Source organism: Zingiber officinale, chromosome 5B, assembly GCF_018446385.1.
Source record: "Zingiber officinale cultivar Zhangliang chromosome 5B, Zo_v1.1, whole genome shotgun sequence".
In the NCBI taxonomy this organism is placed as follows: Eukaryota; Viridiplantae; Streptophyta; class Magnoliopsida; order Zingiberales; family Zingiberaceae; genus Zingiber; species Zingiber officinale.
The window spans coordinates 113,309,736-113,381,824 of NC_055995.1; the positions used below are offsets into that span (position 1 = coordinate 113,309,736).

General features: G+C 38.8%; 4 protein-coding genes across 8 annotated transcripts; 3 read left to right on the forward strand and 1 right to left on the reverse strand.

The window, feature by feature from the left end:
- Positions 1-889: 889 nt before the first annotated feature.
- On the forward strand, positions 890-11,204 carry LOC121985392. Of its 4 annotated transcripts, none has more exons than XM_042538818.1 (5): positions 890-1,381; positions 3,322-3,380; positions 4,050-4,106; positions 5,225-5,410; positions 10,446-10,963. In XM_042538818.1, exons 1-5 carry the CDS (start codon positions 935-937, stop codon positions 10,639-10,641), a joined length of 945 nt encoding a protein of 314 aa, XP_042394752.1. In that variant the 5' UTR covers positions 890-934; the 3' UTR covers positions 10,642-10,963. The 4 variants fall into 4 exon arrangements, with proteins under 4 accessions (XP_042394752.1, XP_042394754.1, XP_042394755.1 ...); XM_042538820.1 differs by lacking the exon at positions 10,446-10,963 and adding an exon at positions 11,011-11,204 and having other exon boundaries at positions 892-1,381; XM_042538821.1 differs by lacking the exon at positions 10,446-10,963 and adding an exon at positions 8,181-10,438 and having other exon boundaries at positions 893-1,381.
- Positions 11,205-12,902: 1,698 nt separating this feature from the next.
- Positions 12,903-15,099, forward strand: LOC121985391 (root phototropism protein 2-like). Its single transcript, XM_042538817.1, has 4 exons — positions 12,903-13,055; positions 13,123-13,192; positions 13,286-14,398; positions 14,475-15,099. Exons 1-4 carry the CDS (start codon positions 12,904-12,906, stop codon positions 14,952-14,954), a joined length of 1,815 nt encoding a protein of 604 aa, XP_042394751.1. The 5' UTR covers position 12,903; the 3' UTR covers positions 14,955-15,099.
- Positions 15,100-17,393: 2,294 nt separating this feature from the next.
- On the reverse strand, positions 17,394-26,812 carry LOC121985393 (protein ORANGE-LIKE, chloroplastic-like). Of its 2 annotated transcripts, none has more exons than XM_042538822.1 (8): positions 26,435-26,812; positions 25,825-25,939; positions 25,619-25,732; positions 25,459-25,545; positions 18,645-18,721; positions 18,434-18,561; positions 18,195-18,331; positions 17,394-17,640 (listed from the first exon to the last, which is right to left on the reverse strand). In XM_042538822.1, the coding sequence occupies exons 1-8, from the start codon at positions 26,647-26,649 to the stop codon at positions 17,563-17,565; spliced, it is 951 nt and encodes a 316-aa protein (XP_042394756.1). In that variant the 5' UTR covers positions 26,650-26,812; the 3' UTR covers positions 17,394-17,562. The 2 variants fall into 2 exon arrangements, with proteins under 2 accessions (XP_042394756.1, XP_042394757.1); XM_042538823.1 differs by lacking the exon at positions 26,435-26,812 and adding an exon at positions 26,228-26,364.
- Positions 26,813-44,171: 17,359 nt separating this feature from the next.
- On the forward strand, positions 44,172-45,088 carry LOC121985395 (NDR1/HIN1-like protein 1). The gene has a single exon (XM_042538824.1). The coding sequence runs from the start codon at positions 44,261-44,263 to the stop codon at positions 44,900-44,902; it is 642 nt and encodes a 213-aa protein (XP_042394758.1). The 5' UTR covers positions 44,172-44,260; the 3' UTR covers positions 44,903-45,088.
- The last annotated feature ends 27,001 nt before the right edge of the window (positions 45,089-72,089 follow it).

Below are 72,089 nucleotides of genomic sequence, written 5' to 3' on the forward strand. Positions count from 1 at the left end.
ATGTTGAGCGTAAATGAAGAAAGAGTTAGAGACTTTAGTTAGGTTGATATATATAAAGGGAATAATATTAATATTCTAAATAAAGATAATAACATAGGACAAATAACAAGATCTTAAGCAAAAAAGTTAATACAAACACTAATGCTATAATTATTTGATTTATAGCATTCTCTAATGCTACATTAACTTAGAACGACTGTTGTTGCATTTGCACAAGTTCAGTTTGATTCTTTTTCTATTGTGGAAAGGCAACATCAATAGGGAGATGTTAGACTGAACTTTATAAAAAAATATGTTTCACTTAGTTATTTGATTTATATCATCCTTTAATGCTACATTAACTTGGGACAATTGTCGTAGCAGCTATACAAGTTCAGTTTGATTCTTTTTCTCTCATAAAAGGGCAGCATCAAATTCCTTCCTCCTCTGGCAACGCCACGTATTCGTGTCGCTCACGGTCGTGCACGAAATGTTGGCCAACATATCACATATCATTTTCGTGTGTGTGTTTATATATACACACATTTGATACCCTGTACATCCTTACCCTGCATACTCATGGACGATTAAGTTTGAGTTTGAGCGCCTGAGACCCGTCTGACCGTCCCGATCGGTAAAAGTGAATCGGGGCGCTTGGACTCGCCCATGAGTACACATGATAAAGATCTCTTATAAGTGAATCGGGATATCCGAGAGTACTTCTGGAGTCAGGACTTATGAGGGACACTTAAAAATAAGCAGACTAATATTTTTATATATGAAATTTATTATGTTACGTGACATGCATTGGTGACGTGAGAGGCGCCCATGCGCGCCGCACCTGAGTGTGCAGTATCATCTAATATATATATATATATAAAAAGTAAAAAAAAACCCTTTTTAATAAATTGATAAATTAAAAAGGCCTTCGAGCTCAATCCCGATAAATTGATTGATGGCCGTCGCCTGCGCTGCGATCTCCGCCTCGTACCCTTCCCACCATTTCAGCCCTAATCCCTCGAGGAGACCCCCTCCGCCGATCTCCATCTTCGCTGGCTCCTCCTACGTCGACCCCCTCCAGCTCCGGGCTCTCCTCGGTGCCGCCAACCACTCCTGCCACCGCTTCCCAGCCCTCTCCCCCGACGGCCGCGCCCCGCTCGCCGACCCTGACAAGCTTCGTGTTGCTCTCGCCCATAGCTCCGTCGTAGTTTCAGTCTTCTGCCGCCTCAAGTTCGTGGCGGAATATGGCTCTGGCGCCCGTTGGGATGTGGTGTCTTCTCCCTCCCCCCTCGATATGTTGCTGCAGAGAGCAGTGCCGGCGTCGGCGCAGGATCGGCAGCTGGTGGGGTTTGGTCGGGCAGTTTCGGACGGTGGATTGGCAGCTTCCATTCATGATGTAGTGGTATGTTCGAACAAGGAATACTCTTTCATATGTGATATAACCAATGAGACTGTTCAGTCAATACAAATACTGATTTAGAATAAAAAGTAGTCATGTTTTAGCTATATATGTTTACGTATATCGATCTTCTTTAAAAAAAATGATCCTCTCTAGTCTGTACCTTACGCAGTGGAATATTGAATAGCAATTGATACACGTGAGAACAGGCAATACCAACCGAGGTCTTATTCATTTTTTATAAGAAAGAGGATGAGGCTGTACTAAAGACCTTGCATTGTAAAATATCATTAAGTGCTAGATTAGTTACCCTCGCTTATGGGTATTTGATTGGGATCCCATTTTCAACTACAATTCCACCCGCAATGGGAACTGACTGGATCTAGTGTCAAATTTAGCACCCTACCTCAACGCATAAAGCATTCAAAGATTGCAGCCATATGTCTAAGAATAGTCTACGAGGAAGTACACACAGAATATTTTAACTGTTGCAAAAATCAGAGTTAACATATCTTATTCTTTCCCTATGCATGAACGTGCCAAGTTGATAACAAATCCAATCCTTTGTGGAGTTATTGAGGCAATATGAAGCTGGCGTATCAATTATTATGGCACATTTCTATGTCCATAGAAAGGAAAACCAAGTATACACACAAAAAAAAAACCCTAGCAACTTATTCAGATTCAAATTACACTGCTAGGTCTGCTAGTCATCCACACGGTGCACATCAAATTCTCAGAACCTAAAATTTGGCTCAGATATCTCCAATTCTCCATCATAATGACCTTGTAGGGCAACAAAATAATAAGTGACATGAAGTCTCAACTGTAGTAGCATTGTTGCAAAGCTCATAAAACAGAGAGCTTGATAGAAAGACTATCAAATATTTTATTTTTCTTATATCTTTGTTACTGTAATTTTTTTATTTATTAATTTACACCCTATAAATATAGAGAAGTGAAAATGGTTTGTAAACGTTTAATCAATTACATAGGCTGATGCAATTCAATACTAAGTACCTTTGCTAATGTAGCTACAAGTTTCCATTGAAAGAGGTAGCAAGAAGCAAGATAAAAGGGTACAGGTTAACTATTTTGTGACTACCTTGGATATTTTATTGCAATTGCAAACTCAATTTGACAGAAAAAGAACTTTCTAGTATGATAAATTCATAAGAAAGCAGTTCTTAAGTTGTAACTCGAACCACATTGTTTCCTATGTTGATATAGCAATTATAGAGTAATGAAATAAGTGGATAGTGTTCTAATAAAAAAATTACTTTAGTAATCTTTTGTTCTTTTTCACTTTCTTCATGGTGTACTCATACATTTACATTAACATCACCTGTCTATTTATTCACAAACACAGAATAGAGCACATGCTTTAAGAAACCATGCAAGCACCCCAAACAAAAAACTAGATAAAGTAATTCATTCATATAAAATATGTATAAGATGATTAAGAAAATAGATATCAACAATGGAAAGATGGAAATAATTGAACCCTTTGGCATTTTCTCAAATTGTTTTCTCTTGCCTTGAGGCCTTTTGTGTAGGTTATTACTGAGATTCCTTTTTAATCAGCAGCAAGTCAACAGTAACTGTGGAATTTTTTAATATCACAGTGATGCACATGCCCTACCATGTTCTGCCAGCTCTCAATATGCGGGTAGTTATCTTCTTATATAATTATTCCTAACTTATATTTCGAGCATGCAAAGTGATAAGTAATAATGGAGTTACACTAAGTCGTATAGTATTGTTGGTCCATATTTAGAAGCTATCAAATGGAGTTGGCAGATGCATCATTTTTAAAAGATGTTTTTTCCCTCATTTTGAACCGTTTGCAACTGTTTAGTTAATTGATACTTTTGCCAATTCTATCACCTTTTGAATGTGTAATATTGCATAAATTTCTATCATTTATATCCAGTTCCTTTCAGGTTATCCCTTCTTTACAGAGACGAGGTATTGGGCGAAAGATAGTTGCACAAATTACAAGGTAGGACTTTTTAAAATAATTATAGAAGTTTACAGTGATGTATGGCGTTCCTCACAGCCCGTCCCCAGGTTATGTGAAGGGAGGTAAATCACGAGATCAGCTTATAGCCAACCGTCAAGTGGTTAGAGGGCCAACCGCCAAGTGGTTAGAGGATGGGAGGGTTTTTTTTTTTTTTATCTCTGAGGGCATGCGCTCATTGGGAATTGACCCCTTGCTCCATTGTAGAAAAACTGTCACCCTTTAGCCAACTAGGCACCCTGTGGGGACCAAGTTCCCTTGTTAGTATTCTGAGATCTGATTGTCATTTCTATTGTAATGAATATAATTCAAACTACAAAAACAGTGGAGACAAATCCGATGAGTGTTTGAGTTGAGCTAACATAGATTATCTCTAGGCTTTTTCTATATATCCTTTTATTTTAGCCATCTTCAAGGGTTGCAAATCATTAAAATTATTGTCATGTTGATCTGAGTCCTGAACCTATGAGCTTTTTTAACTATATCACATACCCTAGGTATAACAATTTGACACACGAAACTCGTTCAAGTTTCATTAGTGTTGTGAGAGCTGATTACATTATTCTTTTATAACGATTATATTTCTGTAACTTTAATTATGAATACCTATTAGCATGTTCAGAATTTGTTCATTGATATTTTTCTTTACAGGATTCTAACTACTAGAGGCATATACGATATCTCAGCCTTGTGTTCAGAAAATGAGAGGTACCTATTTATCTTTTATTCATCGTACCATCATTATAATAAGGTAACATGATTATTTTTTTGGAGGATGGAAGATTTGTGGTTTCAGAAGGATGAAATTGTCTTGCTCCATTTGGTCGTGTCTGAACCTGATCATTACAAATTTGAGAAATGTATAATGTAAACGCCAATGTTGACCTTCTAATAAGTATTCTGATATTAGAATTATCAAGATCTCTGTTTTGGATATTTGATTACTTACTGATTCTGCAGTTTTGTTATTATTTTTTAGCCCTACAACTCACTGTAGAAATATTCTAGAGAGGAAGCAGAACCTGGTGTTTATGTTTAATCAAGGACTAGCTATCTTGTAGGATTGCAAGCTACATTTTTTGTCGCCAAAAGAAACTGTCAAGGACATCTTTTCATGCAGCTATGCTTGCATTGACAATTTTAAGCTTGACAACTTGCAGCTTGATGTCTACAAATGACGATGAGTTTTTCACAAATTATGTCAATATGCCATTTGATGCTGGCTTGGGCATTGTTATACCCAGTAATCAAGCACTTGCTCTCTTAAAGAGTTGTCTGATCTTTAAGTCATGCAGAGTTGGTGCTTAAGAGTGTTTTTTTCACAAATTAAGTTCACATTAGTGGTTTCCCCCCCATGATGCTCAGTTGCACTTCATGTACATTATTGCTATTTGGTATCTATGCAACTAAAATGCTCATGGGTATTGTTTGTCATGTCCTGATATAAGCAGCATACATTTTAAGTATTTTTCATATTTCAAGTAAATTCTCTTTTAAATACATCGTGAAACTTGATCTTTGAAGCCATGGGAGTTCCATGATATCTCATTTCCTTGAAACTTCATGGTGTCCTTGTTCTCAGTACTTCATAGGCTGAAGTTTTACATTTATGTTATCTTAGCAAGTCTCATGAGCTATGATATGTCATGATCAACTGCTTAGTCTTGTAGATCGATGAACTATCCTTATAGCTATTCGTCCGCATACATGATTATGTCCTGACTTCTTATGCAACACCATTTAATGTCAGAAAATAATGGGATTCCATTATGATGGATATAATGATGGATGTAGCAGTCATCTTTATTTTTGACTTTTTTTTTCAGGTTATTTTTTGAGGCCTGTGGTTTCGGAGAGGATCGTCTTGGTTCTACTACCATGATGTATACACGAACTCCCCCAGACTACAAAAGCAATCAAGTCGTACGAGTCGCTGGCAGATTGCAACTTCTGGTCCCACCTGGACGAGAGTTGAGCAGCACTATTTTGAATTCTCAGTCAGAGACTATCAGGTAAGAGACACACAGTTAATGTTGATTTGATTTGTTAACTCCTGTCAACGTGTTAATATCGTTGTAGTGCAGGGAGGAGTAAATTGTTATCTTCTAGTCAATCGTAGTTGATATGAAATACTAATTTTTGATGGCCATGGAATTCGAGTGATCCTGGCTCGTCTATTTGGATTGTTAAAAAGTCTAATTGGGTCATCATCTTCAACTAAAATCCAATCCCCAATTAATGCACAATTTCTTCATCTTAGATTTGATGTGATCATAGCTTATGGTCTTTCTAATCTTGGTTAATAAGTGATATATATTAGATGGTGACCCACACTGGGCAATGCTAAATAGTCACAGTAGAGTTGTTAGCAGAGAGGTAGCTACTAGAACCGCAAAGATGGTATGATGGTGTGCTGACTGACAGAGACGACAATAGGTGGCCTACCTAAGTTGTAGAGGGGTTCTTGCTCATCGATGGTAGGATAGTCTGTGCGAGGGAGAGCATGCACTTACCAACAAAGAGGGATTGTGCATGATAAAGCACTTGGCCATTGAAACCACAAGAAAGGTTGGTTAAGCACTTGTAACTAAAAATAAAAAGTTACAAAACTTTAAAGGTGAAAAATGGAGGGGAAAAAACGTTCTTGCAAAAAAAAATTTTAGGGTTAAAATTGAAAGCCCTAAGACAACTTTCAATTACAACGAAGTTTACAAAGTAAACTTAAAGTTAAAAAATAACTTGGGGGAAACCAGAAAGGTCATAATAGTTGTAATTACATATAAAATAACATGGGGAAAACAACTGTCACTAAGAGTGAAAATTATTGTAAAAATATAATTTCATATTTTATGAATAAAATTATTCTTTTATTTACAATTTCATTGTATAACTAATAAATTATAATAAAAGGGTATAATAATTTCATTGTTTTGTCATAGATTGAGATTGAGATAGATGTGAGATAATGCTAAAATATGTTATCGAAAGATTTTTTGTTATAATGATTTTGAGATAAGATATCAAATAAACTTTTTCATAGGATAAATATTAATTCAACTCTTAGGACATATTGTGATATAAAATGATGAGGGAAATTATATTGCACAAAAAAAATATACTATAGAATGACTTTAGTAGAAATCACTACATTCGAATAGTGAGTCTTGATTCCTTGCCAAAGGTCGCTAGTGCGGGATCAAAGAGTTTCCTCGGATGAGTCTAGTGGCTAGCGCATGAGGTGTTGTCATCATGAGGTATGGGGTTCGAATCTCGGCAAAGTCGAGGTAAATGTCTCCCTTATGTGTTAGTCACTATTCCAAAGGCTAGTAGCCGCTCGTGATTTACCTCATCCTTGTTGGTCTTGGGACGAGTTGGCGGGGACGCTAGGGGCGAGTGTATTCGTCTTTTTTGCCACCACTAGTGTGGGATCAAAGAATTTGATCACTTAGATACCTATGGTCACATCGATAAGATTTAACCTCAAGTATGTGATATATGTAGCCTAAGGAAGGATGATGATTAATCATCTTAATTAATTAATCATATAATTAAGAGTTAACATGTTGACTAATAGAAAAGTTAATCCAAATAGATTAAAGGTTATTTTTTCAATTAAATTAAAGAGTAATTGAGGGTTAATTTGTCATAATCATAATTTTGGAGTTCGAATTAAGAGTTAATTAAATTTGAATTTGAATTAAGCTCTAATTAATTTTATAAGTTGTAAAATTCTAGAACTAGTTTTTTGAGTAAACTTTCTCAAAGTATAGAACTTTTTGAATCTCTAAAATTAGTTAATTAATTGAAAGTAAATAGGATTATATTTTAATTGATCTCGACTAAAAAAAGATGATATATGTTCAATAAAAATAGATGATATAATTATAATTAGATTAAAAACCTAGTCATTACGGTCTCTCTCATCTCTCACTTGCATAAATAATAATAAGTCACTTTCATCATTTAGTGTGTTGTCTTCTGCTATGATGATCCCAATAATTTCATTTGGTATAAGAGTGGGTTCAGAAGATCAAATCATCCGGCTGTAATTTAATCACTATAGGTCTTTTATGAGAATTGAACTATGATTGCTTTGAAAATATACTCTGTTTCTACCGTCACGCCAAGCCCAGGAGCAACAACAATAACAACAAATGTTACATGCTTGTGCAAGTGTGTGCAATGTGCAACCAATGCATCCACAAACTTTGCCCATGCTACATGCAACCAACATATGTAGGCCCCATTTGCATAAAACATGCACTCAATGAATCGTACCTAGGGTTGTAAATAAGTCAAGTCAAGTTTTATATTATTCAAGCTTGTATGATAAAATAATCAAGACGATCCAAACCGAGTTTAAAATAAACTAAGCTGTTGAAATAGTTGTTCAAACTTGTCTTGATTTTTTTTTATAAGTTTGAATTTGGGTCGTTTAAGAGATTATCAAGCTCTTAATTCAAGATTATTTGATTGATTAAAATGTTTTATTTTTAAACTTGTTTAGTTAGTTAGTGAATTTGATTTAAGAGTTTGTTTGTTTATTTACCATATTGATAACATGAACATAGTTCACAAATGGTTTACAATCTTTGTTTGTGAATATTATTAATAAGTTGAATATATGTATTCAAATTTATTCATTTAGTTTAATGAATTATTCAAGTTTATTTATTTAATTGACTTTGTGTATATTGAATGAATATAAATAAATTCTTATTAAATTGAACACTAAACTTATTTATAGACATTTAATTCATTTACAATTTTAATCATATGCAGATAGCTTAGGCGCATACCTAGGGACACATACGTCCCAAGTGTGCCACAACTACCGTGTGTTAGGATTGGTTTGCTAAAGTATTAGAAGGCTAGAGAAGATGAATGGTGGCTGACTTGGAAGTTAAAACTTTTCTCTTGCTAATGCTTAGCAAGATGAGTCAAGTTAGTTAATCACAACAAAAAGATCAAATATAAAACACAAACACTAACATAGTAAATTTACGTGCCTTGAAGACTCCTAATTTCTACTGATCTATAACTTCAAGTGAGTGAATCTCAAATCCCATTAATTTTCTCCTTCTGGACCGAGAAACGTATCTTATAAGAGGCTTCTCACAATGAAGAAAAATAAGGAACGCGAGTAACGAGCACAAGACAATTCACCAAACAATTCAATCTTGATCCTCTATTTATAACGTTCAATGAAACTCTCAGTCGACTCACCTTGAAGCTAGTTGACTGTTCTGCCTAGCTGTTCTGCCTATAAATTGAGTCACTTTATTGCATAAGCAATCTAAGGACTACAATTTTCTTCTGCTCAACCAATAATATTATTTTTTACTCCTGTTAGGAATTTAATCAACTGCTCCGTTGACTCAATTTAGTTTGTTGGCTATATAGTCAACTTAAATTTGAATAAAAATATTATGTTTGCAAGCAAATCAATTTGACTCCCTAGTTGACTTAGCACACTAGTCAAGTTAACTGGATCGTGGACTACTACCAATCTAATCGATGACTCATTGCTTGAGTAAAGAACTACATGAAATAAAATCATAGGTTACTCAAGTCTTACATTGCATTTAAAAGAACTACCATCTTCTGTGATACTGTGAGTCCCTCTGATGCCCTTGGCTCATTCCATGTGTTATCCTTCAATTGTTCACAAATGTAATCCGTCTTCTCCAACTATCGTCAAAACTTACGCCACAATGCTCCTTATTTTGCAATTCCTCATATGTCTCATATCATAATTTTCCAATCCCGAACAAACCTCTAGCCATCAAGCCACACCAACTTAGTTGTGCCAAGTCAACCTCGACTAGGTTCATGAACACTCTATTGAATCCCTGCACAACTTGCTACACTCATTAGAATCACAAACCAACCTAACTTAAACTCTTTGCTCAACACATCAAAATACCACGGTCAAATACCATTTAGGAAACGATTGCACCACCATGACTCAATCCGCTAGCAGTGGCAAGCGACTTCAGCTACGCAAGTGGCCTAGTCATGTTGCATGTGTAGGAGTGCAACTCCCCACAGAATGCATGCGTTGTTTCTGTTATTGCAGACTTAGTCCATGGGTAGTGAGCGACACATGACCTTTGGTTGCGATGCTCAAAGTGTAGGCCACCGCAAACTTAGTCCATTGGTAGAAACACATAGGGATCGATTTGGATGGTCAATGATGGCATGGCCAATTCAGCATCGACCAACACCGTAGACTTAGCTTGCTCCACAGATAGCGAAATGCAACAATTTGGTTGTCATCATCAACTGGTGAGGTCTACATATCGTTGGCAAAAGTACTACAACAAAATTTACTATTCTGAAACTTAACCAGGCTCTTCCTGCTAGCACTAAGTTTAGGGTCCAAGAAAACTACTAATTGACTCTCCAAACACTTAGGCAACAGAGAGATGAGGGCGCCAAAAAGGGTTCAATGGCAACTTTTGTCAACTTGCGGCCATTAAGATAGAAGTGGCAAACTCTTCTAAGCTCTAATTGCATCTAACTAAATTCAAATTGACAACCCCCCTAATTATAAACCAAGTTATGAACATACGATAGGGGATCGAAAACTAGTCCCTTAGAAACCCATACACAATCGCAAGGCTTGCGGAGCAGTGACACATGATAAACAAGGGCTTCTGGATTGGGGATGAAGGAAACTCCAAATGTGCTCATGAACTCGACTTCAAGGAAGCAAATTATGAAGACATTGAGTCCAATTGACAATTGCCCGAGCTTTGTCTTAAGGCAGAAGAAAATAATGATAGTCGTACATTAGGACCATATCCTTTTCTTGTGGTATAGATATCCCTACTGGATTACACATGAAACTCACAAGAATTCAGAAACCACTATCACCAAGAGATTCAACTTAAGATGTTATTTCTTAAAAAGGGAGGGGAAAAAAACCATGAACAGTAGAAACAAGTACAATCATACATCAAAGAATTGTCAGATCATTTTCATGGTTGGTCATGAGTCATTTCTGCTCAGCTCACAGATTATCCAGTCAATTGTTTGTTTTAGCATGATATATCAAGCAAGAAGATGGCGACTGGCATGCATAGAACCAGGACCAACTTGTGCAAGTTTGTCGACGAAGATTTTTGAAAACTTTTCTTTATTCCAAAATAGGAGAAAGTTCCTCCTAAACAGGATACTGAATCTTTTTTTTTTTTTTAAAAAAAAAGAAGTGTATAATTTAAAGAGCTACAAGAAATGATATAGAAAATTATACTATATGACAAAGGATAGAATATATGACATCCTTTGTGGTGTTCTCCGCCACAAAATGTGTGTTCTATAGGATGAGAGCAAGTTTTGTGTGGTGAAGCATGAAGCTTTACTTGCTAACTCTATCAATCTAATTTGTGTGCGTTTATTCTTTTCGCGGAGCTTTTGGAGCTCCATCATATCGACTAGGCACAACACGACGAGTGATGTGTTTTAATTTATTAGAATTTGTGTCATTGTCGCCCCCTTCAATCTTCAACTTAATCTTCTCTTTGTGTTTTTGAAATTGTGGTAGATGTGTTTCATGAGGGGTGATATTCTAAAATTCTAGATTCTAATTAATTTGGATCGATTCTAGCCGATAGGGAGGAAAGGGCCAAGAAACGAAGAACACTAGACGAGCAATGCTTGCTGAGGGTTGAGACATGACTTCTATTTCTTGAGTCTTTTGAGTCCTACAAGCAATGGATGTAGAGACGACTTATCTAAATGAGCTTTTGATAATTTACTATTTTTATTATTTACTTCTCAATTTTATTTTTTTTAAAGAAATATTTAATTAAGGCAACGATTATTCAAGCTATTGTGATGCTCTATTTTCTTGTAATTTATTTGACTTTTTTCTTCTACTTTCCTTACCTCTTATTTCCTCTAGTATACTATCATAAAATTAACTAGATTCATTAAATTCTTTTTTATATATACTATTACAAAATTAATTGGTTGAAGAACTTCTTTCCAACAGAAGAGAGGCCAATATTAATTCCTTTTTTAATTGAAAGCTTCTACATTTGTATGGGTATTTGCTTCTAAAATTATACATTTGCATGGGTATTTGCTTCAATAATAATTTTAGATGTGTCTCTCGGGTTATAATTGGTGTGATGGTAAGGCTCAAATCTCACCCAATATACGATATATCTAAGGAGTTTAAAAAACTTATGACTCTAGACTATCTATTATGATATATTTGGGCTTTTTGATTTATCTTAGTGGTTAGTGATAAATTTTTATGGGATCGTATCAGTCATCTTTAAAATTAGTTAGATCTTAAGAGCTAAATACTTATATTAAAAAAAATAATGATTTTGGATGTATAAAGTATTGATTTTGGATGAAGTTTGAATTGTCTTTTCCTTTTCACACTTGGTCTCTTTCCGTAGATAACATCAATTTGTTATAGACAAATCAAATAGATAGAGAAGTATATCAACTATTCAACTTGGCTGGTATCTCACGAGAAGGAAGTTAACTTAGAAAGAAGTTCAACATGTGCTAGTTCAATTGGTTGCAATGTACTTTATCAAAGTAAATAAAGATGGTTTACAATGAAAATCAAGAAAGAAAATTTAAAGACAATAGGATTACGAAATATGTGGTCACATTGAAAGCTCATTAAAGATATACGATAAGTTATTGTCTAATAATTACATGGAGTCGTAGAATCAATAGAACTCAAGGTATGTGCCCACTTATTGATAGAAGACTCGACAATGTTAGGTCATCTTGATGAGTCAAATCTCCGGGTCTGTGGCTACCCTTAATTTTCGCACATGTCATTTTCCCTATTAATTGCATGGGAAGCCCATGGGCCGATCATGTGTACGTGCGATGGACAGGTATCAGCGTTCTCAGACACACACAACGAAACTCGTGGACTGGAGGAGCTCCACACGTTGCTCTCAACCGACAGCGTCGGACGATGCGCCAGGATCCACGCTCCGCGAGCGCAGCGGATTCCGATCCCGGACGGGAATTAAAAAAAAAAAACTTCCCCTCTCCCTGCCACCCGCCACACACAAGCGTACACGTGGCGCGACGGGCACCGTGCCGCCGGGATTGCCGGAGCCCACCACGTTATCCCCGCCAGCTCGGCAGGGCGACGTGGTGCGTCGCCGACCAGGACAAGATATACGGGCGGCTCCTGGGCTTCCAAAAATGGGACTGAACTGGGAGCGGACGAGTCAGGTGGGGCCATCCGGCATGCCAATTATAGCCACTGCCCGATACGACAAGACCTGAAAGCTACGACGCGACACGATCCAAATTCCAAGAAACCCGCACCAATAGATTCTCTCACACGCATGTACGTATCTAGGCGTACAAATCTATGTATTTTTAGCAAAATTCCATTTTGCCCCCTCCCCCACTTTCCCGATTTTTTTAATTCCTCCCTCTTAATTTAAAATATCATAAAAAGAAAAAGGCCGGACTAAGATGTGGCTAAAAGACGCCCGATATATCGGGCCACATGTCTTGGCCATTAATTAATAAATTAGTCAGTATTGGTGGAAGCGATCGTCGGCATCATCCTCTGCTCTGTTCTATATCTGCCATGGCCGCGGCCTCTGTTTCCACTCCCAGATCGGCTACCTCTGAAGCCATGGAGAGAACTAGCCAATGGTACCACTTTGTCGACTGTTATTTTGGATTGTACTTTGCGAATTTTCTGAATTATTTTGAAATCCAGGGTCTTCTCCCAAGATCTGCCCAGCGACATCGTCGTCCAGATCGGGAAGGTTACTTTTCAACTGCACAAGGTATATTCCGGCAAGTTTTGGCTTTCGTTTGTGTTCTTTGTTGGTGTGTTCTTTGTTGATGTGGTGACAGTGCTGTGATGGGCGTGGATGCAGTTTATGCTGGTGGCGAAGAGCGGGCTGATCCGGAGGAAGGTGATGGAGTCGGAGAGGGTCGACCTGGGGCGCGTGGATCTGTCGGAGGTTCCCGGCGGCGCGGACGTGTTCGAGAAGGCGGCTAAGTTCTGCTACGGGCTTAACTTCGAGATTTCCGTCAACAACGTGGTGGCGCTCCGGTGCGCCGCCGAGTACTTGCAGATGACGGAAGAGTACTGCCGCGGGAACTTGGTGCAGAGGACAGAGGAGTTCATCGGCCAGGCGGCGCTCAAGACGCTCCCGTCTGCCGTCGCGTTGCTCCGCTCCTGCGACGCTCCTGATCTACTTGCTTCCGCGGAGCATGCTGGGATCGTCGGCCGCTCCGTGGACGTCATCAGCTTGAAGGCCTGCAACGAAGCTAACTTCCCGACACGCTCGCCGTCGGACTGGTGGGCCGGTGAACTCTCGTCGCTCTCTCCCACCTCGTTCCAGAAGATCCTTGCCCGCATGAAATCCCGCGGCGCCGCCCCTAAATCCCTCGCCACCGCCATCGTGGCCTACGTCGAGAAGTCCCTGCCGGACCTCCTCCCCCTTTCCGCCGGCGCCCTGTCCTCCATCCCCTGCGGCGACACCCGCACCCGGCAGCGCGGCCTCCTCGAATCCCTCATCTCTATTCTCCCGCCGGACCGCGACGCCCCCCTCCCAGTCGGCTTCATCTGCTGCCTCCTCCGCGCCGCGATCTTCCTCGGCGCCTCGGCAGCCTGCCGGAGGGAGCTCGAGGGCCGGGCCTCCGTCTTCCTCGACCAGGCCACGGTAGCCGACCTCCTCACCGTCACTCTGGACTACTCCGGCGACCGTGTCGTGGACCTAGACAGCGCCCGCCGGATCGTGGCCGGCTTCGCCGAGAGAGAAGCCAGCGCCGGCGGCGGCATGCTCTACGGCGCCGGCTTCAACGGCGTGAGCTGCTCTCCCGCGGTGCAAAAAGTCGCACGAACCGTGGACAGCTTCCTCGCTGAGATAGCCACCGACGACGAGCTTTCTGTCTCCAAGTTCGCGTCGATCGCCGGCGCTCTCCCCAAGTCCGCAAGACGTTTCGACGATGATCTCTACCGCGCCGTCGACATCTATCTCAAGGTCCAAATTAAATCCCCGACTCGATTAATGCTCTTCCTAATGATCCAATTCCCACAACAAATCGATGCAAATGCAGGCCCATTCGGAATTGGACGAGATCGAGAGGGAGAAAGTGTGCAGCGTGATGGATCCCCTGAAGTTGTCCTACGAGGCACGGCTCCATGCGTCGCAGAACAAGCGACTGCCCTTGCAAATTGTGCTTCACGCTCTCTACTACGACCAACTGCAGCTTCGCAGCGGGGAGGAGGCAGGCGCCGCTGTGGCCGGGATACGGGAGCCGAGCCTGAAGGTCGACGTCTCGTTGATCAGGGAGAACGAGGCCCTGCGATCAGAGCTCGCGAAGATGAAGATGTACGTCTCGGATATGCAGCGAGGAGGAGGACAGGGGATGAGTGGGGTGAAGGTGGCCGGAAGCAAGAAGTCCTTCTTCTCCTCTGTTTCAAGGACTCTCGGCAAGTTCAACCCCTTCAAGCAAGCTGGTTCCAAGGATACTTCCAACATTGACGATGGAGAGCAAGTGACAAAGCCAAGGCGGAGGAGGTTCTCCCTATCCTGATCCATCACAATTGTGGTTTCGTCATCAAGAGCAAGTGTAGGATTCTTAGTATCGATATCCAATTGATCCATCCATCGATCGATGATCGACATCCATCGATAGTATTGTTCCTAATGAAATTATATATGAATATTGTGTTTTAATCTCTCGTTGGTGTTCATATGAATATTGTGTTTTAATCTCTCGTTTGTTTAGTTGAGAACAATATAGATGAGGAGCATGAGAAGAAAGTTGTATATCCTTACAATGCGGCAATTCCGCTATGCCCGTGACGGCAAGATACGAAATAAGTTGTCCTTAAAACTTTATGCTTGTAGTGCTTCTATAGATTTTATTTTAAGTTATTGATATGGTGGAGAAAGTCGATATCACATGGCATAGTCAAGTTAAAAGTCTGAAAGTCAATGTCGAGATGAGCTCAAGTCCAATCAAGATGAGCTCGGGTCAAGTCAAGACGAGCTCGGGTCCAATCAAATCAAGTTTGGGTCAAGTCGGCTCTTGTTGGAAGCCGAGATCCTAAGAAGTCATTCTAACGAAGGCCTCCTAAGTAGTCATCTTGACGCCGACCTATCGAGCAAAGCCAACCTCCCGACCTATCGAACAAAACCGACCTCCCAATCTAAAGAAAGTCGATCTGATTGGTATCCGGCCGGCCGAAAGTCTTAGGCTGTGATTACTTTATTGAGTCATCACATTCCTTGATCTCGGACCGGAAACAAGGATGCAGTGGAATTCCTATTTATTGTTGGTGAGGATTCTAGTGATGTTATCTAAGAAACACATGTCCAAATAGTCTACATTTATTTTGAGCGTGTGACATTAGAATCTTAGTTTTGACTCCAACCAGTTTTAGTTGAAATCAGGTCTTAGGGAAAAAGATCATCCATGTGACAAAATTGAATATGGAATTTAGCTTATTTTGGTAGTAGTCATAGCTCCTAACTTTGGGCTTTGACAAGCCTTCTTCTGGGTAGCATAGAAACATGTTCTGTTTGCAATATGCTAATATTATTCAATCAAGATTTGTGTCAAATGATTAATTATCATATATAATTACATGCAATGTTGGACAAAATAGAATTGATGAGTCTAAAATTCACCTCCTAGCTGAATAATGATGTTAAAGTTTCTTGTTGGTATTTGGATAGATCTGTCTGGATTAACACCGGTTAAATGACGCAAGAGATGTTGAGCAAAAATTCCTCTAATGTTGAAGTCAATCTCCCACGATGAAGTGGCAAAAGGTAATGCGTTCATCTTCAACATCTACGTCAATCCATTTCAAGAGCAACACAGAAGAGATAAATCATAGTAATTGAGGAGACAAGAAAATTTAAGAGGGAGGAGATGAGTTACATTGGATGCAAGAATTTATGCCCTCAGGTATGCCTGTGAGGGCCAATCTCCCATGATAGAGCTTGAGAGAGTGGAACTTAGAGAGAGAGAGAGAACTAGAGCACTTAAAGAGCTAGCAAATGATGTGTAGTCCCCTTTATCAGTTGTTAATTTTACCTCTTTTACATGATCGATCACTTAGTTCGTACAAACACCTTGTTTTCTAAGAGAGAGGTTGTTGCAATATAAATTCTTAAGAGATCGTATCCGGTAATAGTCTAGATTTGCCCAAACCATACCCTACATAATGTCTGCCCAATTATGTGTTGTATGCTTTAACCATACCCTACCGACGGAGGGAGGGTCAAGGCTACCAGAACTAGCTGAGGATGATCAAGACTTATGGTCGATGAGAGGCTGAGAAATCTGAGATGCTTGGAAGGGCAAATTGCGTACTAAATTCAATCATAACCCTAAGCAAATCCTTGTAACCTCAAGATGCCAAGTTGAGATACTCAAAACTATCAAACACTCTTGGAAGTTGACAAAGGTACTAGATATCATGGAGGTTGAATGATCGATTATATGAGATCCTAAGCTCTTCTATAATTTGACAATAAAATTCTAAAAAGCTTTTAGAAATCCTATTAAAAATATATATAATAAATTTTAAAAAAAAAACAACTTAGATGAAATTTTAATTAATGATTCAAAATAAAATTTAAAGATTTCTAACTAGGTTATCCTTCTCAATCAACGAAAACTTGAGCAATATTCTGATGAACATTCAAAGTAACTCCATCACCGGCACATGGTCGTACCATGGCAATAAGTTCCACACAAGAAACAAACTTGATTGGAGACTGTAGTTCTCCAATTGGAATCCATGTTGGCCAAACAAAGATCAAGGATCACTCATGCTAATTCCTCTTGCACTCTCATTTCCCTAATTCACTGTCACTCACTAATCTGAAAGTCATCCAATTCCTCCTGTACTCAAGTTGACACTGCCACCCCTAAGCAAGCATCCATGTTTCAAAAGGTCTCTCAATTTGGAAAACTAAAGTTGACTGATCAAGCAATCAGGTTTTTAGAAAATTATAATGAATTTTGAACCCTTAAATCTCAATTAATAATGTAACCTCTTAGTCACCCAGCCAAGGCTTTATAATAGACAGCAAATGAAGAATTTTTCAGGTGCATCGCAACATTCCCTTTAAAAAATAACTGTCTTATTAAAAGACCGTGAACGAGGAAACATCACCCTAACACTTCAATCAAAAGGATCTATACGCGGATCATGTTCACTTGCCATCGCCATTCCTGTGCACAGGCACGTTGGACACATAACCTGCAAAAATCCAATCAGATTAGGACAGATGAAGAGGTATATCTCTAGAAAACCATAGAAATTAGGTAGAGTGTGGTTAAATGAAGTGATAAGATAACATGTCGAGTAGAACAGCATATTTGCATAAAAACATCAATGATCCCTTTAGACAAACTTTTTAACTGCTGATAAATATCTCAAATTTTACAAAATTAAGCAGTCACCTATGGCATCCTAGTCAGTAGGTATTCTTGTTTAATCCTTGTAAAAGTAGGAAAACTAGGCTTCCCTTACCCATGATAATCAATTCATAATGATTGGTTCATTTTTTTTTTCAAATATATATTTCCTTGGCTGATGGGGGAGATTGATGGACTATCTGGAAACGGCTAATGAACTGGAGTTCAATCAATCATCTATTAACTCTGTGAACACGAGTTCTGGATTTTCTAGCTACGATTTAATGAGATATCGAATAATATATCAAAATTTGGCCTAATTGACCATTTGTAGAAGGGTGGCAGAGCAATTAACTGGAAAAAGTATTAGAAGTGTAAATTAAGGTAGAACCAGACCTTTCCAGTCCCTGAACAATTTGGACACCTTTTAGTAGTAGATAGCTGTAAAGAATCATTGCGAACATCAGAAATTGAATTTGTCCCTATGCTCGAGAACAAACCTCTTGCAGAACATCGAGCACAGGCTAAATACCCTGTACGCCAAGAAAGTCGAACGGCATCACTAATCATGCATCCATAAGCAAAAAAAACATGAAGCAATGCTTGTAGTACCAGAGCATAAAATTATAACATACCACTACCATGGCAGTATTTGCATCTCTTCTTTTCTTGTAGTTGAACATTGTTGGTTTCGAGCACCATCAAGGCTGATATCACACCGATTGCACCACCTGAAAAGGATGCTACAATAGGATCTACCTGACTAAACAAAAGTAAAAGAAAAACTTTAGGCAAAATTTATTCTAAAAAAAATTGTACTGGATCTTTCCTTTGAGATAGGAATACCTTAGTTGAAAAGGCAAATGCAAGTTATTTATGAAATCCTCGTAGGAAGTACCACCAAGTCCTAATTTTAGCTCCAGCTGCAATAACAAACAAACAGGTCTTAAAATTCAATTTTATGTGATGAATCTCAATAGTCGTGATCATCAAATAATTGTTCTTCTAATCCAGCAAGGTATCGTGTAAGAAATCATTTGCCTATTGGTTATAGTTATCAGAAACATAGGTAAAAGCAGCAATAATTTATAATTTCATATTACCACTTCAAATGTGCATGAAATACTGAAATCAGCAGAAATTTTTACAAGCTACTGAACTACATGGGAATAAGGAATTCCAACAAACTGAAACCATGGATCTAATTAATACATCGTTTATGGGTAACTGAATTCCTCTTAATCCAAATCCCTAAATTCTAACAAAATGGATATAACATATTTAAATAAATAATGTCTTTTTTGTCATTATTTTAGAATGAAGCAAATTCCTTGGAATCTACCATAATTCCCAAGAATAGAAGAAAATTACAATCAGGAGCTAATTCATTTCCTCCTTGTCTTTTAGAACAATGCACTTCACATGTAATTGCAATATGAATATCATGCTTAAGAAAATATCATCACTAAGAAGAACAAACGGAAGATCTGTCTAGTTGACAAGACAGTGGCATAACAGTTTCTTTATTATCATGTTTTACTTTCTTTGTGGTAATTTCAGAGATCATTTTTGTATAGGAGAATGAAATACTAAAAGGATGTTGCTAAACCACTACAAAAAAAGCATCAAATGCTGACACTTTTATAGTGATGCTTTAAAAAACATTGCCAATTTTTGTCATTCCTACATCTACTGCTGATGTTATTAAAAGAGTCAGCAATTATTTGATACTTCCCCACACTTTTCTAAGCATTCGTAAATAAACTTCAATATTTGATTAGTTAATTAATTAATTAATAAAAATTAAGATGAAATATTGATTGTTGTGTAGCATGGACACTCAAAAAACAAAAAAAAATTGAAGTGTCAGACATGACATGCAAATACGCATGTCGGATATGGCAAAAACCGTCATTAACTTTTTTAAAGTTTAACTAATCGGATACGGTGTCAAAGTTTAACTAATCGGATACGGCTAGGACACGGATGGGAAACATTTCCAGATACGTTTAGGCTCAATTGCAAAAAATTAAAAGTTGCAAAAACAATAAATTTATGAGGACTAATTAATAAATTAATTACTTATTGACGAAAGCGGTGTTGGTGATGAGAGCGATATGGATGTTTAATTTTTTTACTTGTTTAAGATGGATTTGGTGTTTTATATTTTGTTATGTTTACTTTTGTTTGTAATGGATATTATGATTGATGCAATATGGTTTTCTATTATAGGATTTTTAATTTTTTTACTATATATATATATATATATTATTTTTATATTTTTTAATAATCATCGTATCCTAGCCGTATCGTGTCTTATATTTCTAAAATTTTCCGTGTCGTGTCCGATACAATACCCGTATCCATGCAACATAGATTGATTGTAACATTATGTGTTAGCTTCAGTTTGTCTGCCTGTCCATCTCCCTTTTCCACTTTTAATTCACAGCCAAACTTTTCCCCATGTTGGCCATTTTAAAAACACTGCTGCAGTTCACCCTTGTCTTCTCTTCTTTGTTGCCTTCCGAAGTAGAGAGTGAGGATACTGAATGCCCTTCTCTTGGCTCAACAAGATTCTTAGCTCTCCTTTCCCTCCCCTTCAATCCATCCTGCCCTCCTAGCCCTCAAAATCTTGCTCGACAAGATTATTTTTGGAGAAGGGAAATGAACCAAATCAAAGAGTTGAGGAGTCCGAAGGAAGACGAGGCATTGTGACAGCTAGTGAAGTGTCATGACCCAACAATCTAATTTTGCATATGACATTATTTCAGTCAATGAAACACGTGAAAGAGTAAATGTTAAGCTCGAATTTTGATGAAAAACACTATAAATAAGAGAGAGATTTTAGGCTTAGTAGAGTAAAACTAGAATTTATGAAATTTAAGTTTAGTAGTAATAAACATAGTAAGGTAATTGTTAAGATAAGAGATGAGTTATATATAATTGAGAGTTTTAAGTATCTAGGATTGTTTTTACAATAGGATGGAGGGGTTGATATAGATATTTCACATAGAATATACACAGGATAGTTGAAATGAAGGAGGATGTTAGGTGTTTTTGTGATTGCAAGACGTAAGGTACCTCTAAAGCTTCAAGGGTTATTTTACAATATAACATTTAGACCTACTATGTTATATAGAGTTGAATATTGGATATGAATTAAGCAAATGAGAAGAAGATAAAAGTTGTGGAGAGAAGGATGTTAAGATGGATGTGCGAACATATGAGATAAAATCGGAGTTGTGCCTATTGAGATAAAACTCCAAAAACGCATTTAAAATGGTATGGACATGGAATTAGACGGCCAATAAATGCTCCGATAAGGTGATATGAGACCATGACAAATACGCATATTAATCGAGAAAGAGGGAGACCAAAGAAGACTTATTTAGCAACAATAAATCAAGATCAAATTCATTTAAATATAGATGAGGGCATAGTAGGGAATCGAGCTCGATAGCATAGGAGGATCCATATAGCCAACCTCACTTAGTGGAATAAAGGCTTGGTTGTTATTGCTAGAATTCTCTAAAATGACTGCTATCTTGCTGGCCCTAGCTATAAATCTTGCTCACTAAGATTATTTTTTACCTAACTCTTTCCTCAGCACTCCCTCCTTCCATCTAACAGAGACAAAGTTGAAACCCTTGATTGTCAAGATCCCCTTACTTGCCACTTCTACCTTCTCTTTCATCCATAAATTGGAAAATTTTCTATCTACAATATAATTTTGCTTGTTCAAATTTATTTCTTACTTCATGAAGTTTTTTGGTATGTTCGCAAAAGAACATTCTATAGCTTTTCAACACCTAAATTTCTATTATTCCTGAAGTTAATGAAAATTGACCATTTCATGTCGTGCTTCTTCTTTGTTGGTGAAGTTAAAATTGTAGGTTTGGGTCATAGTTAATGGCATATAAAATGTTCCTTATATGTGGTGAGGTGTCAGGGACCTCATTAAAGGACCATTGGTCTCAAAATACAAGTTACTAAATATGGAAACAATTTTAGCATTATCTGATTGATGACGTGTTGAAAACATCTTAAAAATTATAAAATAAGGTAGCATAATAAAATAGGAATAAAGAAGAGAAGCAAATGAGAGCTAAAGTGTCATGGAATTTAGGCTTTTGTAAGAAAGACAAAGGTCATAAAGAAAATTGATTAAACAAATAAAAGTTTAAATAAAAGAAATAATTTTCAAAAAGTGATTATATTGAGGTGATATCAGTATATCTACTGTTGAAATTGCCGTGCACAAATCTCCACCTGTTGGTGTGATGAATTATACCCAAACTTCCCATTCTAATTTGCAAGGAGGTTGGACCAGATTCTAACCTTAAAACTGATCCCTAGAAATTAGGAAGTTGATCGACATTCGGCTTCAACAAGGAGAAATAAGGTGGATCTACAGTGGTAAGGAACCAGGAAAATATTCTCTCCATCAAGGAAATTAACACTAGTGGAGGATCCCAGGAGGACCTTCTCAGCAATCTAATGTGGGTTCGACAAGGGGTGGCTCTCTGCTACATTGCACAAAGGGATGCAAATGTGGTTGAGGATCAGACTAGAAGAGGATCTGGAAGGCAAATCTACAACGCACATTAATAGTTCGAGGAAGCGAGATCTTCTAAGAGTCGATCAGTCTAAGAGACAAGGACTTGAGGGAGGGGCCAAGAGGAGGATTTCAATGGATCGAGTCATGATTCCATATCAAAAAAATAAGACCAAATTTGAGTTAGATACCACTTGATGCAACACCAAGGGAGAAATCATTCAAAGAGGTAAAATATTGTTAACACGTGAAGGTAATCAAACAAGAGGAATTTGGGTCTCTTAAAAACCCTAACAATGGTCTACTTGGATATAAATAACCTATTCCATACAGACTATAGTGAAGAGAATATTTTTTAAATTGGTGTAAATGGTTGAAAATAGTGCATAATGAATGGTATCAAAATATATTTTGTGGGTCAAATAAATCCTTATAATATAATGAAATCGAAATTTAAATCCTCAAGCCATGATGGAGTTTTAGCCTTTAACTAGAACGATATTGTTTTTGTACCGTGTCGGCATTCCGATGTATGATGTTAGTGACAAATTGGAGGTGGAAGGATGATGGAGACAAAGAAGGAAAAAAAAAAAAAAAAAGATAGAACAAGTGTATAACTAAGTTAGCTATATACATAAGTTTCGAGAGAGTTTGTCTCATCTGAAATAATATAGTTTTGATATTTTGTTTTATAGACACAATCTAAAAAAATAATAGTTATTTCAATACATCTTGATTTTTGTTGTAGCACGCCAAGGGGTCTCGAGTGTTGACATTGTTGGTGCAATTGACCTCCAAGGTTTTAATGTCAGACAAATATGTTTAAGTATGTTAAGAATGGAGCTTAATCTAGGGAAGTCCTAGTTGTAGGCTAGGCAAGGGAAGTCTTAGTTGCAGGCTAGGCAAGGAAAATCTCGATAGATCGTGGAAGCTAGGTGGATAGATCTGGAGGACCTGATCCTTGGGTAGCCGAATACTGAGGCAAGGGAAATCTCGGTATATCGTGGAAGCCAGATGGATAGGTTTGGAAGACCTGATCCCTGAGTAGCCGAATACTGAGTCTTAGTGAGTGAAGCCAAGTGGTGAAAAACCTAGGGGGAGATAACCTTAGGTAACGAGAAGTCTTGGAGGAGTGAACTCCAAGCAAGATTGATCGGATGGTTTCCGGTCGACCGGACCAGTGGATCTCGGTAAATCTAGGTTTAGGTTTACCATTATATTCTGCATTATTATTATTGTTGGCTAATATAGTATTGCAGGAAAGGTCTTAGTGGATCAGGCGATCAGACACTGAGCAGACAAATCCAAACATGTCTGGAGGACCATGTTTGGCAGGTAAGTTGAGATAAACAACTGGAGGAGCGACAGTGAGGTCGGGTTCCTGAAGGGAACAACCTAAGGTCGCTGATCCAACTGAAGAAACCAGGAAGGTTTCCAAGTTGAGATCAAGACAGTCCTATAGTCTTATATTACTCATGCATTATATATTACTGTGCTAACCTTTGTGTTGCAGGGATACTTTGTTTAAATCTGTGTTGCAGGTTCGACCGGATCGGTCGACCGAATGTAGGGATCGATCTACCGAACCAGGATGACTTAGCACAAGTCAGTTTAATCAACAACGATTAAAAGCAGAAGGAAACTACACTAATTAGTCGACCGAACCAGAGGATCGGTCGACCGAACGATCAATATTAAAGGTGCAGTAAATGCAAATCACGACAAATCTTGACCAACAGGAAAGGAGCCTGTTCGGTCGACCGAACAAAGGGATCGGTCAACCGAACCCTTAATGATCAATTAATGCCGAAGATCGAATCAGCATCGGATCTCAGCCAGGAAGGAAGGAAGCTGGTTCGGTCGACCGAACTCAGGGATCGGTCGACCGAACATTGACGATCTTATAAAAAGAAGCTCGAGGTCTAAGGCTGTACAAGGCTTTCTGATTGACTCAAAGTTCTCTTCTGCAAGCTGCTCGTGCTACACGTCTCCTACAACTCTTCAAGCTACTCCGTCCAGAAGTACCGACCAAAGCTTCAACTTCAATATTTGTCGTTATAATTTTTAGCTTGCATTGTATTCATTTATTAGTAAGATAGTAGGTTGTTACTATCTTGCTCATTTGTACGATCTACTTCTTTCCGAGGATTTCGGAAAGAAGGGTTATAGTGGATTGTCCATCGGTGCGATCAAAGATCGCAGGCCTTGGAGTAGGAGTCGACCTAGACTTCGAACCAAGTAACTGAACGACTTTTTCATTCTACTTTCCGCTGCACGACTCTATTTTCTAAAGTAAAAGAAAAGTTTTAAAAGCGCGAAATTCACCCCCTCCCCCCTCTATCGCACTCATCTGATCCAACAGACATGACATAATAGTCATAGATATGATTAACTTAGTGGCACAAGAAGGATTTTTGTATGGAGTAGTATCGAATTTCAGTAATCTATCAACACAATGTATCTCGATCATGCACAGTTAAAATTTCAAATTGACCATCTATCTCTCCTTGTGACGCTGCCCCCGCCTACAAAATTTTTCATGTTGCATCAACTAGCATTTAACTTTTAAGTAAATTTAGAAAAATACAGGGGATAACAAAGGCATCATATTCTTCCTTTCAGTTCACTTATTTTTTACCTCTCATTAACTCGTCAACAAGGCTTACTAACTTCACTCCCTGTTTCTCTTTTCTATATCTTCTATCCAACTAGGACCACGAATTCAGGGTGGATTGCCTTGTCACACTTAAGTTTTGGAAAATATGAACTTCTCCCAAATTTTTTCCTCTCACAAGCAATGACATGAAAGAACAACAAATCAAGTTTGTTGTTTTCTTTGAATCTTAAGTTCCAGTTTCTGTTTATCATCAATTTCAATGAATATATGTCAGAAATGTGTTTAGTGTTGGTAGTAAAAGTTCCAGAATGCATGCCATATATGCATGTTCTCCAATAATAGGTATCATCACGTTTTGTCACAAAACATTATTCTATGAGGAAAAGAAAACAACTAAATATAAAAGCACATCAGCAAAGAATTTTACTCCACTATTTGGAGAAGATAAACAAGAATGCATGGAAAAGGACTGATTGGAAAAAGCTTACAATTGGAGCAACAAGACCACCAAACACAATTATCCCAAATGCAACACAGAATGATGTCATGTAAAGCTGCCTTAATGTTTTGGGTGTCTGTTCAACCAATAAATAGAGTTAAAATCTGAAAAATGTTAAAATGAATTGCCAAATATTCAGTCAGTCGCACCGTATGAGAGAGAAATGGAATAGTTGATGGGATATCAGGTAGTTCATTGTCTTCACAGCCTTCATCACTATGTTCTGCTATCTTAAGACGCTGCTGAATCCGCAGCCTTCTCACCTATAGTATAGTTGTAAAGAATAGCAAATAATTCAGGTTACTATAGATATCCCTATTCCCATTGTAGTAGATATGTTATGTTCATGAATCACCTCTTCCATGAGAAGAAAAATCTTGTTGCGCCTGCTTTTAATATTGTCATCAATTTCTTGCATCTGCATTTGGACAAATCCCTCGACTGTCTCTGGACCTTCAATGATGCAGAAGCTGAAAAAATATGCACACATGAGCCCGATATGTTTAGTTATCCAATCAAAATTCCATACTTTGTACTTAGACTACGAATATAAGAGAACTTAGACTACGAATATAAGAGAAAACATTTATATAGATAGATGGATAGATAGAGAGACATATATACCAACGATGTGCTTATTCGTTGGAAAGAAGTCGTCTTCTAAACCAGGGACGAGATCAATTTAGTTATATTTAGCGGGACGTCTCAATTAGTGAAAACCGAGGATTCTACTGTCGGCCTTGGAAAATTGGAATTACCTCAAAACAACTCAACAATCTGTGCTTTCTGTCACAAGTCCAGAAACCTAACAAAACCTGTAACTTGTGTAAAATCTCAATTCCGGAGGTCCCAATTCGCGGAAGCAAACTTACCTCAGAATTACGGACATGGCTCCGTCAAGAAAAAAACAAAAAGAAGGAATCTTAACACAAGGAGTGAAGCAGACAGAAGGAAGCCATATCGACCTTGTGGTGCTGTCCCCGGAAATAGACGGTTGTTCGTCGAAGGAGCAACGAGGAACATCAGTCGGGAAACGGATAAAATCCGCCGAGCGAGGCCGAGTCGGAAAGGATCTGTTATGATGCGAGAAGGCGAGTAGGGTTCTGGAAGCCGGGGAAGTCGGTTTTGGGGGTAGATAAGGAGGGAGAAGAGCCATCAGAACCGATGTAGAAGCGGCCATCGGAGTTCCTTCTCGAACCTACCAACACTACGGCGAGTTCTGTAAGCGTGCAGCTGCCATCCGACGACGCCGGCGGCGGAATCTGTCGAATGGCAAGCTCAAAGAAGAGCTTCGAAACTTTGCTTTCTAATGGACAATGAACGTGCTTAGCTGATAATTCTGGCTAAGTTTGGCAAATTTTTCAAAAGATATATCAAACTTTTCCAATTTTTTTTTTCCAATTTTTAATTTAAAAAAAATAAATAAAATGGCATCCTTAGTTATCATAATCGTTATAATAATATTCTTTTTTTATTAAAAAAACAAAAGAAGATCCATCATATTGCTCACGGGTTGAGTAAGCCTGATCTTTTATATCAGGTGCGACAATTTAAGAAGAGATATGAGAGAAGAAGAATTGGTTTATATATGGCATCATTTCACGTATATAATATAATACTATATTTAATTTTAATTAAATATCGCCCATAAATTAAATAAGGGTATATCATACTTATGCAATAGTGTGATACTAGGATGATATTCGAAAATCCCAGAAATAAATTACTATAACGGATTCCGAAAAAGGATCATTGTTTTCAAAATTTGAAATCGTGATCTTTTGATCGCATGATAATAATTTTACTGTTACGCCAAGACTCCCCTTCAAAAATAATACCTATGTATTATAAAAAATATTATTAAAATTTTAATAAACTTTAAATAATTTTAATTAAGTTGATATATTTATTTTAACATGTTATACTAACTGATCCGGCGGTTAGAACAAGGGACCCCCATTTTGAGGGGTCAATGCCACGCTGGAGTCAAAAGGCCAAGGGCCGACCGGAGAAGGAGGGGCCGACCTCCCGACCGGCCCCGGCCGGCCGACCGGTGAATAGCCGAAGGCAAAAGGCGCCCCCGACAGAAGTCGGGGTTCCGACGCTCAATGGAACAGTAACAAGGAGCCGAGCGAAAGGCCTAAGAGAAGGTGACATACTGCTAACAGTCCCTACATAGTACCCTACCGATGTAAGGGTCGTCCGGCCGGGCGTAAGAGGAATGCTGGCCGGACGGACTCCTCGTCCCGCCGGTCGGACGGACGCCCCGTCCTGTGGTCGGTAGAGAAGGACAAGAACATCTTATGACAGCTGTCAAGTCCTATGGCTAGGCCATACTCCAAGTCTGACAACGAGGTGTTCTGTTGTCCCATCGAGGACATACTTGGACTGTAGCAGTATGGCGTCAGGTAAGCTTTCTGACAGACACATACCGAGGTATGGACTGCGGACATGTATGCGCCTCAGTGGACGTGTAGGAGCTCTCTCACCACTCTATATAAAGAGCCTCATATTTCGCCGGAGGTACGCGTTCAACACCTTTGGGGTCACTTTTTTCTGTTGCTTGCTTGCCTGACTTGAGCGTCGGAGGGTCGCCGCCGGGAACCCCTTCCCGGCCCGACTTCTGTGCAGGTTTGCCGGAGGTTCGTGCAACCAGTCGAAGATCCACGTCAGCAGCCGGGGAGCGCCACGTGCCCAGCGTCCGTTGATTCAGCCTTCGGACAGGATCAATTTGGCGCCGTCTGTGGGAACGCACCTGGTCGGGAACGTGAAGATGGACAATGCCGAAAAATTCTACCATCCTCATGATCTCGACCCCTAGCCGGTAGGCCGGGCATATATTACCCGAGCCATCGGCTCGATGACGAAGACCCCGCGCCGATCGGCCGGAGGTATATTTCCTGAGCCGCAGGGCTCGATGTCGAAGGCCCCGGACCGTTCGGCCGGAGGTATATTTCCCGAGCCGCACGCTCGATGTCGAAGGCCCCGGACCGTTCGACCGGAGGTATATTTCCCGAGCCGCACGCTCGATATCGAAGGCCCCGGACCGTTCGGCCGGAGGTATATTTCCCGAGCCTCACGCTCGATATCGAAGGCCCCGGACTGCTTGGCCGGAGGTATATTATACGGAAGACCGTCGAGCTCCGACGTTAAAAATCGAGAGACGAGCCGGCGTTTATAAACCTTCCGAACGGAAGACCGTCGAGCTCCGACGTTAAAAATCGAGAGACGAGCCGGCTTCTATAAACCCTCCGAGCGGAAGACCGTCGAGCTCCGACGTTAAATATCGAGAGACGAGCCGGCGTCTATAAACCCGCCGAGCGGAAGACCGTCGAGCTCCGACGTTAAAAATCGAGAGACGAGCCGGCGTCTATAAACCTTCCGAGCGGAAGACCGTCGAGCTCCGACGTTAAAAATCGAGAGACGAGCCAGCGATAAACCCTTGCGGAAGACCGTCGAGCTCCGGCGTTAAAAATCGAGAGCCGGCGTCTATAAACCCCGGCGGAAGACCGTCGAGCTCGAGCGAGAGACGAGCGGCGTCTATAAACCCTCCGCGGAAGACCGCCGAGCTCCGGCGTTAAATATCGAGAGACGGGCGTCTATAAACCTCCGGCGGAAGACCGCCGAGCTCCGGCGTTAAATATCGAGAGACGAGTCTATAAACCTCCGGCGGAAGACCGTCGAGCTCCGACGTTAAATATCGAGAGACGAGCCGGCGTCTATAAACTCCCGAGCGGAAGACCATCGAGCTCCGACGTTAAATATCGAGAGACGAGCCGACGTCTATAAACCTCCGAGCGGAAGACCGTCGAGCTCCGACGTTAAATATCGAGAGACGAGTCGGCGTCTATAAACCTCCGAGCGGAAGACCGTCGAGCTCCGACGTTAAATATCGAGAGACGAGCCGTCGTCTATAAACTCCCGAGCGGAAGACCGTCGAGCTCCGACGTTAAATATCGAGAGACGAGTCGGCGTCTATAAACTCCCGAGCGGAAGACCGTCTAGCTCCGACGTTAAATATCAAGAGACGAGCCGGCTTCTATAAAGCTCCGACGTTAAAAATCGAGAGACGAGCCGGCGTCTATAAACCTCCGAGCGGAAGACCATCGAGCTCCGACGTTAAATATCGAGAGACGAGCCGACTTCTATAAACCTCCGAGCGGAAGACCGTCGAGCTCCGACGTTAAATATCGAGAGACGAGCCGGCGTCTATAAACTCCCGAGCGGAAGACCGTCGAGCTCCGACGTTAAATATCGAGAGACGAGCCGGCGTCTATAAACCTCCGAGCGGAAGACCGTCGAGCTCCGACGTTAAATATCGAGAGACGAGCCGGCGTCTATAAACTCCCGAGCGGAAGACCGTCGAGCTCCGACGTTAAATATCGAGAGACGAGCCGGCATCTATAAACTCCCGAGCGGAAGACCGTCGAGCTCCGACGTTAAATATCGAGAGACGAGCCGGCGTCTATAAACCCTCCGAACGGAATACCGTCGAGCTCCGACGTTAAAAATCGAGAGACGGATCGGTGTCTATAAGCCTTACGACCGGAAGGTAGTCGAGTTACGGTGATAAAATTCGATGTTAAAAGATGGGCAACCAGAGCCGGTAAGGCCGTCAGACGAATGACTCTATGCGTGGTCCTTGGTTGAAAGGGCTGAACGGTGATCGGGTCGGTTGTGATAGCTAGAAAGAAGCCATCTTATGGCCAGGCGACTCCTTTGCCAAATGTACTTTGACACGGAAAAATTATGACCAAGACGAAAGTTAGAGATTGGACGCTGGTCAAGCAAACGAATAACAAAAGAAAAAATCCATTCAAGCCAAGCGACGGACAGACGAAATTTATAAACATCTGCCCCGAGCGGCAAGCGTATAGAAGAGCGTAGATACTTAAAAGAAACTTAACAGACTCTCATTCAATCATCGAAATTAAAAAGAGAGTCGGGGATGGAACCCATCATGGTCGCTAGATCTTCGGGAGGGACGGACAGTTCGGCGGGTATGTGGCCCTTGGTCTTCATATAGTCCACCGCCACTTTGATCGCCTCTTCAAAAGTTAAGGACAGCTTGTCGCTGAACTTTTCGCCAAATTTATCCGAGCGGACGTATGCTTTGCACGCTTCCGCCGCCCAGCCTGGCTCCCCATCTTGATACTCTTTGAGAGTAACCTTGGAAGCGTCAAGAGCAACTTGAAGGTCCTTCAAAGCCCCCTCTGCTTTAGTCTGGTCGGCGGAACGGCCTTCCCGTTCGGTAGTCAACGAGGTGTCCAGCTCCTTAACATGTTGCTCTAGTCCCCGATTCTCCACCTTCATCCGGTCCATGTCCTCGATGGCTTTAAGCTTCCGGGTGGTCGCGGTCTTTACTTCCTTATCCCGCTATTTGACCAAGGCTTCTAGGCGGGCCACTTCGCTCGTCAAGCCAGAGGATTTACCCCGTTCAGCTTCCAACAACCTTTTGGCCTTCTCCAGAGCGGCCGTCGATTGTCTGCTGTCCCCCGCGGCCTTGAGCTTCTTCAGCTTGTCCTCCAGTTCGGCTAGGCGATTGCTGATGGCAATCTGCTCCACCCAGTTCTGCGAACGAATATGAGCAAGTTAGAGGCTCGATCCAAAAAAAAAAAAAAACCAACAAAGCAAAGCAACATACCCCGGTCGCCTGTTGAAGATTGCTGTCGACCTCCCTATTCTTTGCCGCTTCGATCTCGGCGGCTCGCAGTTTCAGCCACTCGGTAGCCTTGTCGCGCCACATAACTTCAGCTGCAGAAGTAAAAAATAAATCAGTTAGAACAAAACAAACGGGATGATAAGGGAACTTACTCATACTGCAGGGCAGATCGGCCGGGGTAGAAGACAAGCCGAATATATACATTACTCCCGGGAGGAGCAGCTTGTCGATGTGATAGCGTTGGCCGACCAGCCGATCGGCAGCATGAAGGTAGGCCGCATCGCCTCTAAACTTGCCGAGCTCTGGTTGCGCTGGCATCGCCGTCTGCCATTTGATACGGAAGGTCGGCGGCTCGGGGAAACGCACATAGAAAAAGTGCTCCTTCCAATGTTTATTGGAGCTCGGCATGTTATCAAAAAGAACGAAACCTATCCTAGATTGAAAAACAAAAGTTCCCCACTCGGCCTGCTTGGGGTAGTAGAAGTAATGGAAAACTTTGGGGTCTAGGGGAATGCCGTTCAGTTTGAATAGAATTATCACCCCGCTCAGCAACCTTATGGAATTCGGAACTAGCTGGCCGAGCGGGATGCGGAAGTATTTGCAGACTTGCAAGAAAAACTTATGGGGTGGAAAGCGTAGCCCGGCCAAAAATTGGTCTCGGAAAAAAAGAACGGTGTCGGACGACGGTTCATGAGGTCGATCGGCCGGTGTGGCTAGTACTATGTGGTGGTCGGAAGGAATGTCGTAAGTCCGAGCGAGACGCAACGCGTCCTCCTCGTCAAAACGGCTCTCCATGGTCGTGTACCACAGACCAGGAGCGCCGCCGGTCGACTGCGAGGTGCTAGTCATGGTCGAAAGACAAGAATGCGGGACCAAAAGGGAAGGTTCGAGCAAGGAATGGAGGGAAACCGACTGAATGAAACGATTAACAGAAAGAAGAAAACGTAGGGAGCGAGAAAAAGGGTCTTACGAGCAAAAGAGATGATCGACTGGGGCCTGGGGGTTGCCGAAGAGTTGAGGGGCAAGGTCGCCGGAGAAGGAAACAAATAGAGGGGCGCTGGAGGAGGGTGAAGCAACAATGCGGCGGAAAAGGAGTCGCGGGCTTTATATCACCGCCCGAGAGCAATCTCCACCGTCCGATCCAGGTCGTAAAGAACGATGCCATCATCCAGCCGTTCATTTCAAACGGCGGCTGTCCCATCGGAAGTGACGCCACCACCATACGCTGACAAGCGCATGATCGCCATGTGTCAGCAGGATACTGGTCGCATTTAATGAGAGCCCCTTGCCGTGTGTAGCACACGTGATGGGGAGTAGGGAAGAGAATTGGGCATGGATTCCAAGAGAATACAAGGCACGAACAAGATACCGCCGAACGGATGAGCATCCCTAAGCCTGGCCGAGCGGACTAATGTAGCGGTCGTTACTCAGTCAGATCGGCAGTCCAGTCAGTCAGACTTCGCCTCCTTTGACTAGACTTGAGGGGGAGGCAAGTGATCCGGCGGTTAGAACAGGGGACCCCCATTTTGAGGGGTCAATGCCACGCTTGAGTCAAAAGGCCAAGGGCCGACCGGAGAAGGAGGGGCCGACCTCCCGACCGGTGAATAGCCGAGGGTAAAAGGCGCCCCGACAGAAGTCGGGGTTCCGACGCTCAATGGAACAGTAACAAGGAGCCGAGCGGAAGGCCTAAGAGAAGGTGGCATACTGCTAACAGTCCCTACATAGTACCCTACCGAAGATATCCCCAGCATATCGATACCAACGCAGGGCGGACGGGATGTGAGTGCCGTCCGACGCGTAAGATGAGGGCTGGCCGGACGGACTCCCCGTCCAGCCGGCCTGCCGGACGCCCCGGCCTGTGGTCGGTAGAGAAGAACAAGAACATCTTATGACAGCTGTCAAGTCCTATGGCTAGGTCATACTCCAAGTCTAACAACGAGGTGTTCTGTTGTCCCATCGAGGACATACTTGGACTGTAGCAGTATGGCGTCAGGTAAGCTTTCTGACAGACACATACCGAGGTATGGGCTGCGGACATGTATGCGCCTCGGTGGACGTGCAGGAGCTCTCTCACCACTCTATATAAAGAGCCTCATACTTCGTCGGAGGTACGCGTTCAACACCTTTGGGGCCACTCTTTTCTGTTGCTTGCTTGTCTGACTTGAGCGTCGGAGGGTCGCCGCCGGGAACCCCTTCCCGGCCCGACTTCTGTGCAGGTTTGCCGGAGGTTCGTGCAATCAGTCGAAGATCCACGTCAGCAGCCGGGGAGCGCCACGTGCCGTCGTCCGTTGATTCAGTCTTCGGAGCAGGATCACTAACTATGAAGTAGTTGTTATAAAAATATAAAAATACTAAAATAAGAATATTTTTAGTATAAGGACTTTTGTAATGGACCATCAACGTCAACGTAGAATACTTTTAGTAGCGTTTAATTCTTTGAATGTGTTAATATCTACATATTATAAAAAAAATTAATATATTGTTATTAATGTCTGTACTTATTGATGGCAACGTGGATGCTCTAAGAAATATAATGAGGTATCGTTTTGACTTTTTTTTTTTTTTTTTTTTTTTTTTTAATAATGATTCTAATAATTAGAAGCACATTTTCTTACCATTCTAATAATTAATTAGAGACGTTCTTTTAGTTTTTATTTATTTTTATTTTTTAAAAAATATACTTAAATAGTACCGGTTTTAATGACCACATGTACACAAAACTCTATTGTAACATCTAATTGTTCGTCTTGTAGTTTCCATGAATTGAAATAGGAGATAAAGTGAGCTTTGTTGAGTCATCCCACAAGTTGACACTATCTCATAGGCTTCTCTAGTAGTGTCCTATCAATCATCCCCAATTTATGTTGTTTCTCAATTGGAAGCTTGATTGGGCTTCAAGCCCAATATTCTTTATTCTAAGAGGATATTCAAAATATATTATTATTATTATTATTATTATTGACACAAGTAAATAGTGACTTTCATATTGCGATTGCAAATATTTGGTAGTCTTTACTTAACTATAATATTATACAAATCCATCATTCAATTGATATGTAATTTCTTTATATATATATAGAGGAAGACACGTTGCCTTCATTCATCTAATGCAACCCTCTTCAAATGATCTTGAACCTCGAGAATCTTATGAACATTTTTGCTCAAAAACCTAACTAGGTTGAGCAATACCTTTTATTGCCACCTCTTCTTGAAGTTTGACATGGAGAATTTTTTATATTCGCTCTACATGAAGGTGGAGCCATGATCTCTCCATTGCAAAATTTCATCTTAAGATTGTTGGCAACCGATCAGGCTAAAAGTGAGCTTGAAGTCTTAGTAATGACTTCGCAACTTAGTGACTTGATAGTGGCTAAGTCTTTAGTTGGTCAAGGAATAATTAAATTTTTTGTCCTTAAGATACAATGATCATATCTCAAAACAAGAGCACTTCGGTTTTCAAGTTTCAAGAGCACTCCAATGCATTTTGCGATCATGTGTGCTTTCATGCACTCTGAAATCAAACCGACAACCCATGAGTGGTTTTCTCTTCAACTAACTTTCAATGCATTAATTACTTACCCATCCAAAATAATTTTCAATAACAAATAATAAATCCTACTCGATCTCTTCGCCAAAATATAGTTGTTTGTCACTTTACCAAAACTAAATTTCCAACCGTACTTGAAATTCTGCCCAACAATAGTGACAGGAATTAATATCGTCTCATCTCCAATGCAAAATTTACGATAGATTTATAAAATCTAAAAAATTGAATAAAAACTTTTGAATCATCCTAGAGATAAAATTTGAGGTTTATAGTTTAAGAACAGTAGTGAAAATATAAACATATTTTTATCTTAAATTTGATATAATATACATGAAATCATACAACTCATGCTATGAATTATATCATAAAAAAATTTATTTAGAATTTTAACCATTGAAAATATTTAAATGAACTTTCATATTATTGATGTGACATATTGAAATTCTAAAAAAAAGTTCATTTAGAACTCTAACTATTAAGGATACCCTTAAATTAGAGTTCAACGCACAAACTATTAAATGCAAATCTCATGCAATTTTGGACATGTCGATATAAATTACCCTTAACAGACAAATGGATGACACTGCATGAATCCCATGTGATCGATCCAAGTTCTTACACGGCATGCGACTTTGGCATCTGATAGAGTTGTGGGTAGGTGCTAGGTGGAGTGTAGAACTGGTACGATCTGGTTTGAGGGGTTCTAAAAGAGAAGAGGGTGGTGAATGGGCCATGGAATTAGGTTAAGAACAGCCAAAGGTTGGTGGAAGGTCACAAGAAGAATACTGAAGGAGTGGGGTTGGAAAGGGACCTGATCACTTGCCCTTGCCCTTTCCTATTAATCTTTCATTTGGTAGCATCCACCCATCCATCCACCACACTCCAACAACAATTCGAATGCTAAATGTTTGTGCCTAAAGCGATTATTCTACTGTCACCCGACATCATGAGTGCATACAGGAGGATGCTGCATGAGTTTAAGAGATAATATAGAGAAACTCATATCTTGATCAAAGCACCGCACCTAGCTATGTCCTGCATGGTACACCACATATCCTTATGACAGGGCTCGAATAGATTTTTGTAAAAATTTATATACCAAAGGGTCGCTGTGTAAAAGTAAAATATCTTCCATAATTTATTTATCTATATTTTAATATGGAATCAATGATACTAAAGTATTTGGAATCAACGATATCATCTATTCACCTCTGAATTTTTGTTAGAATTGATTACAAGTTTAGAGTTCTAGTAGGTTTTTTTTAGGTATTTTATTATGTACACCACTCCTTATATCAATACATATAGATTTACCGGTCAAAAAAACAAAAAACCTATTTGCTCAAAATTGCCTAAGGGTGGTCATACGTAAAGTAACCAAACAATGATCCTCAAACATCATCCTCACTTACATAACATCTTAGTGTCATAGTCTATCGAGCATTAAAAGAGATGGTGGACGAAATATCAATGGTTACCTCCTTTCCTATACCATACCATGAATTAAAGCATTAAAAGAGATGGTCAACCAAATATTGATGGTTACCTCCTTTCCTACCATACCATGAATTAACAATGTGGTCTCCAAGGTAAGGTTGAGTAATTTGAGTTGGTTATTGTAGGATAGATATTATAGGATAATAATTCAAATCTCGATAAAATTAAAAAAAAAAAAAAACTTTTTCGTACTTTCCGTACTGGATAACTACAGTTTATCGATTTACCTCCTCATAGAGGATCGTAAAACCAACTATGTGGGATTGAGTGAGAGATTTTACCTTTTACTATCATGAATTAACAATGTGACGATAGATGAGTTGGACGTATGAGCCATGCTTTGTGAAGTTAACTACAAATATATGGAAATGCACGCCAATCGACTAAGTTATGCGCACTTATCATATGGAGCTCTGATCTTCTACCTTTCTAACTTGATTGTTTAAGTGTGATCCCACCAAGCTCATTTTTGGCCATGTCTTAATTTTAGGGTCATCAACATTGATTGAAGAGGATGGTTGAAGTTGAAGAATTAAGAAATCTATCAACAATATCTCGATAGAGTTGATATTGATGAATGATATGAGCTCAATAAGTGGTATTAGAGTTGCTCTAGTCTCAACTAAACACAGAGAAGCTAGCTATATGTGTAAAATATCGAAAAAAGATGAATAACCATAAGAGAATTTTTAAAAAAATTTAAAATTTTTCTGAAAATTTTTCGGAGCTCGTATGACGAGTTTAAGGGGATCAAATATTGGGCCCCAGGAAAATCTGTTTAGACTATCCCATTTAAGCGAGGAAAAACTTTAATTTTTCTCTTTTATTTTCCTTTTTCCTTTGTTTTCCTTTTCCTTTTCTTTTCTCTCCGCCGACTCCCCCGACCTCCGCCGCTTTTTCTTCTCTTTCCCAACTGACGTGTTGATGTCATCGCCGTTCGCGACGCCTCCTCTTCTCCCGTGCATACAAAACCGTCGGTCAATGTCTTCTCTTCCTTGTATCGCATTTTCCCTTCCTTTTTCGTGCCCTAGCCATCTTCTCAGCCGCGTCTCCTCCTTCTCCTCTACTCGTCGCCGCTGACCCTCGCGGCTCGACGACGGCTGTTCGAGCCCTAGCACTGACATCGCCGACCCGATCGCCACCCGAGCACCACCCGATCTCCTCGCGCCTCCACTGTCGCCACCAATTGTTTGACGCGGTGCCCTAGAGCTCGAGCCACCGTCGGTCGAGACTTCCCTCTGCCCTAGCGCCGGCAGCCCGGTCCACTCCCACCTCCGGCCACCACAAGAGCAAGTCAAGCAGTACCGAGCCTTCGTTTCGAGTCTCTGCTAGACACTGCCGAAGCAGTCATCGTCGTGCCCTAGTTTTCAATCACCGCCACACCTCTGCACATCGCTGTCTCTGCTTGTGCTTGTACCGTCCCCAGCAGATCTACCTATGACGTCGCCTTATCCTCTGACCCAACACCACCTCAGAGGCTTTCGGATATCAACAGAGGGGAAGTTATAGATTTGATTTGGGGTAAGACATGGTTGATATCAGATTCATAGGAATTAGAGTTGCATTTTCTGTATAGGTTGGTAGAGGTTGAGTTTTGATTTAGTTGTACTAACTAGGAGTGATTGTTTCTAGCAGTGAGACCCGTTTCCGGTAGCAAGTTCTCTCTGCTGTGGATTTGTTGGGCTATCAGGAATTGCTACTATAGAGAGGAGAAGGAACAGTAAGGTATTGAGACTTGGTTTAGTGGAGTGATATGGTTGATTTCTTCAGATTAGCAAATGGTTAATTATATGATTACTTAATAGCCTTGGTTAATTACATGGTACCTAAATAAAAGGAGAAATGATTAGGGTTGCTTAATCTAATGGAATGATTAGGGTTAAGATAATTAACCCTAGTTAATCGTTGGATTTAATTTGGGTAGGCAAATGACTATGTTGATTAGGGTTTTCCCTCAATTAGTCTTGCAGATTTTATTTAGCTATTTAATTCCTATAAATTTTAGCTAAATAAAAATATATATATTGATCGATGCAGGACTTTGATTCGAGATGAGCACTTCGACATTTCGATTGTTAAGCTAGATCTACATTGAAGGCGGGTACCTTGATTTATCTCTTTTGATATGTCATGTTGATATGTGTAGTAGGTAGCCTTTAGTAATAATATAATTATGTTTATCATTTCTTTGGTATGTCACTACATGATACTTGTTGCATGCTTTCATTTGTTCTGCATTTATAATTTATTATTGCCATGATTATTTATGTTCATAGAGATAGTGACATACCATGCCTTGTGATACACCGGACTAAACATTTACCATATCTGACCCGTGTACCTAGATCTGTTTATTTGATCTATTTATTTTTGGTACATGTTTTATAGAGGTAGATATAGTCAGAATTTGCATGCTTAGTGTCATGCACCATCTTGCATGATTGCATGCTGTGCGATTGGTAGCTCCATTATTGTTGAGCTCATCGCCAGTTACATAGATCTGCACACACAACCACTTATGGGTTAGTGGTATATCAGGCAGGGTGTGTGGTAGTTTGCTCTGTCAGTGCTCCGCTGGTCCACTCATGGATAGCATGACGCAGCATGGTAGCACGTCAAGGATCTCTCCTCTGGACTGGCTCAAGGAGATGAGAGCATTGAGCTCCCCCACTTATGATTTGGGGTAGGAGGATAGGTGTACTTCGACAGCATCCTGTCCACTCGGTCACTCATCAAGAGAAGTGATGGCAGAGTGTACAGTTGTCATAGCCCTACCCACTCGGTCTCACTATCGTGTGTGAGATGGCTGACTGGCGTCAGGGGTGACCAGGACATGTCATTGCCATCATATGCATGATTGCATGTATTGCTTGTATTTGCTGTATTTTATTTGCTGTATTTTATTTGCTGCATATTGGATGGATGCATATGTTTGACATGCATACAAGGACATGTTACCTTTAGTCTGACGACCTTATTATTCTGATAGGAGGTCCTGGTGAGTACAGTTTCTCCTTTTCTTACAGTTTTATATTTTTCACTACTTCAGGAGGTTGTACACATATTTATAACTACTAGTTATTTCTTATTATGTATGTCAATTTGGTATTCGCTGAGGATTTGACTCACCTCGTTGATATTTCCATTTCAGGTTGATGCTGTCAGGAGGTTCCAGTCGCTAGTCCCCCACCACTTTGCTTCGTGATGGTTTTCTACTCTTTGGACTTTTGGTTCCTTGTTATGTATTTATATACACTTGTGATGAAGGATTGTACTCGAGAATCTTTTATCGAGTTTTGGTCTACTACTTATTTTTCCGCTGCGAAGGTTTCTCTGTTGTGTTTTGTGTTTCCCGTCGTAGTAGTGGAGTAGATTGTTTTCAAATAAACTGCGTGGTTGTGTCAGCCAAAGGTTGAGATTATATAAACTGCGTGGGTGTTTATTTATTTCATTGTATATGTTCCGACCGTGTTGGTCGAGGTATGTGTGGCCCTGCGGGCTTGTAGTCAAGTTTCATATTGTCACCCGTACAGAGGAGATGTTGTCGAAATTTCTTTTGGCATACACTCTCCCGGGGCGTGACAATATGGACTTTTTGTTATTCTTAAAAACATATTAGAAATTATATATATTTTTTAATTATTAATGACACCTTTAATCTCCCCATCAATGTGAATAACTATGTTTATAATCAATTAAAAAAAAAAGATGATGCACTTGTTGAATATTTGAATTTCTGCTAATTTTCCCCATATAAAACAATTAAAGCGCAAAAGAAGAACTATAACAAAAATGAAAACTCTCGATGGAAATCTTAAGATAGCTCTTACAAAGCTCGCTCCCCTTTCCACTGTATTTATAGAGATTTTTTTTTTCAAATGGGATACACTGGGGTTCTGGGTCTTCCACTGTGAATGCTTTCTAATTTACCCTCGCAACCGATGAAAAACTTTTATGAGACCGAACTGATCGCCCAGATTCAATGTTACTTAGTTCAACATCTATATTAATTTGAATTGGTTTTTTTTGTTGTCAGGGCTTGGTTGAGTTGGTCATCACACGGTAGAATTGTCAAATTAAATAAGAATTGATTCTTGACGAAGCTGGAAGAAAAACCCCCCTTTGGTGGTTTGCTCAGTTTTCTTATTTATCTATCGTTATGAGGTCGACCGTGTGGGATGCTCTAGTCAACGTATGATTTTTTTTTTTTTGCCAAATCAAATCTATATTTTTTTTTTAAAAAAAATTTGAGATTGTTTAGAACTTTTACACCATATAAAATTTTGATGGTTTTAAAGACCTTATATTTATTTTAAATTTATATTATCATATCCCTATTGATCCTTAAATTGATGGTTCTTTATTTTCTTCATGATAGTAAAAGATAATTATGTTATTTCAACTATTTTTCATAGTTCGTTCTCAAGTTATATAAATAAAAGTATATGATGGGATCAATTTATAGCTCATTGTCAAATGGTTACGTCGTGGAATTTTTTTTTTCTGAATACATGCATCCATCAAAAATTAATCTCTATTATATTATTATAAATTTATTATCCTTTAATTAACTGGGCACTCCATGAAAAAACTTTTTCTTCTCTAAATTTGGATATATGAACTCCTTCCCCATCAGATAAAAAAAAAAATCCTTGATGACTTTAAGGTCATCATTGACTTTGGACCAAAAGTGTTAATTTTCATATCCTAAATTTATCCCATGTTATTTTCCTATAAAAAAGGTAAATCTAAATTTAAAGTCATCAATGAACATAGCTATGCTCCTAGCTAGTGATCCCAAGTCTATCCATATTTATTTTAATTTTTTTTAGTCCTCTCAAGCTCCCTGAGTCTTGACTAAAATGGTTCATAACAAACACAATAAATATGGAAAAAATTATATTGCCGGTTAAAATCGTTATTTAAAACTAACTTTTACAAAATCATTATTTATTACATTATCAAATGTGACTAAAAACGAGCAACATTAAAAAAGATGATAGAAATAGCACAAGTTGAAGAAAATTCAAAAACTTTTAAACTAATGTGCAGTGCAACATATATATAATTATGTGTTATGCGTACTATTTCAAATATTGAGAGTCGTGGTTATTTTATATCTATGAGATGTAAAAAAATTAATTAGAAGTTTTTAAGTCTTATTAAATATTTTTATTATGTTTGAATGCATTATGTTACAAAATACTTTTCTGAATTGAGGTTGGAGATAAGTTCTCATAAAATATTTAAAGTTGCTCAAGTGAGCCAATACAAATTATGACTTGATGAATTTTATAATAAAAAATGTGTACAACTTTTCACTTCCTCATTTAAAAATACAAAATTTGCTGCGCTCATCACCAACAAAGGATAGTTTCGCTTAAACACTGGGTATGACTTTATACGGCGATAAGGTGTCTAGCTAGTTCCACTGAGAGTTTTTGGTTCCGTTTTTACTGAGTGTTTTTTTAGATTCTAACTGTATAAAAATATTTTTAAGTAGTTATGAATGTCAATTTGTATTTCAGTTTCTTAACTTTCACTACTGTAAGTAAGAATTTGATATTTTATTCTCACTAAAAAATATACTAGACGTACCCAGTTAGATGAAAATTTTGAAACTTTGAAATCTGATGGTGTTTTTTTTGTAGCAGTACAAGAGGCTGGTCCACTTTTAGTCATGCTATATTTACTTTGCTCTTCTTTTTCGGATACATTTGGCATGACATTAGAACCTTGTTCAGAAATATTTTTACTGATATTGATCTAGATTTGGATGCTCAAGTGGAATTTGGAGCATTCCAAAAAATAGGAGATCCAACAACGAGGAGACAAGTAGTCTGATATAAGATTGTTCTGGTATCTTTCGCCCATTTTTTTTATTTATGATCTAAAATTAAAAATTAATATTTATGTCTTTAATAAATTTATCATTTTACATAATTAATATCACATGTTGTTGGATCGTGGCAAAAGGTGGAACCGCCACCCTAGCGGCCCCCTGGCCCCGGCCCCACAAGATTCCAGAGGGAGTAAATCACAGTTAATGCTGGGCAGGATAGGTGACTGGGGGTCGAAGGAATTTTTTGGCGCAATAGACCAGGGTTTTATCCCCGAGTGCAACTGGTGGCCCCCTGGCCCCGCCCCCACAAGACATGTTGTTGGATCGTGAGTATGTGAGAGGGGGAGGGTGAATTACGTGGTTTTGAAAACAGAGTTATTTTATAAATTTAAAGTAAAATTATAGTGGAAAGATTGAACTGAAAAGCACATAAAAAAAACTTGGTCGGTTTTACTTGGTTTGGAACATTCGACAACTCCTACTCCAAGACATAGGTCCCGCGGACCTATCGATGGGTAATTCACTAAACGTCTCTTCCGGAACTGTCGAAAGAGGTAATCGAATACAAAAATAGGGGCAGTGTAACATCCTACACTTCTCGTTTAAAGCAGTAGTATGAAAATTGCAACACTATTAAAAGTTACCAACAATTGAGTGTGCTCGTGTGTTGTTGTTGGTCTGCCGAGATGATTGGATGACTTGGAAAAGTAGCTCGGTGGTAGAATGACTTCTTTGAAGCAGCAGTAGGAAGCTAGAGTAATCCGAATACCAACCGGATGCTTAGAAGCTTATAAATTGAGGTGTGTTGAAGGGCTGGTCGAGATGCTCTTTTATGGAAAGTGGAATGTGCCTTCTATAATATTGAAGGTGTCTTCAATGAGTAAAATCTGATCCCGAACAATTCACCCTTATCGTCGACGAAGTCTGATTTTATCCAATGAAAGACGCCTTCCAAGCCTTCAAAGGCGCCTTCCAAGTCTTCAAAGGCACCTTCTATGAACAGTACTCAAGACGCCTTCAAAGCTCCTAAAGGCGCCTCGAGTACTATCCACCTGATGCTCTTTGTGCTCTATTTGCCCTGTAAAATGTGTTAGTTCAATACTAAAACATCTAACCTCTAAAATAAAGTTAGCACAAATAATAATAAGCAATAATAATTAGTTTATATTCTTTCAAGACCAGGAACTAGTCAAGGTCTCAATTTAAGGATCCAAAATGGACCTAAACTGGACCAGTGCCTAAAGTCCAACCTTGGACTCGTCCTCACCAGAACTCTCTCCTCCAGTGACTTGCCTTCACTTACCAACTTACAGTCTATTAATTGAACTCTCGACCCACCAGGTCTTCATGTAGTTGTCAAGTCCGGAAACCCAATTAGACTTTGGTGAGCTGTCAGGCCCTGCAGACTTAGCTGGACTTCCTACCAGATATCAAATCGGCTTTTTGACTTATCTGGACTTTGTACCAACTATCGGGTCCTCAAACCTAGTTGGGTTTTATCCTAGTGTCATATCTTCTAGATCTGTCAATCTTTACGCATCGGTAAATATATTAAATCACAATAACACCTAACTTAACTCACTTGTCATTTATCAAAATCTGAGTTAGACCATTGTACAAATTGTACTAACAATTTTTCCCTTTTTGATGCAATGTCAATCTAGGTTAAAGTTAGAAAAAGATATATTAAAATAAAATAATAATACCATGATTCAAAAAAAAAATTAAGTAATTTTAATTTCTATTTATTTATTTATTTTTATTTAATCCTTACCCTCCTTCTTTGCAACTCTATTTTATATTACTAAATTTACCATATGACATTAGGGTATTGGATAATTTTCTACCTAGAAGCATTAAAATTGATGAACCTAACTAACACTCTACCACAATCTCTAATTTTCTTAACTCCCCATAAGAACAATACGAAATAATATAATAAATAGTTCCAAAATTCTGTGTTATCATCAAAACAACAACGGATCATTCTCATCTTCCATGATGATATTTTTTTTTCCCCAAAAAAAATAATTTATTAATTAATTAGTACCAAATGATAATATGATAGAGTATAACGGATCACCTAACTAAAATAATGATTATTTATGTTTATAATAATATAAAAATAAATTATATATCTAAAGAAAGAGGCCTTATCATCCGACCTCAATTCACAACCTTGCGTTCTCTGCCACTTTACTTTCCTCTCCTCTCTTCGATTAATCTCATCAAATTGATCGCCGATGACGTCCAAGAAGGACGACTGCGTCGAGCACGGGCAGCGGTGCGAGCGGCGGCGGAGGTGGCGGCGAGTCATCGGCTGCATCCTGCTCTTCCTATTCCTGGTTCTGCTCGCCATCTTCATCACTTGGCTGGTGCTCCGCCCCACGAAGCCGCGGTTCTACCTGCGCGACGCGACGGTGAGCCAATTCAACTACACCGGCCCGCCCAGCAACCTGCTGTCGACGGTGATCCAGGTGACGGTGTCGTCGCGCAACCCGAACGACCGCATCGGCATCCACTACGACCGCCTCGAAGCCTACGCCTCCTACCGGTACCAGCAGATCACGCTCCGCTCCCACCTGACGCCGCTGTACCAGGGCCACAACGACGTCGTCTTATGGTCGCCCATCCTCTTCGGCCCCGCCATCCCCATCGCGCCCTACCTCTGCGACGCCATCAAAGGCGACATCGCCTCCGGCTTCCTACAACTCCGCGTCCGCCTAGACGGCCGGATCAGGTGGAGCGTCGGCAGTTGGGACTCCGGCCGCTACCACCTCTTCGTCGACTGCCCCGCCTTCCTCACCTTCCAGAACGGCAGATCCACCGCCGAAGGCGCCATCGTCAAGTTCCAGCAGTTGTCATCCTGCAGCGTCGAGGTCTAACTTCCTCGGCTGCCGGCAGCCGGCAGCCTACTTGTTCATTAATTACGGCTACCTAATCAATCAATTACCGTGTACTTTAATTACGTATTTATCGACGGGGGAGGAAGAATAATGCAACAGATGCAATCAATTGTATCAACTCTTCTTCTATGAGTTGCCCTGTAAATTAAGTGAATGATTGCAGCAGAGTCGGTGGAGGGAGAGTGTGAATGGGTGGGTGGTTGTCTGGTCAGTGGATGTGCCGTCGTTCTCCGCCCTCTGTTAACGTACACCGCGAAGAAAACGTGATTGGAAGGAAGGAAGGAAAGCGACGTCAACTATGGCAAAAATCTAAAATATCACGCTAGATTTCGTTTTACTAAATTACTGCTATCTACTCGATTAACGATGGAGACGAAATCGCCACCAGCTGGCGCTGTGGAGATAACGAGATTCCTGCTGATGATGACAAATGCAATGTGGGCAAACATGGAGACTTCGCTTGCTTTGAACGCATTCATGGAGAGCCTAATGGAGAATATCTAATATTGTATTTGAAAGCTGATGAGTTCACACCGCCTCCACCGCTAGAGCTCGACATTCAATTGAATTTGACTGGACTTCAAATATTCGATCAACTGATTACTTGATCGACAATTGAAATCCAAACCAATCTTGATCAACCTCTCTCCTTCAATAATCTCCCATCTTATTTGATATCTCACAATCAAATATATTTATCAAACATCAACATTCTGTCTAACTCGACCTTAGTCAATCTTAACTAGAAATCAATTACTTCAACAATTTTAAGTAATCCTCTTCGAATTCCATTAGACCTCCAAACCATGGAGTGTGTTTCTTAATCATGCTAAGTTCCACCCACACTTGACCTCATCCAGTAAACAACTTCTTGCGCTCCATGTGCCTTTGCCGAGTTGGTACAAAACTTTGCCATATATTAAATGTATTAAGACCTAACTTTAACTCTCTTACAATTCCAACCTTGGGGTGTTTACAAATTTCACTTCTCTCAAATATAATTATATGGCGTATAATGGAGGGCCTTGGTAATATTGAAAGGTCAATAGTTAAGGTGATATGACGGTCAAAAGTCAAAGAGATATAACAGTCAAGGCCAAAAAGTATGGTGTGGTCCAAAAGGAAAGCAGTAGTCAAGGTCGGGGAGTTCTTTTGGAACTTGGCTCTCCCACCTCATAAGTACGGCTCAGTCTACTCTCGGTCAACTTCTTAGCTAATCGGGCCTCAGAGCTCAGTCCCCCCATTTCTCCTTAGCAACGCCCTAGTCTATTTTTGTTCGGTTTCTTAGTTAGTCGGACCCTAGGCCTCAGTCCCTCTATTTCTCCTAGACGCCGTCCCAATTTAATCCCGATCGACTTCTAAGCTGGTTGGACCCCTAAGGCTCAGCCCCCTTGTTTCTCTTGGATACCACCCTAGTCTACTCCAGGTCGGCTTCTTAGCTAGTCGGGCCCCCAAGGCTCAGTCCCCTCATTTCTCCAGGGCACCGCCTCAATCTACTCTCGGACGACCCTAGCATCTGTCATACTATTGTTAGGAGATAACACTGTCAGAGAAATGCAACAACTTATTAGAGAATAATGACTATTTATGAGAGAATATTCTGATACTCTGTCACATACATAACGTGGAACCTTCATTTCCCAATAGGAATCTGTCGTACTTTATCCATCACCTAACATGCTCTGACATCCGACATTTTCTAATGCCTCATAATTACGGAGATTATGAGAAGCAGTATAAAAAAAGATCCTCTCTATTGATCAGGTATATGCACATTTTATATCTTATTATCCTGTAAATAATAAAGATATTTTTCACAATTTTATTTCTCATCAGTTATATTTTATTATTCGACTTTTACCTAATTTTTATAGGGATTTAAGATTTAGAGTTTTGTTATCACGAGGACCGTATATCCCGTACCAACCTCAAAAATTTTTTTTTAATCAAAACTTAATTGGATATTTTCTTTTTTTAAAAAAAAAAACAAAAGGAACCATTTTTGATAAATTGCCTCTGAATTTCGTTGTTAAATTAACCGTTAAATGGAATACGAAATGATTATTGCACCTTATTTCCTGCCTGATTCCACCATACAACACACGAGCGTTGTTCCAACAAAATCTCCAGATCGTTGAGCTAAGCATTCAGCGGTGTGGTGCTCTTCGGTTGTTGACAATGGCGGTGGTGTCTCTTAGAAGAGTGGGAAAGGGGCTCCTCCTCTCTCCCATCTTCAGGAAACCTTCACTACCTTACGGATCATTGTATCGGAGTAAGAATGCCTAGATTGCTCGTTAATTTCTGAATCTGATCTCCTAGGACAATATTCTAGTTGGTTTTTGCCGTTTAAATCTCGTTGCTATTTTTCAAGATCAATATGAACAGAATAGATTGTTTAGTCAAACATGACAAAACTTATACTAGAATGGAGGGTTAGAATGGAGGGTCCGATTGTTGGACAATCTTACCGGAGATAGAGAGGGGGTAATATTTTAAATTTATAAAATTAAATTCAGTCTTATTTGTTGAGTGGCTTGTGTGGATAATCTCAACCAGCGGGCTGATTTGGCCGAGCCCGACAAGCAGTTTTCTTAAAACAAGTTTGTCCCACCTTGGACTGTGCTTCGAATAATTATGCCGAGCGGGTGCGAGAAAGAACGGGGAACAAAGGGGATGAAGTTTCTTTGCTTGAGCATCTCTCTCTTTTGCTCAAGACCATGGTCTCCTATATAGGAGCACCACTGCCACATTAAACGCCGAGTAAAGACCATTTAATGCCAAGGTATAATGATAGTTATCGACCAGTACCAACCAAGAGGTTACAAAATCGCATTAACAATAGTTAATGTTTCCGTTACACTCTTAAGTAGGGGTGTAAATGAATCGAATCGAGCCGAATATGTAGAAAAATTTAAGGCTCGAAATAGGTATATTCAAATTCGAGCTTGATTCGAAGCTCGAAAAATTTAAATGTTTAGTTCGAGTTCGGTTCGAATTAGGGCTCGGGTTCGGCTCAAAATATTCGAACATGTTCGCGAACTATTCAAATTATTACTCAAAAATAAACTCGTGAGACTTAAAATTTATTTATTTAATATATATTTAACTCTTGCATACTCATGAGAGAGTCTCTCATGCACTTGTTCACAACTATAATACATGTGAAACAATTTAAACCAATCATAATGCATCAAAAACTACCAATGCGGGACTAAAATTCTCATGTACAATGGAGCCCTCTCCATCTACCTCTAGATTTCCATTCACATTTCCAAAACTAACAATTTTAATTGCTAATTTCTAAAGAAAAGGCATCATGAGGATCCCAATTACTACTGCTTTTTTTTTTTGGAATATAACTCAATGACTTTATTATCACAATTTATTCTCAATATTCTTTAAATGTCATCAATAATTTTCAGCCCAGTGATAAAATTTCATAGCCACCTTTCTCAATTTGATGCCTCAAAACAAGCTATAAATTATTCTTCATGGTGGAAAAAGCTATAAAAGTGATTGATCGTTAGACACTCTTTCATGACATAGGTCCCCCAGCTAGCATAAAAACATAGCTAGGAGTGGATCTTTTGCTATCAAGGCAACAAACAAAATATTGGAGTGGAGTCTGAATATTCAATTTCTAGATGATCTAATCTATGATATGTAAGCATGTGATTTTTTGTTCTTTGCAGATACTACATGGCCTGTTTAGTTGCTTTCTAATGATCTATTTGTGAATTACTTAGATACTACTAAATATTTTAACTATATGGACAATATTCAAGCATGTATAAACTTGAGTGTACATGAGATTCTTTACTACTGATGCATAAGGGATTTTCTTCATCTCTTTATTTTCAATCTCATTTATTTGGCATTGAAACAATTTGAATTTCTCACCTTTTGTAATGGGTGTATCTCCACACAATCCTTTATGCCAAATCTACTAAGCACTTTATTCTATATCAATTTTGTGATAAGCCAAGTATATAATGAGAACAATCTTGGTGAATATGTATGCCCAACACAAAATATGTGGCAAAAGGCGATTCGCTTGCCCCCAGTGCCCCCGCCAACCCGTCCCTGGGCCAACACGGAGGAGATAAATCACAGGTGGCTACTAGCCATTAGTGCAAATGGCCAAGACATAGGGGAGGTTATGCCCAACACAAAATATGCATCTTCAAGTGTTGGTGTAATTGTACCCTAAGTGGCCAAATTCGATCTTGAGTTTTGATGTTTATGCAAAAGGTTTTTGTTAATATTGTATTTGTATTTGTATTTGTTATGTGTATTAAGTTGTGTAGGAAACTTGACAGGACACTCAGAGCTTGGAGAGCTCATGATTCAACGAAGTTGAATGTGGATGATGATTTCGCTGTTGGGACCGATTATGTAGCTAGAGGGGAGGGGGGGGGGGGGGGGGGGAATAGCTCGGCGCGATCCTCGTGCTTGACGTTGCTTGTTTCTTCAACGATATGCAGCGGAAATACAAGAAACAAAAACATACAACGCTAACAAAAAGGATTTACTTGGTATCCACCTCACAAGAGGTGACTAATCCAAGGATCCACACACTCACGCACCCTCCACTATGAAAAATACTCCTTTATGGAAACTACCAAAGGCGGAGAAGCCCTACAAGTTCACACTACAAGAAGAAAGGGAAAGGGAACAAAATACAAGCTAAAAGCTTACAAGTTAGCACAAGAAAACCCTAACCCTAGATTTCTTCTTCTTGCTGTAGATCCGCCTCTTGACTTGGAAGAACCTCCAAGAACTTCAAGAACTGACAGTGAGAACTCTGTGGAGAAGCTCTGTGAAGATTTGTGCTCGCTGGAGAAGAAGGCCGTATGCCGAGAGAACAGCTCGCCAGCAGCTAAATACGACGCTAACGGTCGGATCCCGATCGATTAGATTGCTCCCAATCGATCGGGGAGGCTTTGGATCGATCGGTGGATCGATCCAGAGCGCCTCTGTGCTCTCGGAAATTGCCTGGATCGATCAGCTGATCGATCCAGGGCTTATCGTGCGAAATCGCACCTCCCAATCGATCGCCCAATCGATTGGGGGCTTTGGATCGATCGGCCGATCGATCCAGAGCTCTTCTGTTTGCGCGACACTTCTCCCCAATCGATCCACTGATCGATTGGGAGAAAGCTTATCGCGGGGACTCACCCAATCAATCGGCCGATCGATTGGGCATGTGCCAATTGATCGGCTGATCGATCCAGCTTCTTGTTTTTGCCCAAAAACAAGTCCAAAGTCCCTTAAACCAATATCTGATCAACCATGACATGTTGGTTCATCATGCCTAGCATCTGGTCACCCTTGACCTGCTAGGACTCGCTCACCAAGTGTCCGATCAATCTCTTTGACCCACTTGGACTTTCCTCCTCGTGCCAAGTATCCGGTCAATCCCTTTGACCTACTTGGACTTTCCACCTCATGCTAAGTATCCGGTCAATCCCTTTAACCTACTTGGTCTTTCCAACACCAGATGTCCGATCAGCCTTGATCCATCTGGATTTTCTCGTGCCTGGCTTCACTCACCAGGACTTTCCATACTGCCTAGCTTCACTCACTAGGTCTTTCACCTGGCTTCACTCACCAGGATTTTCCCAATTGCCTGGTTTCACTCACCAGGACTTTCCATACTGCCTAGCTTCACTCACTAGGTCTTTCACCTGGCTTCACTCACCAGGTCTTTCCCAATTGCCTGGCTTCACTCACCAGGACTTTCCCTTCTGCCTAGCTTCACTCACTAGGTCTTTCACCTGGTTTCACTCACCAGGATTTTCACAATTGCCTGGCTTCACTCACCAGGACTTTCCCTTCTGCTTAGTTTCACTCACTAGGTCTTTCACCTGGCTTCACTCACCAGGATTTTCAGTCAAGTATCCAGTCAACCTTGACCTACTTGACTTTCCTTCACAATCTTCCCACATGAACAATTGCACCTGCAATCTCCATGTATTGTTTACATGTATTGTCAAACATCGAAACTCAAACATCAAGACTCCAGCTTGACCCTGGGTCAGTCAACTTGGTCAACCTTGACCTGGGGAATATTGCACCAACATTCGCATGGCCAAAGCAACATGCTTATCAACTTAGAGGCCTGATGGAGTCATGGTTCTAATTGACTGGAGCAAATTCCAATCAATGATTGGAAATATAAGTCGGCTAAGGAGTCAACTCAGGATGATCAACTAGCAAATAAAATATTTCTATTCGTGGTTGAGTTGATTGGACAACTAAGTAATCTATAGTCACTTAACTAAAGATGAATTCTACTCGATTGATGCTACAATACGAAAGGTAGAAGGAGTTGTTGATTTGACAAAGTTGCATTGCAATGGTAGATGACCTAAGGGTTATAATGGACCAATTGATTAATGGTGGATTTCAGATGACCCAAATAGCCTTTGACAGAGTCAAGTTGAAGTGATTAGGAAATTAGTCGATAAATGGTGGATTCAATCGAACCATCATTTTTTAAAACTTTCCTTTAAGGTTTTAAGATAATTTACGATCACAAAGAGCACTTAACGTCACTCTTCATTTCAACTTCCTACTTATATCCAATGTAAAACATATTTAAACTCCTCTATCCTTTTGCAAAAACGATCCTAGATACTTAAAGCTCTCGGTTACATGTAATTTGTCATCTCCTAACTTAACAATTGTCTTGCTATGTCTAATACTACTAAACTTAAATACCATATATTGTTTTTACTAGGCCTAAATTATTCTACTTTCAGTATTTCTCACCAAGATTCTAGCTTAATATTTACTTCTTTACGTGTCTCATCAATCAAAATAATATCATATGTAAATTATATGTACCATGATAACGTTACTTGGATGTGTTCAATGCATTCATCCATAAAATGTAAAAAGTCTTGTCTTTATAGGAAATACTTCAATTAAAGATGTGATTTTTCATGAATTAAATATAAATACCCATAACAAGAACAATTGTCTATGAAAGTACTAAAATGTTATTGACCCAAGAAGGTATAGGAAATGGACCACAAATGTGAATATGGATTAACTTCAAGACATATAACTCCTATTGTGACCTACTTTTCAAACATTTATTTGATTTCTCTTAATGCATTTAACACATGATTTAAAATCCAAAAATCAAAGGAAATTAAGGATTTCTTTTGACACAAGTCTTTGAATTCTTTGTTTAGAAATGTTGATGCACAATATGGAAGAATTTGACTACAGTTGCTTATACAAAGTTTCATTAATTTGCTAGGCATCAAAATCCATTTTATATAGATTATCAACTTTAAAATGGATACCAATAATATTTGAATTCTGAAAAAGACAACTTTTTATTTCCAAGTGAATAAGAGTAACCAAATTTGTCCAAATAAGAAATAGAAATTAGTTTCCATCTAATTGGTGATATAAAAAATATCTTATCCAAAGCCAAATAACAACCACATTTTCTAGCTGTGATCTAAATAACCTTATAGCTTCAACAGGAGTCTTGTTGCCATCACTCATATAAATGAATTTTTTAGCACCAATTGGTGGTCTGCCCCTAAAACAATCTTGCATTGCCACACTTATATTTGAGTAGTGACATTTGAATCTACCCATTTGCCAAATGTGACTGGATACTAAAACCAAATTAACTTTTAAACAAACAAAATAACTCTTAAAAAAACAAAGTTAAGAAATTCACCCTTTATTACAAGCCATTTTGCATACTTAGAACCATCCTTTTTCACATGTTTGACTTCTTGAATAAAATAATAGATGATTTCATTATTTGTTTCTTTTGCATCTTAGGCCGTGATGTTCCAACATTTATTTCTTGTTGGTAGCATTGCTATTGGAAGAAAATGCTAAGTGAGCACTCTCTATCTTTTCTTTCAATCTCTATTACCTCTTGCACACATTAGACATGAGCTCATTAAGAGTTCATTTCTCTTTGTGTTGTAATTAATCTTAAAATGACTGAATTGTATAGGAGAGATCAAGATCATGTGCATGAGAATGTCATCAAACAATTTTAACTTTAGTGACCTCAGTCTTGTAACAAGATTAGATATTTTTATAATGTATTGATATTTCCTTTTACTTTATGCAACATTGAAACGAAACTTTTTGTTACTAGTGAATTGTTCTACCATTTTGCTCAAGAATTTCTTAGCATTTTCTTCTTCAAGAATTGCACACCTGATTGTATCTAGAATAGGTACTTTGTTATCATTAGACTCATGCAGTTAGAATGCTCCTAGTTCTCATAAAGTGCCCTTTGTGTAACAAAACTGCTAAGTATGGGTGTGAGGTTATTCCATTTAGATCACATATTCTAGATTCATACACCCAAGGACAATTGTAATATGCTCCTACCATTTTCTAGAGTTAGTACCATTAAGCACTAGGAATCATTTACCTTATATAGAACAAAATAATAAGCTCACAATTAATAATTATGTCATTCCATCAAATATATATAACACAACATAAGAAATAATCAATTGACCATTATAAGAAACCAAGCATAATCAAATTTAGTCATAATCAAATTTAGTGTTTGGACCCAAATAACAATTTGTAAATGATACTTATAGAAAATATTGGTCTTTGAATATTGATAATAAATCCTTCCGGTCAATAATATGTTTTTCTTTGGAACAACATATTGTATACATGGAAAACAATAAAGTTTATATAGATTTACTAGCTTATGTAGTTATGATCTAGTTAAAATAATCTTTCCTTTGGGTTGATTAATTTTGTATAAACTTAAATAAAAACATTCAGGGGTGTTTGGTTGATGGGTTTGAGAATGAGGGAATGGAATGATAGTAAAAGATAGTATTTAGATTGTGGGTTTGGGAATGACATTTTGGGAATGATTACTAAATTTATGGGAATCAACCAAACCCATATAACTTGATGGGTTTCATTTCCATTCCTATTCTCATTCCACCTTACTATCAAACTCATACCTATAGTCATTCCCATCATTTAACCAAACGCCCCCTCAGTTTCTTTAATAATATTGATATACTTTGTAAAAGATAAATTTGCATAACAAAGATCGCCTTAGTAACATATCACTTTAATTTAATTTATTTTGAAATTGTAAATATAAATTCTTATAGAAAGGAGAATAAAGCAATAAGGTGGGAGGGATGCTGGTCGACGATTGCTGACCAAAGCCATTCAGCAGATTGCACTAATGTCATCTAACAACCAAGTGTTGTTGATAGTGATTGGTGTCGCCCTTTTTGCATGTCACGAGGCGCTCCAAATTAATAAAGATTAGAACTCATTGTACTTAAAGTAATCACGTGTAGTAAGGAGTCCCAAGTCGTATTTTTCCGAGATTAACTAGTAAATGTGTATGAATTCTAAAAGTGATTCCAATAAAAATCTAATTTCAACTAGATCAAAGAAGATCTATTCTCATCTTAACATGATCCATTTCATCTCATCAAGTTATCACAATTAAGCTCAGTGTCTAAATGCATCATTCTCCCTTGAAATTCCATTCCAATATTTTCAATTCACATTCACAAAAACACTTAAATTCATATGCTCAATCAAAGTGATGTTTAAAAATAGGTAATAATCGAAAACTCAATTAAACATTTCATCTTCAAATATACTCGCCATCACAATTCCAATTCAGAGAAGAAAGGCAACAAGTAACAAGTATACTTAAGATCTTAATCAAACTTGTAAAAGCCAAAGTATCATCCAATCCTCATTCTCACTAGATTCAACCATTAAACTCAAATACTCAATCACAGTTTCATTGAATAGAGGAACAATCAAACCCTCATGTTAAGGATTCAACAATTAAGCTCACTCACAGCAATAATGAATTCAGTGAATAGATTTATATTCCCTAACTAATGAACCGAAATTAACAAGCTAGAAGTAATTTAAACTACAAATTCTAAACAGGACACAAATTGTAAAGTCAGTATGTAGCTTAAACAAGATTCGGATTGCATTACTTAACATTATCAGAATTGCAAGTTAAAACATCAGATACGGGGTTGCAAAGAAAATTCTAACAAAAACATGAAACAAGAAGAAATAACAAGGTAAAGGAAATCAAATCTTCGGATCTGAGCAGTTTGAGACAATTCAAAGACAAAGAATTAACAAAACAAAACCTAATTGACATTCCACAAACCCAAACCCTTGCGCAGCTTCTTCACCCTGCTGTCACTACAGAACCACCGCAGAGAACGCCCTTCTGGTGATCAGCTTTGAATCTTGAGCTTCTAACTAATCCACCGGATGATCACAGCCTCAGAGAACGCCCATACAGCTCACATCCGAGTGGAATCCACATCGCACGAAGAAACAGAGCTGGAATCTGGAACTTGCCCACGCCAATCGATTGATCAGATCGACCAGCGTTGCGGATGGAATGGAGAACGCGAGTATGATTGAAGCCTCAGAGAACGCCCATCCAGCTCCGGTGATGATGGAAATCGCGGATCGGAGAACGCCCCTGCATCCGGATGGTGGAAATGGACAGAAACACAACTTCGCGGACTGGAGAACGCCCCTGCCGCTTCTGTGCCCTCGGATGATGATCGCCGGAGCTCAGGAATTGCCGCCGATGAAGAACACTGCTCTCAAATCTGGTTTTGGTGAACGGGAGCTGCGGATCGCGCGAAGAAGACGACACTGTAGATGAAAATCGTGACCGAGCCCGACTGTAGCTTCTCACGCGAAGCCTTTTAAACTCCTCAGATCTGATCGGACGGTCCAAGTCATTTCTGGCTTGATCAACGACTGTGATGTCTTCAAATCTGGATCAAAACCTCTGGATCCTCATCTATGGCTCAGATCTATCCCTGATTAGGTTGGATGAGCCGGATCTTCAACGGATGGCTCAGATATGCTCAATCTTGGATGAACGACCTATAATGCTCCGAGGCTTGATCGACTTGATTAGCCCTTGATTTGAGCCCAAATGCAGCCTGATCTGATCGGGCCCATGACCCTTTTGATGCCTACAAAATAAGAATCAAATATTAGCACCAAATACCATGAAAATTAGCTAATTTATAATTAGGTCCAAAATCAAATGCAATATTGAGATATGATGCTAATGTGAGATTAAACTATGAATAAACCAATAAAAACATGCATTATGATTCAAAATAATATAGCCAAAATCATGGTTATCAAATCCCCCACACTTAGCCTTGGACGTCCCGTTCAAGTCAAGAAAACTAAAAATCATCTCCAAACAAATTCCCTAGCAATACCTAGAAGATAGTAAAAGGTAATTAATTAAGGTCATCTTAAAAATCACAAACAATCATAAATACAATTCAAACAATAATCAGTAGGTATGGTGATTTCAATCCAATTGAAGAATTAAGCAAGTTACAATCTCACAAGGTATTCACCTATTCTAGCCCTCACACTCACAACATGTATTAGTGGAGCTCACTCAATGTCACTCACAACATTTCACTACCATAAGCTTGCTTATTTTCTAATTCTCCACCACTATAAACATAGCATACATGAATCAAAAGGATTTTATCATCAAGAATTTAAATGGAAGCAAAAAGAACAATGAAAGTGAATGAAAATGGCAAAAGAAAAGTATTTAATGAAGAAAATGAGAAGATAAGAGTATTGGAGGAATATACTTGATGAGTTGACCAATTTGATGTATAAAGAGATGAATACCATTTGTTATTATCACTTCAAAGTATCAAGCTAACCTCTCCTTCAATTTGAATGCAAACATAGAATCTTGATACTCTATCTCCAACTTTGATATTCTCTTGAATGTGTCATTTTTTCAAAAAAAAATTTCTTCACTGTTTTCTACTTCAATTTCAACATTTGGAACTAAAACAATTCAATATCACCTTATGGAAAAGAGATCCCTCCCCCACACTTAAAGTATTGGCCGTCTTGGACAATAAAACACATCATGTATCCACTGTTTTACCCTATCTTCAATCTGCATTTTTCCTCTTCCTCTGTCCCTGTTATTACTGAGGTTGTCTTTAGTTACAAATTTCTCACAATAGGGTGCTATCATCACATATACTTGGTACTCAATTAACAATCCAATAAAGATGCTAACTCTTGAAAATCCACAACTACAGAACTAAAATCCTGGCACAAAACAGTGTCAACTTACTGAACAAAAACTGAAATGCAGCCTGAGCTCTAAATTACTTGATACCAGAAAATAGTGTCAAGAATCAGAATTCAGGATATTAGTTCTTCAATTCCTTCATTTCAGATTTTTGGTTCTGCAGATTGTACACCAAAATCAACTCTGATTCAGCAGCAACCTTAATCCTTTTGCTGTAAATGAATTACAGTTTCTGCAGATTTTTTATTTTTCTGATTCACTTAGCAATCCACACTTTTATTAGCTCTGATTTTTATGAAAGACCTCAAGCTCTGCATAAACGTGAAATCAATATAAGAGTCAAAAGTAAGGCGAGAGCAATAGGCCTGAAAACATAAAAGACCATCAGTATGGAGATTGATACAAAGCTGGCACACACAAATCAAAAATCTGCAAAGAACTTGGCACATAGATTTCATATATCCGATAGTTTCAATGAATCTAGATTCAATGAAATTTCAACACTCAACTTAAATTCTTGATAACAAAATTTTCTGTTGTCCAACTTTCAATCTTTGATAACAGCACTGAATTTATCTCAGGGATTCAACATCCAATTCAAAGTTTCTTCAACAGCCGCAACAACAAGAAAAAGAATAGTTCAGTAGCTCAATTTTGTCTTGACTCATATTCTTTGCATCACTGTCCATTCAGAAACCAACTACTCTGCTCCAGAATTTCAGCAATCACATTTTCTTAAAATGACATAAAAATTACAGCTCGAATTTTAATTCCCATAGCTGCAAAATCAGTAGCCAAACATACTGCATCAACTTCTGATTTACTGCACACTGCAGTTGTTGGTTGCTACTCGGAAAACCTATAGGTTCCACTGTACAAAAATTTTGTACAAAGGTCTGAACCTTTTCCTAGCTACCATGTGTTCTTTTAAATTAAATTTTGGATCGCCTGCAGAACTTAACACGTTTGATCCAAAACTTAATCTATTTGTTCTTTTAGGTTTTGACTTGGATCTCCTGCGGAACTTAACACGTTCGACCCAAGTCTCCTTAAGTTATTAATTCCATTAAATATTAATTTCCATAAAAGGTTCCCAGTACTGACGTGGCGAGGCACATGGCCTTCTTGGATATGGGAGCAACCACCACCGACTAGACAAAACCTTTAATAGAAAGCTAATATTTAATTTCCTAAAATAACTTTAGGTTAACCAAAAAGAACAATCAAATCACAAGGAAAAGAAAGAAACAAAAGAACACAACTTCGAAAAACATATTCGAAATTCTAGAACGTAAGCCTCTTGTATTTGATATTATTTCCATAAATAACTAGCATGATGCGGAAAAGGAAAAACTACTAGTTATACCTTCTAGAAAGACCTCTTGATCTTCTACCGTATTCCTCTTCTAACCTCGAACGTTGTGTGGGCAACGATCTTCCGAGACGAGAAACCACCAATCACCTTCTTCTCCTCCTAGCTAGGTTCGGCCAACAAAGAGGAAGCTTCACCAAGGAAGAAAATCAAAACACTAACCAAGCTCCAAGAGATGCTAGCTTTTTCTCCTTCTTCTTCTTCTTCTCCGAGTAGTATCCGGCCACCACAAGAGCTCCAAGGGAGAGGGAGAGGTTCGGCCACCACAAGAAGAAGAGAGGGAAAGGGTGTTGGCCGGCCACACCAAAGAATAAAAGAGGGAGAGAAAACAATAGAGGTTGTGTCTCATGAAGGCACCCTCACCCCTTCTTTTATATTCCTTGGCCTAGGCAAATTAGGAAATTTAATTACAATAAAATTTCCTCAATTTCCTTGACATGATTTAATTTAGAAAAATAAAATAAATTTTCCAAATCAAACTTCAATGGCCGGCCACATCATTGGAGAACAAATTGGACAAGTTTTAATCAACAATTAAAACTTCCTAATTTGTTTCCGGAAATTTTAAAAATAAAATTTCTCTTTAAAATCTCTTCATGGTTGATAAAAGGAAATTTCTATAATTTTAATTTTATCAACATGTGAATAATTTTTAAAGAGAAAATAAAACATCTCTCCAATCTACAAATAAGGAAAGAGATCTAATCTCTTTCTTTAATCTTTTGTAGATCTTTTACAAGAGAGATATTTTATTTTTAATTCTCTTTAAATTATATCTTCCACATAATAATAAAATTAAAATTAAATTTCCCTACTAGCTTGGGTTCAAGCTAGGGCCGGCCACCCAATAATATACCTAGGCCGGCCCTAGCTTGGTTCCCAAGCTAGCTTGGCCGGCCCCTTATTGGTGGGTATAGAAGGTGGGTATAGGTGGATATAGAACTCTATAAATAAGAGGCTACGATAGGGACCGAGAGGAGGAATTGGTTTTGGTCTCCCGATAAAATTAAGCATCCCGTGTTCGCCCCGAACACACAACTTAATTTTATCAATGATAATTCATTCCACTAGAGAACTATCATTGAACTACCGCACCAATCCCAAATTACATTTTTGGGCTCCTTCTTATTATGAGTGTGTTAGTCTCCCTGTGTTTAAGATATCGAATGTCCACTAATTAAGTGAGTTACTGACAACTCATTTAATTAATATCTAAGTCCAAGAGTAGTACCACTCAACCTTATCGTCATGTCGGACTAAGTCCACCTGCAGGGTTTAACATGACAATCCTTATGAGCTCCTCTTGGGGACATTATCAACCTAGTATCTCTAGGACACAGTTTCCTTTTATAATCAACAACACACACTATAAGTGATATCATTTCCCAATTTATCGGGCTTATTGATTCATCGAACTAAATCTCACCCATTGATAAATTAAAGAAATAAATATCAAATATATGTGCTTGTTATTATATTAGGATTAAGAGCACACACTTCCATAATAACCGAGGTCTTTGTTCCTTTATAAAGTCAGTATAAAAGAAACGACCTCAAATGGTCCTACTCAATACACTCTGAGTGTACTAGTGTAATTATATAGTCAAGATAAACTAATACCTAATTACACTACGACCTTCTAATGGTTTGTTCCTTTCCATTCTGGTCGTGAGCTACTGTTTATAATTTATAAGATAACATCATCTTCCGTATGTGACACCACATACTATGTTATCTACAATATAAATTAAATGAACAACTACAAACAAATGTAGATAATTAGACCAAATGTGATTCTTTATTCATAATGAATGTTTACAAAGCTTAGGCTTTTAGTATACACTCCAACAATCTCCCACTTATACTAATGACTAAGCTGCCATATCTTCTACCATACATCTGATTCCCATTCCCTCCACATGCCGATCGAAAGCTTTCGCCGGAAGGGCCTTAGTGAAAGGATCTGCCAGGTTATCCGCTGATGCAATCTTGGCGATGACAACTTCTCCTCGCTTCACGATATCTCGTATCAGGTGGTACTTGCGCTCTATATGTTTACTTGCCTTATGAGCTCGTGGTTCCTTCGAGTTTGCAACTGCATCGCTATTATCACAATAAATTGTGATGATTTTGGGCAAACCAGAATCACATCTAAGTCCATTAGAAAGTTCCCGAGCCATACTGCTTCTTTAGCGCCTCGGAGGTGCTACATACTCAGCTTCCATGGTTGAGTCCGAAACACATTTCGCTTAACACTCCTCCATGAAATGGCTCCACCTCCTAAAGTAAACACATAGCATGATGTAGACTTACTTCCGATTGGATATTAAAATCAGTGTAACCCACAGGAAGCAGATCGTCGCTTGGTAAACTAGCATATAATCTCTAGTCCTTCTCGGGTACTTTAATATATGCTTTACAGTCCAATGTCCTTGTCTGGGTTACTCTGATACCACGCAAAGCAGATATCGGGTCTCGTCATAGCATTGCATACATTAGGCTTCCTACAAATGAAAAAGGCTTTCATGTCCTCTATCTCTTTCGATGTCTTTGGAGACATCTCTTTAGATAGAGCTACTCCATGTCTAAAAGGTAAGAAACCTTTCTTGGAATCCTGCATGCTAAAACGAGCAAGGATTGTATCTATATATGAAGCTTGGGACAGACACAACATTCTTTTCTTACGATCCCTTATAACTTTGATCCCAAGAATGTGTGCACAATCTCCTAAGTCCTTCATATCAAATTGTTTGGACAACCATACCCTTACGTCTGATAATACCTTGACATTGTTGCCAATTAACAAAATATCATCTACGTATAGTACAAGAAATACCACCACGTTTTCGTTACACTTCTTGTATACACAAGATTCATCCGGACTTTGAATAAATCCATATGACTTGATTACTTCATTAAACCGGATGTTCCATGATCTTGAAGCTTGCTTTAGTCCATAAATGGACCGATTGAGCTTGCACACTAGATGCTCTTTGCCTTTTTCAATGAACCCTTCTGGTTGCTTCATATGGATGTTCTCTTCAAGACTTCCATTAAGGAAAGTCGTCTTGACATCCATTTGCCAAATCTCATAATCCATATGAGTAGCAATGGATAAGAGTATCCGGATAGACTTAAGCGTGTATCGGTGAAAAGGTTTCCTCATAATCGATTCCCTCTTTCGAGTGTACCCTTTCGCAACAAGCCTAGCTTTGAAGGTTTCTACCTTCCGTCTTCCTCTTTTCCTTTTGTAGATCCACTTGCATCCAACGGCTTTTATACCATCGGTGGTTCTATAAGCTCCCGGACCTTATTAGAGTACATAGACTCTATTTAATTCATTGCCTTTTGCCAAGATGTCGCATCTTGGAGTGCTTCATCATATGTTCGTGGATCAGGTTCATGTTTACCCGGGATCAAGTCCGAAGACTCTCCCAAAAACATGAATCTATCAGGTTGCCTTACAACCCTCCCACTACGACGAGGCACTGTCTGTGGTTGTGTATCATGTGTGACACGTGTTGCAGTCTCTTGTGGTACTTCATCTTGTACTGTTGGTACTGAAGTAGACATGTCCTCTCTAAGTTCTTCTAAAACAACTTTACTACTGGGCTTGTGATCCATTATATAGTCTTCTTCTAAAAACTGGGCATTGGTGCTAACAATGACCTTCCGGTCTTAGGACTATAAAATAAACCACCTTTTGTTCCTTTGGGATATCCTACAAACACGCGAACTTCTGTACGAGATTCTAACTTATCAGCATCTGGTTTCAGCACATGTGTTGGACTACCCCAAATCCGAATATGTCTTAGACTGGGTTTTCGCCCATTCCACAATTCTATGGGAGTAGAAGAAACTGATTTAGAAGGTACTAAGTTCAGAACATATACTGCTGTTTCCAGAGCATATCCCCAAAATGAATTTGGTAATTCTGAATAACTCATCATTGATCTAACCATCTCCATAAGAGTCCTATTCCTTCGTTCTGCTACACCATTCTGTTGGGGTGTTCCAGGTGCAGACAATTGGGATTGAATCCCAGCCTCTGATAAGTAATTCCTAAACTCTCCTAAGAGGTATTCGCCACCACGATCAGATCGTAGTGTCTTGATACTTTTACCTAATCGTTTCTCCACATCAGCCTTGTATTCTTTGAACTTATCAAAGCACTCGGACTTGCGGCGCATTAGGTAAATATATCCGTATCTTGAATAATCGTCTATGAAAGAGACAAAATATTTAAAACCTCCTCTTGCCTGGACAGACATAGGACCACACAAATCAGAGTGAACCAATTCTAACACTTCTTTGGCTCTATACCCCTTGGCCTTGGACTGCCTCTTGGTCATTTTACCTTCTAAGCAAGATTCACAAGTTGGAAAATTTTCCAACTCTAATGAACTTAAAAGTCCATCGGCTATAAGCCTCTGAATCCTACTTAAGTTAATATGACCAAGCCTTAGATGCCAAAGATATGCTTGGTTCATTTCTGAAGGTTCTTTTCTCTTTTTAGAATTAGAAGATGAATTATAAATTTCCATGTTTTGCTTTGTGGAAGAATTTGGATTTAAAATATACAAATTGCCAACTAATGCACCAGAACAGATAATCACTTTATTTCTTTTAATAACTACATCGTTACTGAAAGAAACTGAATATCCATCTAAAAATAGTTTAGAAACTGAAATTAAATTCTTTCTAAAACTGGGTACATAAAGACAATTTCTTAAAATCAAATTTCTATTTCTACTAAAAGATAAGTAGACGTCTCCCACTGCAACAGCTGCCACCTTAGTAGCATTGCCCATGTAGACGGTAATCTCCCCTTCAGATAGTCGTCGGGTTTCCTGGAACCCCTGCAAGGAATTGCAGATATGATCAGTGGCTCCCGTATCTACACACCAGGTGCTGGTAGATAACACCGCTAAGCATGAGATATACCTTTGTTTTGGTTCCTACGAGGACAGTCCGCCTTCCAATGTCCTGCCTGCTTGCAGATGAAGCATTTGCCCTTCGGCTTCTTCACTCCAGCTTTAAATCCCGTACTCTGAGATTTATTCACTTTCTTTGCTGAGCCAGCTTGTTTCTTCTTCTTCTTTCCTCTCGGTTTAGAAGTAGAACCATTTTCAGCATAGTGAATTTGAGAATTATGACGAAATAATCCTTCTGCTGCTTGAAGTTCTGTCAGTAGTTCCCCTAATGAATAAATCCTCTTATTCATATTATAGTTCAGGCGGAACTGCTCAAAACTTCTAGGTAGCGTTTGGAGGATCATATCGATCTGGGTTTCCCCATCAATTTCTCCTCCAAGGATCTGTATCTCGTTCAGATAAGCCATCATCTCTAGGATATGATCCCTTACAGGAGTACCCTCTTGCATGGTGGCTGTCATTATCTTTCTCATAGCTTCTTGTCTAGAAGCCCTATCCTGATGACCAAAGAGTTCCTTGAGATTGTTCATAATATCATAAGTGTTGGTAAATCTTTATCGATGTTGCAATACATTTGACATTGAAGCCAAATGTAACACCGCGCCATCTCATCCGCCTTTACCCATCTCTTATGATATTCAATCTCCTCTTGGGTAGATTCACCATGGGTGTATCAGGACAAGGTTCAGTCAGTATAACTTTCAGCAGTTAAAACAATATCCGGTTTCTTTTCCAATCTATGTAATTTGGTCCAATAAGTCTATTTTGTTGAAGTATGATGGATGGGTTGAAAGTCATCCTAAGAATCACAAATAACTTTTGGTCAGAACTCTAAATTTAGAATAATATTGATTCCTCAAACAATACTATTTTAAATTAACCAACACCTCATATCACCGTGAATTTTGTATGCCACGTTAGTGTGGACGTATACAAATTCAACATTTGTAAAGGAGGGTTTTAACCCATTAATTTTATTATCTTGTCAACCTAACTTTTTGACAAATAAAATTAATAGTTGGTATTATTTGGTCACACAAATAATAGTAGTGACTCCGTTGGGGAGGATACTATTAGATGTGTCTAAGTGTACACCATTACTTGACACTAAGTCCATTAATAAGATTATTCCCCTTCCGTTGGGGAAGATCACACGCTCTTAATTAACTTCCTATAGTCATCCAAAAATGGAAGTCTGTTCTAGTGATCCGCAAACAAGCTCATCCGTTATGGAGGAAGGCACTCAGAGCCAACGCGCAAGCTTGTTTGCATCACTTACAAACCAGTAATGGAGACCATGGGATTTACTTAAAAAACTCTCTCCCACTTAGTTATTTATAAATGAGAAATTTTAACTATGCTAGCCTACTAAACTTGTAAACTAACATGCACATAACAATATAAAAGCAATAAATAGAAAATCTAATTTTCAACTATTATGGCTTTTATCTTTAATTGTCTTCCCAAGTTGCTGTCATATTTGGCCACCGCCACCGAGTCTAGCTGTCGCATCCATATTGCTCCTTGTTCCGCTGCGCCTCTAGTCCTTAGAAGGTTCCACGCTTTGCAAGATTCGATTCGCGACATAAATAGAATTTTACATTTTGATCCTATATTCCATAAAAGGAATGTACATGTATCTAAATCAAAAATAAAATCCTAATAAAACTAAATACAGCTCCTGCTGTATTTGAATACAATCATGCACACACATTTAAATGCCCTTGACATGTCCAAGGGTCCAATCACACACATAATAACTAAAAGCCATAATAGTTGGATCCTGCATCCACAAAGTTAGCACATCCTACTATTAACCTGCCTAAATTATGTATGACATGTGCATAATTAAACTAATACCAAATACACAGAGGCAAAACCCTAGCTCTGATACCAATTGTTGGTTACTACTCGGAAAACCTATAGGTTCCACTGTACAAAAATTTTGTACAAAGGTCTGAACCTTTTCCTAGCTACCATGTGTTCTTTTAAATTAAATTTTGGATCGCCTGTGGAACTTAACACGTTTGATCCAAAACTTAATCTATTTGTTCTTTTAGGTTTTGACTTGGATCTCCTGCGGAACTTAACACGTTCGACCCAAGTCTCCTTAAGTTATTAATTCCATTAAATATTAATTTCCATAAAAGGTTCCCAGTACTGACGTGGCGAGGCACATGGCCTTCTTGGATATGGGAGCAACCACCACCGACTAGACAAAACCTTTAATAGAAAGCTAATATTTAATTTCCTAAAATAACTTTAGGTTAACCAAAAAGAACAATCAAATCACAAGGAAAAGAAAGAAACAAAAGAACACAACTTCGAAAAACATATTCGAAATTCTAGAACGTAAGCCTCTTGTATTTGATATTATTTCCATAAATAACTAGCATGATGCGGAAAAGGAAAAACTACTAGTTATACCTTCTAGAAAGACCTCTTGATCTTCTACCGTATTCCTCTTCTAACCTCGAACGTTGTGTGGGCAACGATCTTCCGAGACGAGAAACCACCAATCACCTTCTTCTCCTCCTAGCTAGGTTCGGCCAACAAAGAGGAAGCTTCACCAAGGAAGAAAATCAAAACACTAACCAAGCTCCAAGAGATGCTAGCTTTTTCTCCTTCTTCTTCTTCTCCGAGTAGTATCCGTCCACCACAAGAGCTCCAAGGGAGAGGGAGAGGTTCGGCCACCACAAGAAGAAGAGAGGGAAAGGGTGTTGGCCGGCCACACCAAAGAATAAGAGAGGAAGAGAAATAATAAGGGTTGTCCCATGAAGGCACCCTCACCCCTTCTTTTATATTCCTTGGCCTAGGCAAATTAGGAAATTTAATTACAATAAAATTTCCTCAATTTCCTTGACATGATTTAATTTAGAAAAATAAAATAAATTTTCCAAATCAAACTTCAATGGCCGGCCACATCATTGGAGAACAAATTGGACAAGTTTTAATCAACAATTAAAACTTCCTAATTTGTTTCCGGAAATTTTAAAAAATAAAATTTCTCTTTAAAATCTCTTCATGGTTGATAAAAGGAAATTTCTATAATTTTAATTTTATCAACATGTGAATAATTTTTAAAGAGAAAATAAAATATCTCTCCAATCTACAAATAAGGAAAGAGATCTAATCTCTTTCTTTAATCTTTTGTAGATCTTTTACAAGAGAGATATTTTATTTTTAATTCTCTTTAAATTATATCTTCCACATAATAATAAAAATTAAAATTAAATTTCTTTTTAATTTAATTTGGCCGGCCCTACTAGCTTGGGTTCAAGCTAGGGCCGGCCACCCAATTTTATACCTAGGCCGGCCCTAGCTTGTTCCCAAGCTAGCTTGGCCGGCCCCTATTGGGTGGGTATAGAAGGTGGGTATAGGTGGATATAGAACTCTATAAATAAGAGGCTACGATAGGGACCGAGAGGAGGAATTGGTTTTGGTCTCCCGATAAAATTAAGCATCCCGTGTTCGCCTTAACACACAACTTAATTTTATCAATGATAATTCATTCCACTAGAGAACTATCATTGAACTACCGCACCAATCCCAAATTACATTTTGGGCTCCTTCTTATTATGAGTGTGTTAGTCTCCCTGTGTTTAAGATATCGAATGTCCACTAATTAAGTGAGTTACTGACAACTCATTTAATTAATGTCTAAGTCCAAGAGTAATACCACTCAACCTTATCGTCATGTCGGACTAAGTCCACCTGCAGGGTTTAACATGACAATCCTTATGAGCTCCTCTTGGGGACATTATCAACCTAGTATCTCTAGGACACAGTTTCCTTCTATAATCAACAACACACACTATAAGTGATATCATTTCCCAATTTATCGGGCTTATTGATTCATCGAACTAAATCTCACCCATTGATAAATTAAAGAAATAAATATCAAATATATGTGCTTGTTATTATATTAGGATTAAGAGCACACACTTCCATAATAACCGAGGTCTTTGTTCCTTTATAAAGTCAGTATAAAAGAAACGACCTCAAATGGTCCTACTCAATACACTCTGAGTGTACTAGTGTAATTATATAGTCAAGATAAACTAATACATAATTACACTACGACCTTCTAATGGTTTGTTCCTTTCCATTCTGGTCGTGAGCTACTGTTTATAATTTATAAGGTACTGATAACATCATCTTCTGTATGTGACACCACATACTATGTTATCTACAATATAAATTAAATGAACAACTACAAACAAATGTAGATAATTAGACCAAATGTGATTCTTTATTCATAATGAATGTTTACAAAGCTTAGGCTTTCAGTATACACTCCAACAGCAGTTTCAAATTCAGCCATGTTTGTTTCATGAAAATTCACAACTTCATTCCTGCAGATTGTCATCATGCATTCAGTCTCAGATTCAACATTGAATGTACATATTCAACTATTCAGTTCTGAAACTCCCCAGTTAGAAGTTTAGGTTAGCTGCAATTCCCATATCTCAATTTCACAGTACATATCTTCACTCAGAATTCAGCTTCTTTTCAAGCAGCATTTCTGTTTCAGATTTCAAATAATGCATTTAACAACTTTTGAATACTTGGCCGGACTCTGTAGAAATCTTGATACAACTTTGATACCAACTTTCTATTACCAATATTTATGCACTACAATGTTTCTGCAGCTTTCTGCATAACTGTTGTTTAAATCGAGTGGGGGCTAAAAGATATACAACAGATTTGTTCAAATGCTATAAGGAGAAGCTAGTTTCACCAGCACTGAATCGAATTCCAATCAGAGTTGCAAAACAATTTCAGATTGCTTCTTAAAGCATCAAACTCAGGAATTCAAAACTCAAATTCAGCACTTTTGTTTCAAAATTCCACAGAATTTTTATCACCCAACTGTACTTGATACTTCCTTTAAATTGAAAATTTGCAAAGAAACTTGGCCCAATCTCTATTTCTTAAGAAATAACAAAACTTCTATGCCAAATCTCCACTTTCATTTCTGCATTGAAAACTGCAGTTTAGTGCAGATTGCAATTTGTTCACTGCTATTTGTTTATTCTATTATTACAAAGCGTGGATTATAATCCTTCAATGGTGTATCACTTCACAAATTGAAATTCATCTCTGTCTGCTCTTCTCTGTTTGTGGCACAGATACTGATCAGTTCTCAAAGCAGGCTGCAGTTTCAATTCAGATTCTAACTTCTTTTGTCTTAACATCTTCTTATGCACTTGATCAACATCAAGTCTTAATTCCTTCCCTGCATTGGCACGAAAATTTCAGCTTGGATTTAAACTTTCTGCTGCTTCAATTGCATTCCAATACCAAAATTGCAGATTTAATTCAATCTTCAGCTTCCAGTTCTGTTAGAATCTGTTCTGCAGTATTTATATATACAGAATCCTCCAGCATTCAGACACATTCAACAATTCAACAATTCAAGACTTCAATTTACTGCACAACCCATGTCTAAAATCAAAATCCTTTCCATAAGCATTCCATTATTAGAATTACATCAGTAGTATTCAAAATTCAGCATAACATGAACTTCCAATTCTTATTCCTGCGGATTCTCTTTTTCTTCTGTTCTAACCATTTCTTTTTGGTAAAGAGCAACACTAAGACTTGGCAAAAGATTACTTTCTTTGTTTACTCTTTAACTTGATACTTATTCTTTGTATCACTAATCTTCTTTATGAATTTAAACAAACTAAACTTTCTTCAGAATTTCAGCACTCTCTGATATAAAATTTGATAATCACAGAATAAACTTGTAGCAACATGACAACCACTAATTCTGCAGCTTAGTATTAAGTTTCAGACTTGATATACAAAGTGTCAATTTAGAATCAGAATTCATAGACTAAAAACCAGCTGAATCTCATAGATTTAAAGCTCCACAGATTCCAGAATTTTCACAATTGTTCCTCATTTACTCCTAGATCTTGGCACACCATTACTGCTGCATCTTCCTCTAACTGCAGCCATTCACATTCTTGTAATCTGATTGATTTTTTTTTTAACTCTTTTGGCACAAAATTCTGCATTCACAGTGTTAAGGCTAATTTGGAAAGATGGAAACACCAATTTATACAATTAAGACATTCCAAGACAGTTTCAAACTCCATGCCATAGAATTCCAACAATGAATCACAATTAGCTCCAAAAATTCAGATTCAAGAAACTCAAGCTTTCAATATGGCAGAACAATTGCAGAATTCAAAATTTCTGGCCAAATTACTGCACATAATATCAAGTAACCATAATCAAAGTCCATGTTTGAAACTCCCACATCACTCTCACAAATCACAATTCAATACTTATGGAACCATCCCTCTTCTTAAAAATTCTTGAGAATAAGCTAATTTTCCCCCACACTTAATTCTTTGTTCATCTAGTCAAGCTAACTCATCAAGCAATTAATCCAAACTCTCAACGAAATAAAAGAAATATGACAAGTAAAGAGAATTAAGAATTAAAATGCTAGATGAGAAGGTTTCAAGAAAATTGTGGAGAAAGAAATGGAAAGTATGATGGAACAAGAATTGACAAAATCCTCAATTTCCATGCATACTTATGCTATTGTGATTTCGAAAAGAAGCAAATCAAGTTCTAGAGCTTCAATTGTCATGAGTACATGCCACACAAAAATAAAATAGAGTATAGGCTTAAAGTAGACCTCACTAGGTGATATTCATGCAACAAGCTCAATCAATCAAAATGGAATTCACCACCAATTTAACCAATATCATGTAAGTAAAGCATCCAATCATGTCACATGACCTAAAATTGATGATCAAATTTAAGAAACTTTTACCATCTTAAAAATATTACTAGAAAATTCCCATGAAGAATTTTATTAAAAATGAAATGTTATATACTAACAAAATGCAAATTATGAAAGCAAAGTGTGAAAGTAAAATGCAAAATGCAAAGTATGTAACTAAAGAAATGCATAAAAATAATTTATTAACAAAGCATGAGTTAAAATGCAAAAGAAAGTGAAATTAGAACCAACTCCCCTTTAATTCCGGTGGTCGAAGAAGATTGAGAAGAAGAATCCATCCCAGAAGTGGAGTATCTTTGATTGCAATCAACTTCTTTTTATTCTTCATTTTTCCATTGCAAATTCTTTCTGGAGGTATGAGGCGGTTCAGTGTAAGCATCCACTCCGGAAGCTCACGTTCTCCTACAGCATCAATCAAAGAAAACGTCTCCCACATGCATGTGGGGTAAAAAGAAAATAGGAGAATATTAGTGTCGGTAGAAAATTTAGCAAGGAATGAATCACAACTAATGAAATCAACAAATGTTACCTCTATTGAATTTTCTGAAAAATCACAAGAAATACTCACCTCATTGTGTTGAAAGGTACCTGGAGTGGTGATTGTTACCTCTTCTTCATCATGTGAATGCTCAAGTTCTGGTTCAAGTGATGGTTCAGGTGAATGTACATCCTCATGTAGTGATTCTTGGGTACTTGGCTCCATAGCATAAGTCCCTACACTTACATCTTCAACTTCATCAGATCCAGGTGATTCTTGAGGTAATGCTTCCGGTAAGCATTCCCCTACACTTAAATCATCTTCAAAAACATGTTCAGAACCTGAATCACTAACAACATCTTCAACAACAAAATCATTAGGATCAGAAATTTGCATAATTACATCATTATTACAAAAAATACTAGAAAAATCATGTGAAGTAATGGGAGTAGGGACAGGCCTGACAAAATCGCTACTTTCCATCTCTCCACTGGAGTTTTGTGCTTGCAGCTGACTGATGGATGATGCAATCTGATCTAACTGTAACTGTAGGTTCTGAATCCTTGAAAATTGCTGCTCTTGATGCTCATTCATTTGTTGCATAATCTCCCTGAGTTTCCATGTTGACTCATCCATCTGAGGTTCATTTTGTTGAAAAGATCGTGGCATAAAATTTGTCGAAACCTCTTGAAATCCATATGAACTCTAGTAGCTTGGATATGGCTCTACAAATTGTCCTTGTGCACTTTCATACCTGAAACATGAATTATCCACCCAATTAGCATTAAAACCATTAGAAAATGACTCATACCTATTTTGTTGATCCATGCTTGGGTAAAACTGATACTCAGGTTGAAAACACTGATAATTCTCCATTCCACCTCCAAAATTCTGAAAATATGGATCCATGCTAAAGAAATCTCCTGTTCTTCACTACAACACTAGAAATCAATGTTAGAAGACTCTAGAGCATAAAGTTTCAAACACATGATAATATGAACAGTAAAAGTACTTACAAATTCAAGAACAAACCAACATGAAAATACAAAAAGAATAAAGCAATCAAATCAATCAACATGCTAACAAAATAAACCAATCAATCCATCAATCTAAAATAAACACACACTACTAGTTAGTTGCTCCCCGGCAACGACGCCAAAATTTGGTGTCGCCCTTTTTGCATGTCACGAGGCGCTCCAAATTAATAAAGATTAGAACTCATTGTACTTAAAGTAATCACGTGTAGTAAGGAGTCCCAAGTCGTATTTTTCCGAGATTAACTAGTAAATGTGTATGAATTCTAAAAATGATTCCAATAAAAATCTAATTTCAACTAGATCAAAGAAGATCTATTCTCATCTTAACATGATCCATTTCATCTCATCAAGTTATCACAATTAAGCTCAGTGTCTAAATGCATCATTCTCCCTTGAAATTCCATTCCAATATTTTCAATTCACATTCACAAAAACACTTAAATTCATATGCTCAA

Coding starts and splice junctions, on each gene's coding strand:
- LOC121985391 (XM_042538817.1), top strand. CDS start 12,904: ATGTCTTGGCCATTAATTAATAAATTAGTCAGTATTGGTGGAAGCGAT. Junction 13,193..13,285: donor TTACTTTTCAACTGCACAAG/GTATATTCCGGC, acceptor GCGTGGATGCAG/TTTATGCTGGTGGCGAAGAG. Junction 14,399..14,474: donor CCGTCGACATCTATCTCAAG/GTCCAAATTAAA, acceptor ATGCAAATGCAG/GCCCATTCGGAATTGGACGA.
- LOC121985395 (XM_042538824.1), top strand. CDS start 44,261: ATGACGTCCAAGAAGGACGACTGCGTCGAGCACGGGCAGCGGTGCGAG.
- LOC121985392 (XM_042538818.1), top strand. CDS start 935: ATGGCCGTCGCCTGCGCTGCGATCTCCGCCTCGTACCCTTCCCACCAT. Junction 3,381..4,049: donor ATAGTTGCACAAATTACAAG/GTAGGACTTTTT, acceptor TTTTCTTTACAG/GATTCTAACTACTAGAGGCA. Junction 4,107..5,224: donor TTGTGTTCAGAAAATGAGAG/GTACCTATTTAT, acceptor TTTTTTTTTCAG/GTTATTTTTTGAGGCCTGTG.
- LOC121985393 (XM_042538822.1), bottom strand. CDS start 26,649: ATGGCCGCTTCTACATCGGTTCTGATGGCTCTTCTCCCTCCTTATCTA. Junction 25,940..26,434: donor TCCGGGGACAGCACCACAAG/GTCGATATGGCT, acceptor ATATTTTTTCAG/CTTCTGCATCATTGAAGGTC. Junction 18,332..18,433: donor CAAATACTGCCATGGTAGTG/GTATGTTATAAT, acceptor CTTGGCGTACAG/GGTATTTAGCCTGTGCTCGA.